Source organism: Heterodontus francisci, chromosome X (assembly GCF_036365525.1).
Source record: "Heterodontus francisci isolate sHetFra1 chromosome X, sHetFra1.hap1, whole genome shotgun sequence".
Classification (NCBI taxonomy): domain Eukaryota; kingdom Metazoa; phylum Chordata; class Chondrichthyes; order Heterodontiformes; family Heterodontidae; genus Heterodontus; species Heterodontus francisci.
This window is the reverse complement of record NC_090421.1, coordinates 7,190,017-7,262,105: the sequence shown is the minus strand read 5'-3', so window position 1 is coordinate 7,262,105 and position 72,089 is coordinate 7,190,017. Positions and strand designations below refer to the sequence as shown.

The 72,089-nt window shown below is 45.7% G+C and overlaps 1 protein-coding gene and 1 long non-coding RNA gene across 3 annotated transcripts; one reads left to right on the top strand and one right to left on the bottom strand.

The window, feature by feature from the left end:
- The first annotated feature begins 23,789 nt into the window (after positions 1–23,789).
- Positions 23,790–47,129, top strand: LOC137358607 (uncharacterized). 2 transcript variants are annotated; one of them, XR_010971250.1, is made up of 3 exons: positions 23,790–24,013; positions 31,689–31,742; positions 46,266–47,129. It is a non-coding gene; the product is annotated as an uncharacterized lncRNA (long non-coding RNA). The 2 variants fall into 2 exon arrangements; XR_010971251.1 differs by lacking the exon at positions 46,266–47,129 and adding an exon at positions 33,241–33,443.
- Positions 47,130–49,450: 2,321 nt separating this feature from the next.
- Positions 49,451–52,736, bottom strand: LOC137358606 (tubulin alpha-1C chain). Its single transcript, XM_068024661.1, has 4 exons — positions 52,608–52,736; positions 50,989–51,211; positions 50,642–50,790; positions 49,451–50,540 (listed from the first exon to the last, which is right to left on the bottom strand). Exons 1-4 carry the CDS (start codon positions 52,608–52,610, stop codon positions 49,566–49,568), a joined length of 1,350 nt encoding a protein of 449 aa, XP_067880762.1. The 5' UTR covers positions 52,611–52,736; the 3' UTR covers positions 49,451–49,565.
- Positions 52,737–72,089: the final 19,353 nt, after the last annotated feature.

Below are 72,089 nucleotides of genomic sequence, written 5' to 3'. Positions count from 1 at the left end.
GGGCACCAGTGTAAATGTCCATTTTGAGTGGGCACCAGTGTAAACAGTCAGTTACTATGGGCACCAGTGTAAATGTCCATTTTGAGTGGGCACCATTGTAAACAGTCAGTTACTATGGGCACCAGTGTAAATGGTCAGTTACTATGGGCACCAGTGTAAATGTCCATTTTGAGTGGGCACCATTGTAAACAGTCAGTTACTATGGGCACCAGTGTAAATGGTCAGTTACTATGGGCACCAGTGTAAATGTCCATTTTGAGTGGGCACCAGTGTAAACAGTCAGTTACTATGGGCACCAGTGTAAATGTCCAGTTACTATGGGCACCAGTTTAAACAGTCAGTTACTATGGGCACCAGTGTAAACAGTCAGTTACTATGGGCACCGGTGTAAATGTCCAGTTTTTGTGGGCACCATTGTAATCAGTCAGTTACTATGGGCACCAGTGTAAACAGTCAGTTACTATGGGCACCAGTGTAAATGGTCAGTTACTATGGGCACCAGTGTAAATGTCCAGTTTTTGTGGGCACCAGTGTAAACAGTCAGTTACTATGGGCACCAGTGTAAACAGTCAGTTACTATGGGCACCAGTGTAAATGTCCAGTTTTTGTGGGCACCATTGTAATCAGTCAGTTACTATGGGCACCAGTGTAAATGTCCAGTTACTATGGGCACCAGTTTAAACAGTCAGTTACTATGGGCACCAGTGTAAATGGTCAGTTACTATGGGCACCAGTGTAAACAGTCAGTTACTATGGGCACCAGTGTAAATGTCCAGTTTTTGTGGGCACCAGTGTAAACAGTCAGTTACTATGGGCACCAGTGTAAATGGTCAGTTACTATGGGCACCAGTGTAAATGGTCAGTTACTATGGGCACCAGTGTAAATGTCCAGTTTTTGTGGGCACCATTGTAAACAGTCAGTTACTATGGGCACCAGTGTAAATGTCCATTTTGAGTGGGCACCATTGTAAACAGTCAGTTACTATGGGCACCAGTGTAAATGTCCATTTTGAGTGGGCACCATTGTAAACAGTCAGTTACTATGGGCACCAGTGTAAATGTCCATTTTGAGTGGGCACCATTGTAAACAGTCAGTTACTATGGGCACCAGTGTAAATGGTCAGTTACTATGGGCACCAGTGTAAATGTCCATTTTGAGTGGGCACCATTGTAAACAGTCAGTTACTATGGGCACCAGTGTAAATGGTCAGTTACTATGGGCACCAGTGTAAATGTCCATTTTGAGTGGGCACCATTGTAAACAGTCAGTTACTATGGGCACCAGTGTAAATGGTCAGTTACTATGGGCACCAGTGTAAATGTCCATTTTGAGTGGGCACCAGTGTAAACAGTCAGATACTATGGGCACCAGTGTAAATGGTCAGTTACTATGGGCACCAGTGTAAACAGTCAGTTACTATGGGCACCAGTGTAAATGGTCAGTTACTATGGGCACCAGTGTAAATGTCCAGTTACTATGGGCACCAGTGTAAATGTCCAGTTACTATGGGCACCAATGTAAATGTCCAGTTTTTGTGGGCACCAGTGTAAACAGTCAGTTACTATGGGCACCAGTGTAAATGTCCAGTTTTTGTGGGCACCATTGTAATCAGTCAGTTACTATGGGCACCAGTGTAAATGTCCAGTTACTATGGGCACCAGTGTAAATGTCCAGTTTTTGTGGGCACCAGTGTAAACAGTCAGTTACTATGGGCACCAGTGTAAATGTCCAGTTACTATGGGCACTGGTGTAAATGGTCAGTTACTATGGGCACCAGTGTAAATGTCCAGTTTTTGTGGGCACCAGTGTAAACAGTCAGTTACTATGGGCACCAGTGTAAATGGTCAGTTACTATGGGCACCAGTGTAAATGTCCAGTTTTTGTGGGCACCAGTGTAAACAGTCAGTTACTATGGGCACCAGTGTAAATGGTCAGTTACTATGGGCACCAGTGTAAATGGTCAGTTACTATGGGCACCAGTGTAAATGTCCAGTAACTATGGGCACCAGTGTAAATGTCCAGTTTTTGTGGGCACCAGTGTAAACAGTCAGTTACTATGGGCACCAGTGTAAATGTCCAGTTACTATGGGCACTGGTGTAAATGGTCAGTTACTATGGACACCAGTGTAAACAGTCAGTTACTATGGGCACCAGTGTAAATGTCCAGTTACTATGGGCACCAGTGTAAATGGTCAGTTACTATGGGCACCAGTGTAAATGTCCAGTTACTATGGGCACTGGTGTAAATGGTCAGTTACTATGGGCACCAGTGTAAACAGTCAGTTACTATGGGCACCAGTGTAAATGGTCAGTTACTATGGGCACTGGTGTAAATGGTCAGTTACTATGGGCACCAGTGTAAACAGTCAGTTACTATGGGCACCAGTGTAAATGTCCAGTTACTATGGGCACTGGTGTAAATGTCCAGTTACTATGGGCACCAGTGTAAATGTCCAGTTTTTTGTGGGCACCAGTGTAAACAATCAGTTACTATGGGCACCAGTTTAAATGTCCAGTTACTATGGGCACCAGTGTAAATGGTCAGTTACTATGGGCACCGGTGTAAATGGTCAGTTACTATGGGCACCATTGTAAACAGTCAGTTACTGTGGGCACCAGTGTAAATGTCCAGTTACTGTGGGCATCAGTGTAAATGGTCAGTTACTGTGGGCACCAGTGTAAATGGTCAGTACTATGGGCACCGGTGTAAATGTCCAGTTACTATGGGCACCAGTGTAAATGGTCAGTTACTATGGGCACCGGTGTAAATGTCCAGTTACTATGGGCACCAGTGTAAATGGTCAGTTACTATGGGCACCGGTGTAAATGGTCAGTTACTATGGGCACCAGTGTAAACAGTCAGTTACTGTGGGCACCAGTGTAAATGGTCAGTTACTATGGGCACCATTGTAAACAGTCAGTTACTGTGGGCACCAGTGTAAATGTCCAGTTACTGTGGGCATCAGTGTAAATGTCCAGTTACTGTGGGCACCAGTGTAAATGTCCAGTTACTGTGGGCATCAGTGTAAATGGTCAGTTACTATGGGCACCAGTGTAAACGGTCAGTACTGTGGGCAGTGTACATGGCTGGTATTTCACTTCTGAGCTGTTGACGGCTACTGACATGAGAAACATGTACGTGCTGTAAAGTCTATTTAGTGTTGAAAGTTTAATTACACAACAGTTGTTCATGATTGAAACACATCGCAGCAAGTTGTTTGCAGTGCCCCTCACCCCAAGTTCGGTTTAATGTATTTGGAAGTCTGACAGCAATTCATTGGCCTGCACGTCCTGAGTATAAAAGACTACATTGTACATTTGCCATGTCTGCATAGAATCCCAGTCAATAACAAAGTTAACATTTTGTTTAAGAAGTTTATTTGCCTCAGATTGAAGTAATTCCAGTCACTCCTTTTGTACAGAATGAATAAATTGTTCTCATTTTCCTTGCCATTCAATACATTATGTTGTGGGAGCAGTGGGACATTGGTTTGACAAATTCCTCTTCCCTCTCTCAGGCCTGACTCACTTTTCAGACCTCAGTGTCAGATTGACCATTCTGTCGTCATCAATTTGAAAAGTTTGCAATTCTAGTTGTCTCTCTCACTCTATCTGTTGCTCGCTCTCACCTGAGCTCACAGTATCATCCCATGTCCCTCACTTGATCTCTTGCTCAATCTCTCATCCTGTTTCTTGCTCGCTCTCTCAACTTCTCTCTCATTCCGTTTCTCGTTCCCTCTCTCTTTCATGTGGCCTCCTTACATTGCAGGCCTATTTCAAGATGGTAATTCTGTAATATCGCCCAAGGCTGACTGCTCTGAAGTCTAAAACCCATTGCATTGCAGGGAGCATTGAGCACATAATATAGGCTGACACTCCAGTGAAGTACTGAGGGAGTGCTGCACTGTTGGAGGTGCCGTCTTTCAGATGGGATGTTAAACTGAGGCCCCATTTTCCCTCTCGGGTGGACACAAAAGATCCCATGGCACAATCTGAAGAAGTGTAAGCAGTTCTCCCCGGTGTCCTAGCCAATATTTATCCTTCAGCCATCACCAAACCAGATGATCTGGTTATTATCACATCGCTGTTTGTGGGAGCTTGCTGTGTGCAAATTGGCTTCTGCTTTTCTTACATTACTACAGTGACTACACTTCAAAAGTACTTCATTAGCTTTAAAGCACTTTGGGATGCCCTGAGGTTGCGAAAGGTGTTATTTAAGTGCAGGTCTCTCTTTATTTCTTTTGTACGTGTGTAATTTCTAACAAATAAGTAGAGGAAAATGATATTTTAGAGCTAGGGAATGGGGAAAGAAAATCAGCCAGGGTTCTCACTCCTGATCGCTACCAAGTGGCCCATACTGGAAACTGCACAGGATGTGCAATGGGTGCAGGTTTGGCCTCAGCTGTGATGCCCCTGCAGGCGAGCAGCTTGCTGCCACTTCCCTTCCAGGTTTATTGAGGAGGAATGGATACATGGATGAGGTGCAGAAGGGTTGCTGGCGCCCAGCAAGAGCCAGTCCCTTATGTGGAGGGGCGATCATGGTGGGATTGGGGAGTGCATGCTGTCTGATCAATGATCTTAGAGTACTGAACACTAAGAACACACCAGCATTTCACTGTGAATTCCTGCTGTGGGAACTTTCATGTTTCTTTTTTACCATTCACATATTCTAGTGAACAGATCAGCAACAAGTCTGTCATGTAAAACGCCATCTGCCAGATTACCTCATTCCCTGGGCAGTCAATCTCTCCCTTCCCCCCACATCTTTTAAAAACCATCATGATAGTTCCTGACTGAGGGGCTGGGTCAGGTCAACACTGGGAAATGCTGATGAATAGACCTCGAGGCAGTGAAAGCTTTGCTTTGTGGAGGTGATTTGTGGCAGTTTTTTTAAATATCTGGGAAGATGACCTCAGCTTCAGGCAGCAGACCGGAATCTGCATGGAGCTGTGAATATCTGCTTTCCCATGGGGCTGGAGATGAGGGGGCTGGGAAGGGGGCGGGGAGAGGGGGGGGTGGGTGGCGGGGGGTGGGGAGTTGCCGGGCGGTGGTGTGGCAGTGTGTGAGAGCAGAAATGCCTTTGATCTTAAGAAACATCAAGAGGGACAAAAGGGGTTTCTTTCACGCTGGGGACAAATACCACAAATTCAGCCTAAATACAATCACTGTTAACAGTTTGTGGGCTGTACATTCTAGTTTTTTTGGAAAGGGCTGTTTGCCTTTATCAAGGTGAGGGGTATCAGCGTAAAGATACTTTTTTTTTGCATCAAACGGAAACTGAACAGGGTAGATCAGCCAAGAGCAAAATGAGATCTCGTTCCTTTATTTTACACAGCAAGTTGTTGTGATCTGGAATGAAAGGGTGATGGAATATTCAACAGTAACTTTCAAAAGGGGAATTGGATAAATACTTGAAGGGGAAAAAAATTATAGGGGTATGGGGAAAGAGCAAGGGAGTGGGACTAATTAGAAAGCTCTAACAAAGAGCTGGCATAGGCATGATGGGCTGAAAGGCCTCCTTTGGTGTTGCAGCATTCTATGAATATATCTGGACTGGATTCTATCCAGATTGATAGAAGTGACAGGACACTTTGTCTCACCCCCAACCCCATGCCAATGACGTTCTGCTGCCTCTAATTAAAATGAGACTTAAAAAGACGCATGACAAATTTGGGGCTTTTGACACAAAAAAATCAAGTGAATTCTTGAAAATATACCGAGGAAGCAAGAAAGGAGATGAGAACAGCTAAAATAGCGTATGTGCTTAGTTCTGATGAAAGGTCACAGACCTGAAACATTAACTCTGTTTCTCTCCCCGCAGATGCTGCCTGACCTGCTGAGTATTTCCAGCACTTTCTGTTTATATTTCAGATTTCCAGCATCCGCAGTATTTTGCTTTTGTACAAACTTAGTTTACTGTATTCGCTGCTCACAATGCGGTCTCCTCGACATTGGGGAGGCCAAATGCGAACTGCGTGACCACTTTGGGGAACCTCCATTCAGTCCGCAAGCAAGCACGACCCCAAGCTTCCAGTACCTGTCAATTTAATTCTCCCTCCCACTCCCCCTCTGACCTCTCTGTCCTCGGCTTCCTGCCGTGTTCCAGTGAAACTCAACGTAAGGTTGAGAAACAGCACCTCATCTTTCAATTAGACACAGCCTTCCAGACTCAACATTAAGTTCAACACTTACGGATTATAACTACTGTTCCAATTTTCTCAGACAGCAGGAGCTGGTAATCGTTCTGCTTTCCCATTTACACCTCCTCTAGACACATCTTTTGTTTCTTTACTGGTCCCATTACCACTCCCTTTGGCCTTGCACCATGAACCCTTTCGTCATTTAATCTATCCTGCCCTCCACCTTATCACAGACCTTCCCTTTTGTTCTTTCCTCTCCTCCCCCCTTTTCCTGCCTCTGAATTTGCTAGAAACCTGTTAAGTCTCTAATTTCTTCCAGTTCTGATGGACGTTTATTGACCTTTTCACAGATGCTGCCAGACCTGCTGAGGGGGAATATAGGAAAGGATTTTAATAAGCACATTTAAACAAATGAGTCGTTAAAAGGGTACAGCTGATGAGAGATAGGAAAGGAAATCTTCTCATAGAGGATGTCAAGGGCAGTCATTCTCACCTCACCTCTGGAGTTCAGCTCTTTTATTCATGTTTGAGCCAAGACTGTAATGAGGTCAGGAGCTGAGTGGTCCTGGCGGAACCCAAACTGAGCGTCACTGAGCAGGTTATTGCTAAGCAAGTGCTGCTTGATAGCACTGTTGACGACACCTTCCATCACTTTATTCATGATTGAGAGTAGACTGATAGGGCAGTAATTGGCTGGGCTGGATTTGTCCTGCTTTTTGTGTACAGGACCTACTTGGGCAATTTTCCACATTGTTGGGTAGATGCCAGTGTTTAACTGTACTGGAACAGCTTGGCGAGGGGCACGGCATGTTCTGGAGCACAGGTCATCAGTACTATTGCTGGAATATTGTCAGGGCCCATAGCTTTTGCAGTATCCAGTACCTTCAGTCGTTTCTTAATATCATATGGAGTGAATCGGATTGGCTGAAGTCTGGCATCTGTGATGTTGGGGACTTCAGGAGGAGGCCGAGATGGATCATCAACTCAGCACTTCTGGCTGTCTCCACCTAATCTGGCCTTTTCCTTCCCAGCATATTCCATTTGGTTTCAGCATTTCCTCTCTATATTTATACATCCTCGTCTCCATCTGTCGCTCCCTTGCTTCCACTTCCATTACACTGGACTAATATTGTGAATTACGGAAAATCTAATTGAGCGTCTAGACGCATAATCACGAAGTGGAGCAGGATGTGAAAGCTATTAGAGTCAGAGAACATCCAGTAATCTCACTGGTGAAATTAAGCTGTTGTTCTCCACAGTAACAGATGTTTACCTCAGTGACCAGATTACATTACACTTTTTTTTATTATTCCTATTGGGAAGGTACAGCATGCTGCACCATCTTTCCCTTGGTAAATGATTCTGGCAGTATTTTTTGGGAAGGGAGAGATATTTAGATGTTTCTTTAGCAATTACAAAGCAATGAAAGTGGCTCGGCCTCCAATGGCTGCAACAGGATTCTGGATCTTGATCACCAGCACTGGACTCTGCTAAATTGTTAAAGATGGTGCATGTAACTGACCCAGACCATAAAGAACTTGCATTTGTACAGCACCTTTCTCAACCTCAGGGTGTCCCACTGAGTTTCACAGCCAATTCATTCCTTTTGAAGTCATTGTCGCTATACAGGGAAACACAGGAACCAAATTCCTCATAGTAAAGTCCCACAAATAGTCATGAGAGGAACTTCCAGTTAATTTGTTTTTGGTGGTGGAGATTGGCAGGGGAGAGACTATGATCAGTGGCCTTTGATCCTGCAGGTGCTGTTTTTGTGCTTTTTTGGGGGGGGTTTCAGTGCCGTTTTTACGGCATTTCGCCCTTTGGGATTGGAGATCTACCCTGGTTGTTGTTTTCCTGTTGGTTGGGGTTTTAGTGCCTGTCCCAGGAAAGCTTCAAGCAAAAAATGGCTGCAACCAACACCAGAGCTCCAGGCCAGTGGGTGCGTAACACCGTTAGGGTGGTGGTGAAAGATAGCGAAGGAGGCGCACCCATCGACTGCACCGTCATCATTAAGAAAATCCTGATCGAATGCTGTGGATTCCTAGTTGCGGACATCTTCTGCCAGCAGGATGTCCCCAGCAGTGGATATTTCAATGTGAAATTCAAGAATGTGGCGGGAAGCATCAAGTTCCTGAAGGTGTTCAAGGAGAAGGGAAACCAGGTGCCGCTGTCCATCCTCACAGTGGAGCCCTTGTTCATGCTGCCATTGCAATGCAACCGGTTGGTGACAATCCACCTCTACAACCCCCATGACCCTGTCGTGGATGTACTCACCTTCCTTGCCAGGTACGTCGAGGTGGCCGGCAACAGCACCGAGGTTAAGGACCCATCCAGGATTTGGACCAGCAAGCGGCAGGTTAAGGTGACCTTGAAGGTCGGCGCCAACGAAGCCATCATCCATCCTCCCTCCAGCTTCACTATCGGGGGAAGTCGAGGCTTCTTGGTCTACGCGAGGCAGCCCACGGTTTGTCGGACCCGTGGAAAATCTGGTCATGTGGCGGCCAACTACAGCACAGTCATCTGCAAGAACTGCAAGAAGGAAGGCCATCAGACTAAGGATTGTAAACAGAGTAAGTGCTGTAACCTGTGTGATGGGTCAGGCCACCTCTACGAGACCTGTCCCAAATGCTGCCTCAGTTACCCACAGGCAGCAAGGTCACAGGAAAGGCTGGAGGAAGGAACGGTGAACGCGCCTCATGCTGCAAAGGAGACCAGCAACCCTCTCTGCAGTGAGGAAAATCCGTATGAGAAGGAGAGGAAAGGGGAGTCAGCTGCAACCAGCGACCCAACACCTACCCCATGCCCGGAAACTCCTCTTCAACACACACAATCCATGGAGGAGGAGGCAGCAGTGGGACACCCGGGTGAGTGGCAAGTGGTCAAAAGGAAAACCACAAAGAAGAAGCCCCAAAGAAAGGAACAGGTCACCACCCAAACCAGTGGCAAGAGGAGGCTACTGTCTGAGACAGACTACGGCAGCTGCTCCTCATCGGACGAGGGAGGGCCAGAAAGACGGCACCTGCAAAAGAAGCGGCGGAACCAAAGGAGCTGGAAGAGAAAGCCCCCCAGCTCCAGGGCACTGGTAGCTGTGATGGGCCCAGCGCGCCCCAACCCCAAAGCGCTGAACCCAGTGAGATGCCCAGCGCTCCCAGCTCCAGGAGACCGAGAGCAGCAAAGCGTCCAGCGCACTCCAGCTCCGGGAAGCCGGGAGCAGAAACGTCCTCGAGGAGGACCAGAGGGGAAAGACAGCACCAGCAGAGGACAGTCCAAACCTTGCTGCCGACAAGAGATCCCGATGTCACCCCAGTGAAACAAACCCCCCCGTGAGTGACCAGTAGGGGTTTCTGAGCCTAATGAATGTGCAAGAGCTTGCGCACACTATGGGTATGCAGAAACATACCCAAGGACTGGGACTAGTAAGGACACCTGGTGTGGTAAACAACATCCAGCTTTAAATGGGTATAAAGATTACTTCCATTAATGTGCGTAGCATTAAATCCACTACGCGATATGTTTCGACCTTGGACGACCTCGCCAAGGTCAAAGCCGACCTGCTGTTTCTGCAGGAGTGTGGGATACCACACCTCAGCTCTTACAGGCAATGGTCGCGATGGTGGTCCCACGGGCCATCGATCTAGTCAGGGGGTAATGATTCCCGTTCCTCTGGCCTGGGTATTCTGCTGCGGGGAGGTAACTTCACCATCTCTGAAGTTAAGGAGGTGGTGGGCGGTTGCCCCCTTGTAGCAGATGTAACGTACAACAATGCTCCACTCCAGTTAATCAACGTGTACACCCTGGTCCAATACAGCGAGTGGCTGACCGTCCTCCAGCAGCTCCCATTGCTGCTGGTGATGTCCAGGCTGGTCATTCTAGGCAGTGACTTCAACTGCATCATCGATGCGGCTGGACGATCTGGCAGTGACGACAGCAAACTGGACGCTACGTCCAGATTCCTAATGGAAACAGTAAAAGATGCCAAACTGCACGACGTCTTCAGCAAACCCGCAGACGGAGCGCAGCGTAGATACACATGGTCAAGATTGGACGGGTCTGCCCGTTCCAGGATTGACTTCCTGTTTGTGTCCCGTGCTGTCACGGTCAGATCCACTGACGTCAAGCCAGTGTTCTTCTCCGACCACTGCCTCTTACTGGCCGACTGTCACTTACAGGATAACCAGTGAGTTGACAGGGGAACATGGAAGCTGAATGTTACACTGCTAACCCCAGAGAACGTTGAGGAACTCAAAGGAGATTACAAAGGTTGGAGAACTGTGAAACCCCTCTTTGAGTCTCCAGTTCACTGGTGGGAGGCGATCAAGGAGAATTTCAAGAGGTTTTTTATCCTCAAAGGTGTTCAGAGGGCGAGAGAGAGACAGAGGGATATGTCCCGACTCCAGAGAAGTATGCAAAATCTGCTCCGGCTGCAGTCGATGGGGGTCGAGATCAAGGAGGATCTCCATGAGGTGAAGAGCCAGCAGGCCTCGCTCTTTGCCATGGAAGCCTCCAAGATCATCTTCCGGTCCAGAGTCCACTCGGTTGAGCAGGATGAGACGTGCTCGCGTTACTTCTTCCAAAAGGTACACAGAGAGAGCTCTGTTATCAACAGCCTGAAGGAAGAGGATGGCTCGGTAACGTCTTCGCAGTCCGACATACTAAGGATCAGCAAATCCTTTTATGCTGGGCTGTACGACGTGAAGCCCACAGACAGCAAGGCCTCCCAGTCCTTCCTGTCATCTATCACAGAGGTCTTAGATGACAGTACACAGGAGAGTCTGGACAAGCCGGTAACTCTGGTCGAGCTGACAAAGGCAGTCAGGTCCTTCGAGACGAGTAAAACTCCTGGAAGTGACGACGTAGTGGTTGAGTTGTATTCGGCCCTGTGGGACTGGGTTGGCCCGGACCTGCTGGAAGTATACGAGAGTATGCTTCTGGCCGGCAGCATGTCAGAATCCATGCTGTATCTCTCTATGATTCTATGACTCTAGGGCAGAAATCAGAAATTGGAGGCCCATCTTACTGCTTAATGTTGACTACAAGATTCCGTCCAAAGTTATTGCCAGTCGGGTCAAGTCTGCTCTGGTGTTGGTGATTCACCCTGACCAGACCTGCACCGTACCTGGCAGGAAGATCTCCGATAGTCTCGCGCTACTCAGGGATACGATCGCCTATGTGCGGGACAGGAGGGTGGACACCTGCCTCATCAGCCTGGACCAGGAGGAGGCTTTTGACAGGATATCGCACACCTACATGATGGACATGCTTTCCAAAATGGGGTTTGGGGAGGGAATCGGCAATTGAATCAAACTGCTCTACACAAACATCAGTAGCGCAGTCTCAATCAATGGGTGGGAATCAAAGTTTCCTGATCAAATCTGGAGTCAGACAGGGCTGTCCTCTCTCTCCTGTCTTGTTTGTTTGCTCTATCGAACGTTTTGCTGAGTCCATTAGGAAGGATGTGGGTATCAGAGGAGTGACAATCCCGGGCAGCGGAGACACTCAGGTTAACCTCCCTGTACATGGATGACGTCGCCGTCTTCTGCTCGGATCCACTGTCCATTCGCAGACTGATGAGCATCTGCGACCAGTTCGAACTGGCCTCGGGAGCCAAAGTAAATCGCGGCAAGAGCGAGGTCATGTTCTTTGGGAACTGGGCCGACCAATCCTTTGCCCCCTTCACCGTCAGGTCAGGCTACCTGAAGATGCTGGGGATATGGTTCGGAGGGGCTAGGACGTGTGCCAAAACCTGGAGGGAACGAGTAGCAAGGGTACACCATAAACTGAGCATGTGGGGGCAGCGATCTCTCTCCATTGTGGGTAAGAACCTGGTCATCTGGTGCGAGGCGCTCACGTTGTTACTGTATGTGGTGCAAGTCTGGCCCATACCCCACTCCTGTGCCGTGGCGGTCACCCAAGTCATTTTCCGCTTTATCTGTCGATCCAAAATGGACTGGGTCCGGAGGGACACAATGTTCAAACCTCTGGATAAAGGCAGAAAAACATACCCAACGTTGCCCTCATCCTGATGAACACCTTTGTGTGCTACTGCAGCAAGCTGTGTGTAGAGCCCCAGTACACAAACACCAGGTGTCACTATGTGCTGAGGTTCTCTGTCCCTGGTGTTGCGAAGGATGGGTCTGGCCACATTGCTGAGGAATGCTCCATCCAGTTGGACCGTGCCGTACCACCTATCCGTCGTGGAAAAGTTTGTGCAGAAAACACCTTTGACCACCAATCCATCAGGCAGTGGTCTGCGCAGAATGTCCTCAAGGCCCTACGGGAAAAGGAGATGGTGGATCCTGTCAGATGGTTCCGCGAGCAGACTGCTAAAGTCATTTGGCAGAATGCCTCATCACCAGAACTTTCAAACAAGCACCAAGACGCAGCTTGGCTAGTGGGGAGAAGGGCCCTCCCTGTCAGATCCTTCTTGCACTGCCCTCGAGGTGGCTGTGGTGGGGAAGAGACGGTTGCCCACCTCCTCCTGGAATGTGCCTTTGCAAAGCAGGTGTGGAAAGAGATGCAGTGGTTTTTGTCGAGGTTCATCCCAAGCAACTCTGTAACACAGCAGTCTGTGCTCTACGGGCTGTTCCCAGGGATGCACACCGAGATAAACATCAACTGCTGCTGGAGGACCATCAATTCGGCGAAAGATGCTCTTTGGTCTGCCTGAAACTTGCTGGTCTTCCAGAGCAAAGAGTTGTCCACGACCAAGTGTTGCAGACTGGCACATTCCAAGGTCCAGGACTATGTGCTGAGGGACGCACTAAAGCTTGGGGCAGCCGCCACCAAGGCTCAGTGGGGAAAGACCACAGTGTAAGGTCCTCCCGCCATAGTGAACCGAGGGGCTGGAACCTGTTTTTACTATGTAATGCCAATGTACATTGCAGTTAAAATGGAATGGCAAGAATTGTGAGGCACTTCATGTTTTTCTGTATCGAAGAAATCTGGTCTCGATTGTACTTTCCGAAATGTGAACTTTGAACTGCTTTGTGATGTATTTTTGCAAATGTTTATGAATAAAGTATATTTTTGGGAAAAAAAAGTGGTGGAGTTTGAGGGTTAGGACACCGGGAGAATAGTGCCATGGGATTTTTCTGTCCACCTGAAGAGGCCTAAGTTTAATAACTCTTCCAAATGACGGCCCCTCTGACAGTGCAGCACTTCCTCAGTACTTCACTGACAGTGTTAGATTAGGTGTTCAAAATCATGAGGGGTCTGGACAGAGTCGATAGGGAGAAACTGTTCCCATTGGTGGAAGAGTCGAGAAGCAGAGGACACCAATTTAAGGTGATTGGCAAATGAACCAATGGTGACATGAGGAAAAACATTTTTATGCAGAGAGTGGTTAGGATCTGGAAAGCACTGCCTGAGAGTGTGGTGGAGGCAGATTCAACTGAGGCCTTCAAAAGGGAATTGAACGATTATCTGAAGAGAAAACATTTACAGGGCTACGGCGAAAAGGTGGGGGAGTGGGACTAGCTGAGTTGCTCTTGCAGAGAGCCAGCACAGACACGACAGGCCGAGTGGCCTCCTTCTGTGCTGTAACTATTCTATGATAAGTGCTAGAGTGGGACTTGAACCCTCATCCTACTGAGAGTGAGAGTGCTGCCACTGAGCACAACTAACATTGAAGGCTAGACAAGACGATCTTAGATGAGAAGGTCTCAGGGTCAATGCTGTGCTGTGTTAGCGGATTTTAGGCAGTTGGGCTACAATTGGTTTCTCTGCTCCTAAGTGTGGGAGGTGGAGGAGGAATGGGGATGAGAATCAGCCAGGGTCCTCGCTCCTGATCACTATCCAATGACTCCTGCTGGAAAATGCAGGGACCCTGGCTGATTCTCATCCCGACTCCCCCTCCACCTCCCTCACTTAGGAACATAGAAGCCAATTGTAGCCCATCTGCCTAGAATCCGCGAACACATTGGGGGAAGGACAGGATTGGGGACAGCTGCGATGCCTCCCATGGAGAAATAGTCAGCTCCCATTCACTGACTGGGTTCACAAGCTGAAGAATACCCACTTGGATGAGCTACCAGAAGGCCATGATGCCAGCAAACTGTGCCCTTGCAATGAATCCAACTCTTCAGGAGGAAGGAATCAACGCTAGGAATGTAGGAACATAGGAGTAGGAGTAGGCCATTCAGCCCATCAAGCCTGCTCCACCTTTCAATATGATCATGGCTGATCATCCACTTCAATGCTTTTTTCCCCACACTATCTTCATATCCCCTTATGTCATTTGTATTTAGAAATCTGTCAATCTCGGCTTTAAACATACTCAATGACTGAGCTTCCACAGCCCTCTGGGGTAGAGAATTCCAAAGATTCACAACTCTCTGAGTAAAGAAATTTCTCCTCATCTCAGTCCTAAGTGGCTTCCCCCTTATTTTGAAATTGTGTCTCCTGGTTCTGGACTCCCCAACCAGGGGAAACATCTTAGCTGCATCTACCCTGTCTATCCCTTTAAGTATTTTGTAGGTTTCAATGAGATCACCTCTCATGCTTCGAAACTCCAGAGAATACAGGCCCAGTTTCCCCAATCTCTCCTCATAGGACAGTCCCATCATCCTGGCGAACCTTCATTGCACTCCCTTTTTTTTTAGTTTTTTTTTAGAGATACAGCACTGAAACAGGCCCTTCGGCCCACCGAGTCTGTGCCGACCATCAACCACCCATTTATACTAATCCTACACTAACCCCATATTCCTACCACATCCCCACCTGTCCCTCTATTCCCCTACCACCTACCTATACGAAGGGCAATTTTTTATAATGGCCAATTTACCTATCAACCTGCAAGCCTTTGGCTGTGGGAGGAAACCGGAGCACCCGGAGGAAACCCACGCAGACACAGGGAGAACTTGCAAACTCCACACAGGCAGTACCCAGAATTGAACCTGGGTCACTGGAGCTGTGAGGCTGCGGTGCTAACCACTGCGCCACTGCGCCACTGTGCCGCCCTATTATTGCCCTCTATGGCAATAATATCCTTCCTAAGGTAAGGGGACCAAAACTACACACAGTTCTCCAGGTGCGGTCTAACCAAGATTCTATACAATTGAAGCAAGACTTCACTACTCCTGTACTCAAATCCTCTTGCGATAAAGGCTAACATACCATTAGCCTTCCTAATTGCTTGCTGCACCTGCATGTTAGCTTTCAGTCACTTATTGACGTGGACACCCACGTCCCTTTGTACATCTACACTTTCTAATCTCTTACCATCTAAGAAATACGCTAGCTTTGCCCACTGAAGTATTATTCCTGCAGCAGCTGGCGTATTGAACTGCAAGGTTTGACAGGATAATCACTGACCAGCCCCCTCTGGACCTCAAACCAAAAGGACAATAAAAATAGAATGGAGGAGACATCAGGGATTTAATCTGAGTGAAATGATGACTGGGCTGACTAGGGCAGGCAATACTGTTCCCAGAGACTCCATTACTTAGTGATGAACAAGTCATTGGGCACTTAACAGGGGGTTTGAGCATGTCAATGTCTGAACAAGATAAAGATGGAGTATCAAATTTAAGATACAAGGTACATCTTTGAACTGGTCCACAATTATATTATAAGCTTTGTATGTTTATGGTGACTTTGATAGAATCATCTAGCACAGAAGGAGACCATTCAGCCCCTCTGTGCTGGTTTTTTGAAAGAGCTCTCCAATTAATCCCAGTGCTATTCCTTCTCCTTTCTTCCACTGCAACTTATTTCTAAACCTTTGAAATCTATTACTGAAGGTATTTTCTGAGATTTTATCGGGGTTTATTTTGGACTTTTCAAAAGTGTATAAAAAGAAAATCAGAAAAAATAAATAAGAGGCAATGGTTTGAAGGAGATTGAACAAACAAAATCTAGCATGTATGTTTTGGTATTCTTATCCACGTTCTTCCCATGGGATTCTCAGAAGTGATGGTGCTTCAGTTTGGAATTCAGGACAGGAATAGTAAAGTGCAGGGTTTCTTTTGGAAAGCAGAAGAAAACATTTCCAGATCAAACCCAGGTAAGGTCAGCTGAAAAAAATATATTAGTTTTTTTAACGGGAAGTTGTCATGAAAAACCCTGGATGCCAAATGGGAAATATTAATTTCATCTGTTGGAACCTTACATTAGACTTTTAATGGAAAAATCCTACAAGTTATCTTTTAAAAACTGGCAGCCAAGATGGCCACTGCAATTTACATTTGAAACACCAAAAGATTAAACTGGAGATGAAAAGTCTTCACCAAGCCCAACTGGAACAATGGCTTGCTCTCAGTGATTGAATTACCTAGAATGGCTTTATCAACACAGTCATCAAGGCCATCTACACGCATTGACTTTGAAAGAGCCAACCCCCTCCAAGTGTGACTGGACATCTTGAGTCATGTAGCACCTTGAATCTCAGAGAAGATTCCAGAAAAAAACCTCATCAAAAACAAAGGGGTTTGATAGAGTCATGTGACTGCCTGCGCAGCTCTGAAGAAACTGCAAGCTTTGTCACACAGACAGCAGACAGGCAGTAACTGAAAAGCTATCAAAGAAGCAGGCTCTCTCTCTCTCTCTCTCCAGCAAGTATCAAGAGAAGATTCGGCTGCGACTGTGAACCCTCCCAACCCGACAGACCACTACAGCCAGCAACCAGGGGACAAGAATCAACCACCATCCTTTTGCCTACAGGAGCCCTGAGCAAAGCCAGCCCACCACCGTGCACGTGGCCCAGTGAGGACTTCCTACACCTTCAACTGAGGACTATTGGACTCACACACTGTATTTAAATTCCATTTATTCCGGACTTTAATCCAACCACCAGATCTGTTTCCCTCTGTTATCTATTTGTGTGTGTGTGACTCTCGTGTGAATGTGTGCGTGAATGTGTAGCTATTTTCAGTATTTTAAATCGGGTTAGAGTGTTAAGTGTAATAAACTTACCTCTTTCTTATTTAAACTCACGAAAACCTGGCTGATTGGTTCTTTTGCAATCACGTTAGAGGAACAGGAGCAAGTGCTCACTGAGGTAGTAAGCTTAACCACTGTGTAAAAAAAAGATAAACTCTGTTGGAGTCAAACAAGAGAAGGGGCGAAAGGGGAGCCTGAGACCCCCTCCTCACCTGGCTGTAACAAAGTTGATTAAACAGCAAAAACAGGATGATAATCAGAAAACAGCAAATGACCTGAGAGAAAAGGGAATCTCTGGATGAAAAATGAATCAATAAACAGCAGCAACCTGCATTTATGCAACTCTTTTAATGTAGAGAAGCTTCCCAAGGCACTTCACAGGAGGGTTATTCAAATTTGACACCAAGCCACATAAGGAGATATCAGGGGCAGGATTGCCCCTCCAGAATACCAACATCAGGACTGTTTCTGGGTCCTGACTCCACCCCAGGGGGGGAAGTTGTCACAGCCCGCGATTGGCTGGAGGGCAGGGTGGGCAGCCAATTAGCAATTGCGGATGCAGGTGGAGGCGGGACTGAAAGATTGTGAGCTCAAATTAAAGAGGGCCTCCCTTCTGTTCCTCACAGCCTCCAGGGGGACCTCAAGGTCCAGCTCCCTCCCCTCTTTTCCAGTACAGAATGCGCATAGTCATTGGTGTCATTGTGTGGGCAAGACTGGCTCCCCACCATGTTGCCGCCTCCATGCACCTGGACTGTTCCTGATACAGCATGGCAAGTCGTGTGCCCCCAGCAAAACTCCAAACTTGCTCTTAATGGGCTGACAATAAGCTGGTTAACAGGATTAATTGGCCTCATGCCCAAATTGGGTGGGTTTCCATGGCCCACCTTCCCTCGTCCTGAGGAAAATTGCCAGCAGCAGGAACAGCGACGTAAAACTGGCACGTGCCGGACTGCTATTTTTAGTGCCCACCTGCCTCTATTCCCACCCCCACTGGGATCTAAAAATCCTGCCCGAGGAGAGGAGACTAGAAGCTTGGTGAAAGAAATAGGCTTTATGGAGCATCTTTAAGGAGGAAAGTGAGGTAGAGAGGCAGGGAGGGAATTCCAGAGTTTAGGGCCTTGGCAGCTGAAGACACGGCCACCAGTGGTGGAGTGATTAAAGTCAGGGATGCTCCAGAAGCCAGAATTAGAGGAGTGCAGAGATCGCGGTGGGTTGTAGGGTTGGAAGAAGTTATAAAAATAGGGAAGGACAAGGTTACGGAGGGATTTGAAAACAAGTGAAACAGATTCATATCCTGACTGAAAAGTTGCAGTATTAGCCTTTCACCAGAAGTGTCTCTAGTGCACAATAACAGCACAGAGCCAGGGTCACACGGTTGAGACAGATCAGGACACACTTGGGTGGCCCTGCAGAATGGGGCACACAGTCTCCGCCAGTATGCTTGAGACATTCTGCAACCAGTGGGCACCGCAGAGACAGCGGTGTATAGTGGATAATAGTAATAACATTGTTATTTCAGTTTTAAAAGTTTCCTTTGGTTTTCTGGTTGAGCTTTTTATCAGTTGCTCCTCACTAACGAGGTGGGGAGGGGCATTGGCTTTTGTTTGATTTTCAGTTGGTGACAGTGGGGCAACCCAGTGTCTCCTAATGGATTATTCTAGAAAAGGACGCAGATCAGGAAGCCCATTTAGCTCATGATTCCAGAAAGAACCAACAACCGCCCCATTTATTTCTTAAATGATTCCAGGGTTTTCACCTTGACTACGCTACCCATAAGTCCTTTCTGTGTATTTGTCACTCTTTATGTCAAGAACTACTTGACATCAATGCTAACATTTTCTTCTCACCAGTTTGAGCCTGCCCTACTGCCTTTGAACTCATTTCTTTTAAATCTGAATTTTCCACGTGGTTTACAAGATAAAGCATTGTTTCCACACAGAAAAAGGCAGTGATTTTCTGACCAATTCTATGAGGATGAGCGACAGGTCCAAATTATGTAGCTGCTGAATTTTAATATAATTCGTCACCAATGAGAATCTTCTCTTGTGACTTATTCCAGCCAATCAGCTGCAAGGTAACACCCCCCCCCCCCACCCACCCACCCACCTACCTCCCCACACCACCTCCCTTTGTCTGATTGTATGTCTTTGTGTCTAGGCACATAATGCACCAGAAGCAAACAATCTCAAGAATAGACCCTGCATTTGCTTATGCAGAGAATGCAGCTACTGAATAATTTATCTATAGTTAATGCACATTCCTCTAATAATTTAATTCTACCATGGCTACCGTTGAGGTGCACAGATGTAGACGGTACAGAGCAATTGCAGTAAACAATGGTATGCAAGTTACATTAAAGCACAGGACGACACACATTCTGTAGTGGAAAAGAGGGGAGGGAGCTGGTTGCTGCTACTTGCTACCTCTGTCATAGATCATTAGGGTACCTGTACATTTTTTTTTTTTATTTCCAAAATATACTTTATTCATAAAAATCTGTAAAAATTACATTGCCAAACAGTTTCCAAACAGCACGAAAAAATACAAACATTGCAAAAGAGATCAGTTTCTTTCAATAATGTCATGAGTTTCTTCCCAACCCTTCCGTTTCACAATTGTCATGTCAATTACAGTTTTACATTTACAGCAATTGAGAATATTAACGATACAGTTCGAGGGGTTTCCCATGGTTCCAGCCCCTCAGTCCAGCTTGGTGGGGGAACCTTACACTGTGGTCTTTCCCCATTGAGCCTTTGCTGCGGCTGCCCCAAGCTTTAGTGCGTCCCTCAGCACGTAGTCCTGGACCTTGGAATGTGCCAGTCTGTAACATTCGGTGGTGGACAACTCTTTGCGCTGGAAGACCAGCAAGTTTTGGGCAGACCAAAGGGCGTCTTTCACCGAATTGATAGTCCTCCAGCAGCAGTTGATGTTTGTCTCGGTGTGCGTCCCTGGGAACAGCCCGTAGAGCACAGACTCCTGTGTTACAGAGCTGCTTGGGATGAACCTTGACAAAAACCACTGCATCTCTTTCCACACCTGCTTTGCAAAGGCACATTCCAGGAGGAGGTGGGCGACCGTCTCTTCCCCACCACAGCCAACGCGGGGGCACTGTGCGGAGGGGGCGAGACTTCGGGTGTGCATGAAGGATCTGACGGGGAGGGCCCTTCTCACCACCAGCCAAGCTACGTCTTGGTGCTTGTTTGAAAGTTCTGGTGATGAGGCATTCCGCCAAATGACTTTGACGGTCTGCTCGGGGAACCATCCGACAGGATCCACCGTTTCCTTTTCCCGTAGGGCCTTGAGGACATTCCGTGCAGACCACTGCCTGATGGACCGGTGGTCAAAGGTGTTTTTCCGCAGAAACTGCTCCACGAAGGATAGGTGGTACGGCGCCGCCCAACTGCACGGTGCGTTCCGCGGCAATGTGACCAGGCCCATCCTTCGCAACACCGGGGACAGATAGAACCTCAGCACGTAGTGACACTTAGGGTACCTGTACATTGCTTCCATGAAAGACACAGATTAGAAATCATTGGTGGCCATGTCTTTGGTTGCCTGGGACCTAAATTCTGGAATTCCCTCCCTAATCCTCTCCGCCTCTCTCCTTCTTTAAGATGCTGCTTTAAACCTACCACTTTGACCAAGCTTTTAGTCACCTGTCCTAATATCTCCTTATGTGGCTCGGTGTCAAATTTTTTTTGATAACGCTACTGTGAAATGCCTTGGGATGTTTTTTCTATGTTAAAGATGCTAAATAAATGCAAGTTGTTGCTGTTTACTGATTTTCAGCCTGCACTCCGGAGAATTGAGCACGTAATCTGGACTGGCACACCAGTGGAGTACTAAGGGAGTGCAGCACTGTTGTCTTTCCGGGGAGACTTTAAACTGAGGCCTCATCTCTCCTCTCTGTTGGACGTAAACGATCCCATTGGAAGAAGAACAGCGGGGCAGTTCTCCCGGTGTCCTGGCCAATATTTATTCTCAAACCAATGGCACCAAAAAAAAACACAAACATTTACCTCCTGGGACTTTGTGCAAATTGGTTGCTGTATTTCTCTACATTGACAAAAGTAATTCATTGGCTTTGGGATGGGCTGAGGCAGTGAATAAATGCAAGTTCTTTCTCGTTTCTGTTCAGTGACCACTGCTAAAATATGTGGATGTGTGTAGGCATGGTGTGGGGACAGGCTTGGGTATGGCTGTGATCCTTCCACAGTCAAATAGCCTGCTGACACACACATCTGACTGCGGGTGCGGTTTCTTTAATGGGCAGCCGATCCGTAACACCAATTTTACGCCCAGGGTGACAGGTTCAAAATCTACCCCCAAAGTGCCCAAGAGATTGGGCACATGGGCATGGTACTGGAGGGCTGCCAGCACTTGAAAAACTGCACCCCAGCATGAGTGGGAGCCTTCAAAGAGGAGAGATCAGAAAACAGAAATGAACAGTAACACACAAAAAGAGTGTTAACTTGAATCACAATTCCTTGCATTGTTCTATCGCTGAAAGTGGGTTAAGGCATACGGATGGTCAAACACGTATCCCTTTAATTGTTCATTCTTATCGAGAAATCCTTATGGGAGCAAAGGAGTCCCCATTTGACATAGAAAAGTCTTATTTGTTCCAAAGACTAACCTGCGTTCTAGTAAACAACGTGTTATTAATCTGCTTTTGTGGGGCTTTGTCAGGGAATTTTGAAAAAGCAGACTTTGAAGTTATCTCAACTTTGGCTGACTGGGCTCATCCATATACTGAATGACTTGTAGGGTTAATCAAGGATTTAAAAAAAGCAGTGGCAATGGTCACCCGATAGTCCCATCAGCAAAGGTGAAGTGTGACTGTACAGCAGAGACTGGAGACCCCATGATCGATACACAGTCTGTACTGCGTTATCAGATCTAGCCTGGGGCAACAGCCAGGGTACACCACAAACTGAGCATGTGGGAGCAGTGTTCTCTCTTCATTGTGGGTAAGAACCTGGTCATCAGGTGCGAGGCGCTCACGTTGTTGCTGTATGTGGCACAGGTCTGGCCCATACCCCACTCCTGCGCCATGGCGGTCACCCGAGCCAATTTCCGCTTCATCTGGAGATGCAAAATGGACCAGGTCGGAGGGACACGATGTTCAAACCTCTGGATAAAAGGGGAAAAAAGCTTACCCAATGTTGCCCTCATCCTGATGACCACCTTCATGTACAGCTGTATCAAGCTGTGCGTAGAGCCCCAGTACGCAAACACCAAGTGTCACTACGTGCCGAGGTTCTATCTGTCCCCGGTGTTGCGAAGGATGGGTCTGGTCACATTGCCGTGGAACACTCCATCCAGTTGGACCGTGCCGTACCAACTATCCTTCGTGGGAATGTTTGTGCAGAAAAACACCTTTGACCACCAATCCATCAGGCAGTGGTCTGCACGGAATGTCCTCAAGGCCCTACGGGAAAAGGAGATGGTGGATCCTGTCAGATGGTTCCCCGAGCAGACCGCCAAAGTCATTTGGCGGAACGTCTCATCACCAGAACTTTCAAACAAGCACCAAGACGTAGCTTGGCCGGTGGTGAGAAGAGCCTTCCCCATCAGATCCTTCCTGCACGCCCGGAATCCCACCACCTCCACATGCTGCCCTCGAGGTGGCTGTGGTGGGGAAGAGACTGTTGCCCACCTCCTTCCGGAATGTGTCTTTACAAAGCAGGTGTGGAAAGAGACGCAGTGGTTTTTGTCGAGGTTCATTCCGAGCAGCTCTGTAACACAGGAGTCCGTGCTCTACGGGCTGTTCCCAGGGACGCACACCGAGATAAACATCAACTGCTGCTGGAGGACCATCAACTCGGTGAACGATGCTCTTTGGTTTGCCTGAAACTTGCTGGTCTTCCAGCGCAAAGAGTTGTCCACGACCGAGTGTTGCAGACTGGCACATTCCAAGGTCCAGGACTACATGCTGAGGGACGCACTAAAGCTTGGGGCAGTTGCTGCAAAGGCTCAATGGGGAAAGACCACTGTGTAAGGCCCTCCCGCCAAAGTGAACTGAGGGGCTGGACCCATGGAAAACCCCTCGGGCTGTATACACTAAAATATGGGTTTGCTGTAAAATGTACATTGTATGTAAAATGGAATGGAAGGGTTGTGAGGCAACTCACTCCTGTATTGAAGAAAACTGATTCCCTTTGCACTTTCTGAAATGTCAACTTGGTGCTGTTTTGAACTGTTTTGTAATGTATTTTTTTTTACAGATTTTTATTAATAAAGTATATTTTTGGGGAAAAAAATGTTGCTGTAATTGCCTTCGGTGCCTGCGAGCTAAGAAGGGGAGAAATGTTTTGGGGTTCCTGTTCCTGTTGATTAACCAGTGAGCCCTGCTTGCAATGCACGATCAAGTAGACAACGCCTGTGATGGCTCCCACAGTGGAACGGCCTGCCACCACTCTGTCTACAAATGGCCATTTGGGTAAAGCGCATGAGGGCCACTGATATCCATGAAACTGTCAGGAGAGGAGGGGGAAAACATTTGGCTGGGTGGGTGAAGTGGGGGGGAAAGAAACCAGTGTTAAGAAAACAAAATAAGGGGCCCCTACATTTCTGAAAGAATTCTCTCCCAGTTCCAAGCTTATCAATTTCCAGAGCAGTGACTGTAGAATTTTGACAAGAGTAATTGGGAAATTCAAAATTCCCAGCCCTGATTTATGATTGCAAGCAAAGAATCATTAACTGAGAAACAACTGAGGAGCCCTGGAAACTCTGCTGCTTATTCACTCTTCTGCTAACTGCACCAAGGGAGTTGGAGCAATAAGAACAAGAACAGCAAAAGGCTGTCTTCCGCTCAGTGGCATCGCATTACTTTCTGAAGGAAAGATGCACCAAGTACGTATGGTTTTCCCCCCTCTCGGACTAGACTGAATACTACAGGTGTCGAATGGGGGAACTGCAGGCTTTGCAAAGAGATCTACTGAGCCTGAAAGGAGCAAACATTTGATGGAAGCAGCAGAGACGTTGGCTCAAGGTACGCAACAATCTGCTCTTAACTATTGAAATTTCAATTAACTGCTTAGAGAACAAAAATTAAGATCCTTTGCTGTTCCAAAGAGCATTGTCATTTGGTTTATTGCCAGTGCAGCTGATTGCACACTTGTGACTCTTGATATGATCGAAACAAATTGCAAGCAGCAGCTTGGCCCCAGTAAATTGCAACCAAATCTGGTTTATAGTAAAAGAAAAACTTGCATTTCTATAGCGCCTTTCACAACCTCAGGATGCCCCAAAGTGTACCTTTTGAAGTGTAGTCACTGTTGTAATATAGGAATGGCGGCAGCCAATTTGTGCACAGCAAGCTCCCACAAACAGCAACGTGATAATGAGCAGATTATCTCTCTTAGTGATGTTGGTTGAGGGATAAATATTAGCCCCAGGCTACTGGGGAGAATTCGCCCTAAATTTCAAAAGTATTTAAGCATGTTGAGACGTCCTGAGTCTGTGAAAGGTGCAGTAGAAGTGCAAGCCCTTTCTTTTCTTACACTCTGGGTAGCCATCAAAGAAGTGCCCTTCCAACTGGAAATGTGTCTTATCATGAAGAGGGGGTTGAAAAAGAGGGGAAATGAGGCAAATGTTGATGTGGTTTAAGATAGTGCATCCACTCAGCCTCCTTCATGCAGAAATCTGGATCATTAGTAAACAGATTTTAGTAAAACACCCAACAGGTGCTGAGGTTGAGAAACAGATACAAGAGACAGCTTGAAAAGAACACTCCCCTCCACAGTCAAGATGTCAGTTCTGAATTGACAATATTCCCTTGAGTCGTGCCAACATGCATCTGCCAACCCATTGAAGGCGCTCAGAGAAAGCCAGGGTCAGAGGTCACCCCTATGTTTGTTGAAAGGCTCATGCATATTCAATAGGGTTCAGAGTGGTCTGGCTCCCAGCAATAAATCATTTTGGCCTGGAGAGAAAAGCGTTAACTTCTCCGGCCCTGTGCTTAATCTGCATCTGACGCTGCAAACAGGTCAGAGTCTTTCACTTACACCTCAGTACAAAAGGTTACGGGATTTATCTGTGAATTTAAATAAAGCAGCGAAGGATTAGAACGACTCAGCACTCCGAGTGCACGCAGCAGTTTCTAGTTCGATCAGATGGTGATAAAGCGCTATTTATCTTTCACGTAAGAAATTAAATATTAACCCTTAAAGACCGTGTTTTAGGCAAATGCTTTCGCAGATGAGCTGCTGTTTCGAGGACCATATTAGTAAAGGGGACCCTTTAATAAAAGGGATAAGACAAGCTGTGATCTAATCTGACTTTTTTTAACCAATGGCATAACCTATAATTTTGGGTGTTTGGGAGTCTGTAACAAAGCTGCAATTTACTCTGAGTTCAAATGATATCATAATTTATGGAAGTGAGTCTCAAGTTGTGTATTGTCATTAGAACTCTGAAATTAAATTTGCCATTTTTTTCAAGTCTGTGTTGCAGTTTCACAAGATCTAAAGATGAATACAGAGGAGGAAGGCCCTTTCCCTCATTTTAGTTCATCTTTCCAAAAAAAGACACCCATGGTCGCATCATCCATAGACCTGTGACAAAATTTAAGGATTTTTTCTTGTCTTGTTTTGGCTTGATGGCTAGCCCTTTAAATCCAGTCACAATGATTTGTAAAAGTACTGTCTGCATCACAGATAGCAGTCGCACTGGCATTAATGGGTTTCCCCTACTGCAAGCATCGTAGCCCCAGTAAATGTTGTGTCCCTCACCATGACGCAACCATTCATCTGAGTACCAGTGTTAGTTATAGAGATGTTTATAATATGACCAGGCTGGCGATGAGATATCCTTCATTCATAAGTTGGAATCCAGCAGATCTGATTCATACATTGGAATGCAACATGACCACAATGTTTTAAGTCACACATTCTCAGCTGGAGTACAGGGCAGGGATTGTTAACAGAATTGCAGTAGCAGCTGTACATATTGCCTCACCCTCTTATTAAATGGTACTTGAAGCTTCCGTGTTTGATTTTTGAAATACATTTACAATGGCAACAGCTGTTCAGGAACTTTGACACGCAACTTTAACAGTTGCCAGGCAATAATCATAGTTCCCGGCCGCAGTATGGCACTGCCAGCTTTGACTGTTCACCCCACAGCACTGTCAGCTTCAACCATTCGCCCTTCGGCACTGAGAGCTTCAACCAAATTAGTGGCTTGGCCCCCTAAGGAGGGTGAAGGTACTGTGGGGTCATGTTTGGGGGGCGGGGGGGGGGGGTGTCCTTGGCACGCATTACCCCATTCCAATGGCTGCATGGAGCTGACAGGTGCCAGAGATGTCCCTGTCGTGGCACAGATGCCTGCTGGCCCCATGTAAATTAGGTGCGCACCCACTGATACCACAGAAGCTGGCAGTGTCACCGCTGGAGGGCACTGACATTCCTTGCAAATGACTGCCAATCCCTTAGCATTTAACAAGGCAGAAACCAGGCAAGGGGGTTTCACTGATGTCACAGACCAGGGTCTCCCACTGTTCTGCCACTGGGTATCATAGGGAGGAAGACTGATTCCCAAAGCTTTCAGAAATTCACTGAATGGATGCTGCAGACATATGGAACTTAATACAGATGCAATTTGGAAAGTGTTAATTGTGTGGTCATAGATTTATCATAAACAGCTCTCGAGTGCTGAGACCATTCTGAAACATACGAACATATGAACTAGGAGCAGGAGTAGGCCATTCAGCCCCTCGAGCCTGCTCCACCATTCTTTAAGATCATGACTGATCTGTTTGTGGACTCAACTCCACTTTCCTGTCTACCCCCGATACCCTTTGACTCCGTGTTTGTCAAGAATCTGTCTACCTCTGTCTTAAAAACATTCAATGACCCTGCCTCCACTGCTCTACGGAGAAGAGAGTTCCACAGACTCACGACCCTCAGAAAAAAAAATTTCTCCTCATCTCTGTCTTAAATGGGAGATCCCTTATTTTTAAACTGTGCCCCCTAGTTTTAGTCACTCCCACAAGGGGAAACCCTGTCAAGTCCCCTCAGGATCATGTATGTTTCAATAAGATCACCTCTCATCCTTCCAAATTCCAATGAATACAGACCCAAACTGTCCAACCTTTCCTCATAAGATAACCCTCTCATCCCAGGAATCAGTCGAGTGAACCTTCTCTGAACTGCTGCCAATGCAATTATATCCTTTCTTAAGTAAGGAGACCAAAACTGAAACTGAAAGCAATCAATTCCTCAGGATCTTAACTACGACACATAGAGGACAGAATAATTTCCTTTGCGGAGCCACCTTCTCCATGAGCAAAATGTTCCAGAGATCCCAACCCTTCCTGAATTTCCAGGATTATCCTGCTTGTTCCCTGATTGTCCCGTACCGTAGATTGACCCAGTCCTGTTTTACCTGATTAGCGATGACTGTGACAAATGCACAAAGCAGTGCTATTAAGCCAAAAATAAAGATTGAGGCTAATTTCAGTGGAAAAGGCTCTACATGTGTGTGCACATGCACTCTTAAAATGTAATAGGAGAGCAAAATTCTGTGGATGCTGGAAATCTGAAATAAAGACAGAAAATGCTGGAAAACTCAACAGATCTGACAGCATCTGTGGAGAGAAACAGAGTTCACGTTTCAGGTCAGTGACCATTCATCAGAACTTGGAAAAGTTAGAAATGTAATAGGTTTTGAGCAAGTGAAAAGGGGGAGGGTGAGAAAAAGAACAAAAGGGAAAGTGTGTGATAGGGTGGAGGGCAGGAGAGGTTAAATAACAAAAGGGTTAGTCGTGCAGGGCCATAGGGAGTGGTAATGAAACAAGTAAAGAAACAAAAGATGTGTCTGGAGGAGGTGTGCTGCTGTCTGAAAGCAAAAAACAGAGAAAAACCAAGACCTGCAAAGAAAAGGAAACAAAATGGGATCAGAAATTACGGTCTGAAATTGTTGAATTCAGTGTTGAGTCTAGAAGACTGTAAAGTGCCTCATTGAAAGACGAGATGCTGTTTCTCGAGCTTGTGTTGAGCTTCATTAGAACACTGCAGTAGGCAGAGGAGAGAGATGTCAGTGTGACAGTAAGGTGGAGAATTAAAATGGCAGGCAACCGGAAGCTCGGGGTCACGCTTGCAGACTAAGTTGAGGAGTTCTGCAAAGCGGTCACTCAGTCTACGTTTGGTCTCCCCAGTGTAGAGGAGGCCGTATTGTGAGTAGCGAATATAGTATATTAAATTGAAAGAAGTACATGTGAATCACTGTTTCACATGGAAGGAGTGTTTGGGGCCTTGGACAGTGAGGAGAGAGAGGGTAAAAGGGCAGATGTTGCATCTCCTGTGCTTGCATGGAAAGGTGCTGTGGGAAGGGGAGGGGATGTTGGGGGTGATTGAGGAGTGGATCAGGGTGTCACGGAGGGAATGATCCCTTCGGAATGCTGAAAGGGGAGTTGGGGGATGAGGGGAAGATGTGTTTGGTAGTGGCAGCACACTGGAGGGGGTAGCAGAAATGGTGGAGGATGATCCATTGAATACGGAGGCTGGTGGGGTGGAAGGTGAGGACAAGGGGAACCCTATCATGGTTCTGGGAGGGAGGGGAAGGGGTGAGGGCAGAAGTGGGGAAACAGACATGGTCGAGGGCCCTGTCAACCACAGTGGGGAGTATATTTCAGAAGCGCTGGTATGAAAGGTTGCATCATTAGAACAGATGCGATTGAGATGGAAAAAATGGAATCAAGAATCTACTTTTTCTCCCCTTGTCCAGTCTCTTCTCACCAACATGACTCTTCCAATGCCCTCCATCACTTTAACCATTTCCAGTTTCCTGGCCCTAACCGTCTCCTCTTCACCACGGACATAACTAGGATCCAATCACTCTACACCTCCATCCCCCACAACAGTCTGCTTCTTCCTAGAACAGAGGCCCAACCAGTCCCCATCCACCACCACCTTCCTCCGCCTGGCTGAACTTCTCACATTGAACTTCAACTCCACTCACTTCCTTCAAGTAAAAGGTGTTGCTATGGGTACCTGCATGGGTCCTAGTTATGCCTGTCTTTTTGTGGGATATGTCAAACATCCCTTGCTCCAGTCCTACTCTGGCCCCCTCCCTCATCTCTTTTTCCGGTACATTGATGACTGTATCGGTGCCGTTTCCTGCTCTCGCCCCAAACTGGAAAATTTCATCAACTTTGCTTCCAATTTCCACCCTTCTCTCACCTTTACATGGTCTATCTCAGACACTTCCCTTCCCTTCCTCGACTTCTCTGCCTCCATTTCTGGGGACAGGCTATCAACCAATATTCACTATAAGCCCACGAACTACACTTCCTCACACCCTGCTTCCTATAAGGACTCCATTCCATTCTCCCAGTTTCTACGTTTCCGATGCATCTGCTCTGATGTTACAATCTTTCACACCAGCGCTTCTGATATGCCTTTCTCCTCAACCAAGGATTCACCCTCCACTATGGTTGGCAGGGCCCTCAACCGTGTCCATTCTATTTCCCGCAGTTCTGCCCTCACCCCTTCCCCTCTCTCCCAGAACCATGATAGGGTTCGCCTTGTCCTCACCTTCCACCCCACCAGCCTCCACATTCAATGGATCATCCTCTGTCATTTCCGTCACCTTCAGCGTGATGTCACCACCAAACACATCTTCCCGTCCCCTCCCCTTTCAGCATTCCAAAGGGACTGTTCCCTCCGCGACACCCTGATCCACTCCTCAGTTACCCCCAACACCCCATCCCCTTCCCACAGCACCTTTCCATGCAAGCACAGGAGATGCAACATCTGCCCTTTTACCTCCTCTCTCCTCACTGTGCAAGGCCCCAAACACTTCTAGGTGAAACGGTGATTTGCTTTGTACTTTTTAACAATTTAGTATACTGTATTTGCTGCTCACGATGTGGTCTCCTCTACACTGAGGAGACCAAACGACCACTTTGTGGAACACCTCTGTTCATTCCACAAGCTTCCAGTTGCCTGTCATTTTAATTCTCCACCTTGCTCCCACTCTGATCTCTCTGTCCTTGGCCTCCTACACTGTTCCAATGAAGCTCAACACAACATCGAGGAACAGCACCTCGTCTTTCAATGAGGCACTTTACAGCCTTCCAGACTCAACACTGAATTCAACAATTTCAGACCGTAATTTCTGCTCCCATTTTGTTTCTTTTTCTTTGCAGGTTTCGGTTTTTCTCTGGTCTTTGCTTTTGGACGGCAGCACACCTGTTCTTGGCACATCTTTTGTTTCTTTGTTTCTTTTCTCGCCCCATCAGCACTCTCTTTGGTCCTGCATGACGAACTCCTTTGTTATTTAATCTCTCCTGCTCTCCGCCCTATCACAGACCTTCCCTTTAGTTCTTCTTCCCCCTCCCCCCATTTCACCTGCTCAAAGCCAATTACATCTCTAACTTTTCCCAGTTCTGAAGAAGGGTCACAGACCTGAAACGTTAACTCTGCTTCTCTCTCCAAAGATGCTGCCAGACCTGCTGAGTATTTCCAGCACTTTCTGTCTTTATTTTACTCTGAAAATGTGTTTGCGTTTTGAATGAAGTATAGGGCTAGAATAATTACTCTGACAGTGTATCCTGAAGTGGAAATTTTAACGTTGGAATGTTTGATATTCTTTGTAGCCAATCATTTCTCTCTTGTAGAATTAATTGGACTCCAAGCAAATCTTCCTTTTAAATGAACATTCCCAGCAATGGGGTGCCTACTAATACTGCTCGCATTACATAACCAAGTCATTTATTTTTTTTCCGACAAGGACAGATCCACTCTTCCTGGTTTTGTGGAGGAGTTGAAAGATCAGCTGCTATTCGAGTGACTGCTTTTGTCCATGTTCAGCTGGGTAAAGTGGCGAAAACTGAAGGAACGGCACTAAAATAAAAATAAGAAATGCTGGAAACTGGACTAAGCTGTATTCAGCCAGGCTGGACAGCTTAGTGCAGCCTGGAGCAGAGCACAATGATTGAAAATACCGCAGGACTTGTCATCTCAAGTTCTGACCTGTCTGACCTGCAGCTGTTTCACAAAAGGCAGTGTTCAGCTCAAAAGGACCTGGGCAGAGTGCATCAGTATAATGGAGGTGTCACCTGGTGCGACAAAAGACACTTCTTAGAGGCTGAATGTAGCTGCAGTGCTGCAGCATCATCTACACCGAGGTCTGTCCACACATTTTCTCTGCCCCACTCGCAAACTGTCACCAGGCAGCCCCGTCAACTTAAAATGTTAAACAATTTACTGGAAAAGAGACATAGAGAGAAAGGCGGATAGCAGGGATAAAAAAGAAAGGACGGGGAAACCCAGAGATACACGTAGAGACAGTGGGCTTCTGGTCCTCCGCAACATGTTGAGGGGGTTGTCATGGTAACCATTTTGATGTGACGTGGACAGAGATGAAGAATAGTCAAGGGAACAGAGATCAGAAAAAAGCAATGACAGTGGTGTGTAGCATATCAACTTGGTCTCCCACTCCCACCAGGTTACTGGCCAGGGTCGGGGGGAGGGGGTTGGTGGCATGGATCAGGAGCTGCTTTCTAAATCCACAACATGAAGAAGTTGCTCCTTACCAATTAAAGGAATTTCAAAAGACAGTATGGAGAAAAGATAGGAGACAAGTGCTCTTTTTAAGGGAAATTAAACATTCTGGTAAAAGCTAAAACATTTCTTTACCAGAGATACTTTTCCTCCAAACAGCCACAAACTCAGAGACTCTGTGAAGTTCAGGATGCCACCATAGATCTCCTTGGGGTAAGTGTGTAACTTACATTTTTTCTTCTGCTCCTTTTCCACTGTGTATTTTTGTATTTTTCTGATGTTTAGTCCTGGTTTTGGCCTGCTCATTGTATCCCTGTGCTTTCATCAGCAACGCTATCTATTTCCTTGCAATCCAACAAACTGGACCTTTTGACTCGCACGTGTTTGGACAGCCTCCTTTGCAACAAGAAACCTCCCTTTTAATTTCTAAGTAGGATGTGTAAGAGCTTCACATTCAGGGCCATTAGCAATCTCCATGTTTATTTCCGGGTGAGTGCCAAGAAAATGAAAAACATTTTTTATTTAAACTAAACTAACATCTGCCAAGCTTCCTGCGTTTGATCTTTCTGACAGCCTGCCTGCCAGTTATAACCAATTCTCCAAGAATTTTAAACTGTGAATTTGCAAAGGAAAAAATTGACCTGGCGTGATGAGCAAATGGAGGGTGAATGGTTCTTTTCGGGATTACAACTCATCAGTAAAATCACATTTTGTGAGAAAGTAACCCATGCGAGCAATTTCATTTACTGGTTGCTAATTACGGAGAGACAACAGCCATTCGCCTGTTTTTCACTAAAAGAGAGATTTCACCCTGTGGTTCTAACTGATCTTTTCCAAGATGACCTTCAAAGGTTGTACTTGCTACAACTTGTATTATTTCTGTTATTAAAATAGGGCAAAAATAATGCAAACTAAGATCTTGAAATTGGCCAAAAATAACCAACAACCATGTTCTTCATGTCTCCCTCTGTAAGGGGCAGTTCATAGGAATATTGGAACAGGAGGAGGCCATTCAACCCCTCAAACCTCTTCCACCATTCAATGAGATCATGGCTGATCTGTATCTTAATTCCATTTACACACCTTGTTTCCATAACCCTTAATCCACTTACCCAACAAAAATCTATCAATTTCAGTTCTGAAATTTTCAGTTGATCCTCAGCCTCAACAGCTTTTTGGGGGAGAGAGTTCCAGATTTCCACTCCCCTTTGTGTGAAGGAGTGCTTCCTGTCATCACCCCTAATTTTAAGTTTATGTCCTCTTGTTCTGGACTCGCCCCACCAGAGGAAATAGTTTCTCTCTATCGACCCTATCAACTCTTTTAATCATCTTAAACACCTCAATTAGGTCACCCCTTAATCCTATCCTAAAGCTTTTCAAGAGAAAGTTGAGGCAAGTTGTGTTGCTCATTCCTCCAATTCTTAAAGGAGATGTGAATAGTGAGTTTCCAAATGACACAGTATATCCACGTCTGAAGGATTAAAGCCATCATGTAATGTAAAAATAATTGAAACCTGAATTCTTAGCTTCCCCCAATGGTTCAGTGAGTACGTGCAGTGAGCGGCCCTGCTTAATAGACTTGACAGCCCCAGATTTAATCCCTGTTGAGTTAGTTGCTCTCAGCTCGTGCAGCTGTGCGGGATAGTAAAATTGACTTTGGCTAGAGAGAGGATAAAAACAGTCATGGTTTCTGCTCACGATTGCTCTCCAGTTCACTTTGCTGAAAGAGTATGTGACGGTCAGCGGAAGACAGGATTGGGTTCGACGGTGATGCCTCCCACTGTCGAATTGCCCACCAACTCTCACTGTCTCGGCTTACACATGAAGAACAGGCACTTGGGCGAGGTACCAAAGAACCGTTGGCTGGCAGTCAGGAGTGGAAGCCTGTCTGATTTTCCCAGGAGTGCAAAAGGCAACTGTCACACTGCCCTGGATGAGATCAGGTAAGTCAGTGCAGACTGGGGATCAAAGCTGGGAGCACAATGACTAATCAACTAGTGACAAGTTAGTGATACAACTGATGGTTTTTGCAACATAAATGCCATCGCCGTGTTGCAGATGATATCATTGCATGTCATGTCCATAAAGAGAGCCTGAAAACTCTTGCTGAAGAACCATGGTTGTAATTAGCTGTGCCAATCTGATGAAGAATTAAGAACTTGTATTTATGTAACACCTTCCGCCTACTCAAGATGTCCCAAAGTGCTTCACAGTCAACGAAGTACTTTTGAATTGTATTTATTGTTGTAGAGAAACAGGGCAGCCAGTCTGCACACAGCAAGGTCCCACAAACAGCAGTGGGAGATATGGCCAGGTAATCTGTTTTACTGATGTCGATTGAGGGATAAACAGTAGACAGGACACTGGGGAGAACTTCCCCACTCTTCTTCGAAATAGTGCCTTAGGATCTTTTACATTCCACCTGAGAGGGCAGATAGGGCATCTCATCTAAAATGAGCCTCAGTGTTGCACTGGGGGTGTCAGCCAAGATCATGTGCTGAAGTGGGTTTGAACCAACAACCTTCTAAGTCAGTGTATTACCAGTGAGCCAAGGATGACACCTAACCTCCAACCATATGAGATTTTCCTCATGGTTAGGATATTTCACAGCAGATTTCACCACATTTCTACCTCAGTGGCCCTTCACTCCAGCCAGCTTTTCAAACCTGGGCTATTCAGCCTCGAAAGGAGGTGACTCCGAGGTGAACATTACTTGGTTCAAATGAGTAAGCGGCTAATTTAGGAAGCTCTTTCTCACAAATAAGAGTGAAGAACACGTGGAATGGATTCCCACAGTGGTCATTAAGGTGAACCCCCTGGAATCATTTAAGAAATAGTTTGGTGCTGGAATGGGGGACTGTGGGGTATTTCTGGATGGATAAACCAATCTGAGCAGAATGGCCTTTCTCATGAGCTTGTGAATGGATATTGTGTGTATAAAAGATGAGGTGAACCTGCAGCTCTACCGGTGGGAGGTTTTTACTACATGCTGAGCACGTGTTCACAGACTGAACAGAATAGAGAATGGCAAGACGTGCTGGGAGCTGACCTCTTCGAACCATTTTGTTATTTCTGCTGTAATGAGATGTTACAGTTTCAGAGGTGGTACCAGGATGTTTTTTAAAAAGAAAATTACTGAGATTTTGTATGACCTTCTACTGAAGTGTGTGTGACTATATAATGTGGCATGTGTGTGGTGTATCCGTGTGTGTGTGTTTGTGTGTGTGTGGTATGTCTCTGTGTGTGTATATGTGTGTGTGGTATTTGTGTGTGTATGCGTGTGTGTGGGCTGTGTATGTGTGTGTGTACGTGTGTGTTGTAATTGATAACAGTCCTACATCACTTGCAATCATGAAATTTAATTAATTCAAAAAATCAAGCTCAAACTTGAAGAATTCTGATTTCCAGCAGACAAAATAAGGGCTACGGGGAAAGAGCAGGGGAGAGGGACTAGCTGAGTTGCTCTTGCAGAGAGCTGGCATAAACATGATGGGCTGAATGGCCTCCTTCTGTACTGTAACCATTCTATGATTCTATGATTAAATAAGAAGTTTTGATTATTATTAATATTAGGATATGGGCAGCAGAGTTTTGGATGAGCTCAAATTTACAGAGAACCATCCCTGATTTCAGGGATGAGGAACTTCATGTTATGTGGATAGATTGGAGAAGCTGGGACAGTTCTCCTTAGAGAAGAGAAGGTTGAGAGGAGATTTGATAGAGGTGTTCAAAATCATGAGGGGTCTGGACTTAAATAGATGGAGAGAAACTGTTCCCATCAGCGGAAGAATCGAGAACCAGTGGACACCAATGAAAGGTGATAGGCAAAAGAAGCAATGGCGACCTGAAGAAAAACTTTTTACACAATGTGTGTTTAGGATCTGGAATGCTCTGCCTGTGAGTGTGGTGGAGGCAGAGGCAGATTCAATCGTGGCTTTCAAAAGGGAATTGAATAAGCAACTGAAGAGAACAGTCTTGGTGATGGAGAGGCTATCGGTTCAGAGCCTCAGATCAGGGTCAAACCCAATGCCATGGCTGCAAACAGTCTGGTTCAGCCTCAGACAGTGGCCAGGGAGAGAAATGGAGTTGATGGTTAGGGAACGGAGTTTGTGATGGGGCCAAAGACTGAAGAATGGCTTCAGTCTTCCCAATATTTAATTGGAGGAAATTTCTGCTCCTACAATACTGGATGGCAGACAAGCAACGTGACAAATCAGAGGCATTGGAAGGGCCAAGAGAGACATTGGTGAGGTAGAGCTGTGTGTTGTCAGCATACGCATGAAATATATCGGCAAGGGGTAGCATGTAGATGAGAAATAGGAATTTATTTTTATTCATTCACGGGATGTGGGCGTTGCCAGCTCGGCCAGTATTTATTGCCCATCCCTAATTGCTCTTGAGAAGGTGGTGGTGAGCTGCCTCCTTGAACTGCTGCAGTCCATGTGGGGTAGATACACCCACAGTGCTGTTAGGAAGAGAGTTCCAGGATTTTGACCCAGCGACAGTGAAGGAACAGCGATATAGCGATATAGTTCCAAGTGTGTGACTTGGAGGGGAACTTGCAGGTGGTGGTGTTCCCATGCATCTGCTGCCCTTGTCCTTCTAGGTGGTACAGGTCACAGGTTTGGAAGGGGCTGTCGAAGGAGCCTTGCTGAGTTGCTGCAGTGCATCTTGTAGATGGTACCCACTGCTGCCACTGTGCGTCTGTGGTGGAGGGAGTGAATGTTGAAGGTAGTGAATGGGGTGCCAATCAAGTGGGCTGCTTTGTCCTGGATGGTGTTGAGCTTCTTGAGTGTTGTTGGAGCTGCACACATCCAGGCAAGTGGAGAGTATTCCATCACACTCCTGACTTGTGCCTCGTAGATGGTGGACAGGCTTTGGGGAGTCAGGAGATGAGTTACCCGCCACAGAATTCCCAGCCTCTGAACTGCTCTTGCAGCCACAGTATTTATATAGCTGGTCCAGTTCAATTTCGGATCAATGGTAACCCCCAGGATATTGATAGGAATAAACCAAGATAGAATCTGGGGGACTCCAGAGGTAATGGTGTGGGAACAAGAAGGGAAACGATTGCAGTGATTCTCTGGCTATGATTCGGTAGAGGAATGGAATCAGGCAAGGAGAGTCCCATCTAGCTGCACAACAGAGGAAAGATGTTGGAGCAGGATGGTGTGGTCAACCGGACAAAGGCTGGAGAGAGGTCCAGAAGGACAAGGAGGGATAGGTTACCATGGTCACATTCTCATAGGAACAGAGTGAAACAAGTAAAAGGAACAAAACAGAAAGATACAAAGTGAGATAGAGACAATTCAGATCAAAAGCGAAAGAATTTGTTCTTTAATGTACATCCTTAATCCAGTTTTCTAAAATGATTTTAGATTTGTTTTAATTAAAGTAGTTTTTCTAGGTTTCTGAACATTAGGGGATTTCCTTCTTACTCCATGCTCTTCGCTTTAGTCCTACCCAGAATACACACTATGCAATTGCAGAAAGTCCCTCTGCCAGTCCTACTGCTGAGCTGATTGTTGGGGGCTTTGGGTTGGGTGGGTGGTGAGGTAGGAATGGATTTGTTCGGGGAAGGAGGCCATTTTCCTGCTGCCCAAGTAGACTGGGTGAGCATATTTCAGAAGTTGACCATTTAAGATGACAGTGAGTTCACGAGAGGCACCAGCATTGTGTAAGTGAAAGACAGAGGATGTGGTCTTTGTGGGACTTGGTTGAAGATGCAACTTCAGGCAGTACTCCATCACAAGTTCATTACATTCAAGAGTGTGTTTTCCAGGATGGAAAAATCACTCAGCATGAGCAGCTAAAGCAGTCGCATGGATGAATTTTCTCAATCTGGTTGCAGGCATGTTGTTTATGTACAGATTAAAAAGGAGTGGTGCTGGAACTGCCCCCTGAGGGAGACTATTGATTTTGCTGGTGCACAGCCATGTGCAGAATCCTTAGCCCAAAGCAGTAATTCAACCAAGCAGGTGGCGTTTAGTACCTTGCTGCTAACTATGGGCCCTTGCCGAGCTTAAGTGGGCCAAGGATACAAAAACATCACGAATAGAGGCTGCGCCCTCCAGACCACGACTCCACAGTCGGGCAGCAAAAGCAACTGTGTAATTTCTCCAGCAAACCTGTGGTTGTGATTAAAATAACAGCCAGCAAACAAACTGTTTAACCTGCTAGCATTCCACTGCTCTTTTGCAACTTAATATATGCCTTAAATCGGGACATACTCAGCAGGATGTGACTTCTTTGTACTATTTTGGAGAACTGATTGGGCTGATCTGCTACCTGGAAAATTATTTTTTCCATCGGAAGTCATCAGCGTATGTAGCTTCACACCCTGCTAAGCAGAGCCTTCCGCAGCCTCAGTTCCTGCTTCAGTTCAGTAATCTTAGTAACTACTTCTGCGGAGATTTGTGGTAGAAAGGACACGCTCACTATTTTAAAGTCAGGCCACAGGTCTAACACGGCTAAAGGTCCTTTGTCTTTTTTTACCCCCTCATAAAAAGGATTAACTACTATTGTGCTCACATCATAATCAGTCACTGTGAGGGGATTATTTGGCTCAGTGTACATCAGCCAGCAAAAGCATTCAGGATAATTAGCTGCACAGCAGACATTAACATGGTTTGTTAATTATTGAACAGGTCTTGCTGAAGTAAAAGAACACACCCTCAAACAAAACTACAGGCTGAATCAGAAAGATTTATTTTGCATTGTAAGAGTGAATGCATAATAATCGTTTCCGATTCCGAATTATCGATAGTTTTGCACTCATTTTAATTTGGTGCAATGTCCTCCACCAGTCACCAACTGTTGTTTGCTCAAGATGATAATGTCCAGTGCAGACATTCTTCATGGCTTGATGTGCAAGTGTCATTGGCGTATTAGAAGGCATTCGAGTTGATTCTGATCCTGTCCTCATTTAACGCTCACATACACTTTCCAAAAGGGGTCACTGGACAGCAATCAGGATGACTTTCTGGCCAGGCTAGCTCAAAAACGTCGAGGCCAATTGCAGTATCTTGACTGCTGCTGTGGCTGTGAACAGCTAACTCAGCAGAGATCAGAAAGTGAATAAACCTGGGACCTTCTGCTGTGTTTCCTACATTACAACAGTGACCACACTTCGAAAGTACTTCATTGGCTGTAAAGCCGAAGTCCTGAAAGGTGCTATATAAATGCAAGCCTTTTCTTATCACTTAGCACTGCACCCACTGTGTCTTTACCCAGTAGGCAATCAGAAGGGCAGGCTCTGCTTTTTTAAAATGATTAACATTCAAATATGAATTTGCATTGTATCGTGGGCTAAGTTGCTTTTGTATTGATTTTGTGCAATCATGCACATGAACAGGTCTCCCTTCTCTGATCACCATTAAGATCTCCTAAATGAAATCAATTTATGCAGTCTTAACTCAGATCTTTGTGAACAAAAATTCACAGCGCAAAACTGCCATGATTGCAGAACTGTTCAGGAAATTTCGCTGAGTCACAGATGTGGGATATGGAAATATTGGGAACAATCATAACACAACTCACTGGGTGTGAAACCCACGGGATCAGGTGGAACGCTGGTTTCACATTCTGCCCAATATTGCTCACCACTAACTTCTGTAGAGCCAAATCAGGCCGGTTGTAAAACCAGCATTTTGCCCGATTTGGACGTCCAATCCCTCTCCACCTCCATCCCCCACCAGGATGGTTTGAGGGCTCTCCGCTTCTTCCTTGAACAGAGGCCCAACCAGTCCCCATCCACCACCACCCTCCTCCGCCTGGCTGAACTTGTTCTCACATTGAACAACTTCTCCTTCAACTTCACTCACTTCCTTCAAATAAAAGGTGTTGCTATGGGTACCCACATGGGTCCCAGTTATGCCTGTCCTTTTGTGGGATATGTCAAACATTCCTTGTTCCAGTCCTACTCAAGCCCCCTCGCTCACCTCTTTTTCCGGTACATTGATGACTGTGTCGGTGCCGTTTCCTGCTCTCTCCCCGAACTGGAAAGCTTCATCAACTTTGCTTCCAATTTCCACCCTTCTCTCATCTTTACATGGTCTATCTCCAACACTTCCCTGCCCTTCCTCGACTTCTCTGTCTCCATCTTTGGGGATAGGCTGTCTTCTAATATCCATTATAAGCCCACCGACACCCACAGCGACCTCAACTACACTTCCTCACACCCTGTTTTCTGTAAGGACTCCATCCCATTCTCCCAGTTTCTCCGTCTCCGACGTATTTGGTCTGGTGATGCAACCTTCCACAACAGCACTCCTGACATGTCTTAACTTTTTCCTTAACCAAGGACTCCCCCCACCCCCCCCCAACTGTGGTTGACAGGGCCCTCAACGGTCTCCGGCCTATTTCCCGCACTTCTGCCCTCACCCCTTTCCCTCCATCCCAGAACTGTGACAGGGTTCCCCTTGTCCTCAGTTTCCACCCCACCAGCCTCCACATCCAAAGGATCATCCTCCGCCATTTCCGCACCTCCAGCGTGATGCCACCACCAAACACATCTTCCCCTCCCTTGTCAGCATTCCGAAGAGATCGTTCCCTCCACAACACCCTGGTGCACTCCTCCATCACCCCCGACTCCTCGTCCCCTTCCCACGGCACCTTCCCATGCAATCACAGGAGGTGTAACACCTGTCGTTTTACATCCTCTCTCCTCACCATCCAAGGCCCCAAACACTCCTTTCAGATGAAGCAGCGATTTACTTGTACTTCTTTCAATTTAGTATACTGTATTCGCTGCTCACAACACTCGCCTCTACATTGGGGAGACCAAACACAGATTAGGTGACCGCTTTGCGGAACACCTCCGCTCAATCCGAAAGCATGACCCTGAGCTTCCGGTTGCTTGCCATTTCAACACACCCCCCTGGTCTCATGCCCACATTTCTGTCTTTGGCCTGCTCCAGTGTTCCAGTGAACATCAACGCAAGCTCGAGGAGCAGCACCTGATCTTTCGATTAGGCACTCTGCAGCCTCGCGGACTCAACCTTGAGTTCAACAATTTCGGAGCATTTTTTATATGTTTCTTTTAAAAAAAAATTTTAACCATGTGCCTGTTTTTAGATGTAGACAGAGCTTCTCATTACTCTGCCATTAACACTCTCTCTGGACTAATGCCACAGTATTAACACACTCTATACCTTTGTCCCATGACATCTTTGTTATTTAATCTCTCCTGCCCTCTGCCCTATCACACACCTTCCCTTTTGTTCTCTTCCCCACCAACAACTCCCCCCCCCTCACCGCTTCACTTGCTTAAAACCTAATTCTTTTCTAACCTTTTACAGTTCTGCTGAAAGATCACTGACCTGAAACGTGAACTCTGCTTCTCTCTCCACAGATGCTGCCTGACCTGCTGAGTGTTTCCAGCACTTTCTGTTTTTATTTGAGAGGTTACCAATTACTTTTTATAACTTTACGTTTAATGCTTTAAATTGAATTGTTTATTAAAATGTATATTTTGGTCACTCAGTTCTTTGGCACTAGTGGGTTTTTTTAGTTTCTTGCTTTCTCTCTTGAGGACTCTTGCTGGGTTACAAGTTCCTTGAGTGTTAGCCGCCCTCAAGTACCTTGTCCTGTGTGGCCATTCTTCATACATGAGCCTTGACAGAGTGTCAACAAGATATTTGATTTAGGGGGCAACACAGCCAAGTCTGATCCTGTCCTTACTTGCTGTCCACAAATGTATACCTTCCAAGATAGTGATCAGGAGCAGGAACACTGGCAGATTTCTTTCTTTCAAAGAACAAAGAACAGTACAGCACAGGAACAGGCCATTCGGCCCTCCAAGCCTGCGCCGATCTTGATGCCTGCCGAAACTAACACCTTCTGCACTTCCGGGGCCCATATCCCTCTATTCCCTTCCTATTCATATGTTTGTCAAGATGTCTCTTAAACGTCGCTATCATATCTGCTTCCACCACCTCCCCTGGCAGCAAGTTCCAGGCACTCACCACCCTCTGTGTAAAAAACTTGCCTCGCACATCCCCTCTAAACTTTGCCACTCGCACCTTAAACCTATGTCCCCTAGTAACTGACTCTTCCACCCTGGGAAAAAGCTTCTGACTATCCACTCTGTCCATGCCGCTCATAACTTTGTAAACCTCTATCATGTCGCCCCTCCACCTCCGTCGTTCCAGTGAAAACAATCCGAGTTTTTCCAACCTCTCCTCATAGCTAATGCCCTCCAGACCAGGCAACATCCTGGTAAACCTCCTCTGTACCCTCTCCAAAGCCTCCACGTCCTTCTGGTAGTGTGGCGACCAGAATTGCACGCAATATTCTAAGTGTGGCACACAGGAACACAGAGGTCAAGGGTAGAGCCCCGTCACTGCTGCAGTGAATAAAGGATTGTCCTTGATTCCCACCCACTCTTAGAAGGATGCTGCCTTTTTCTCCTGTATTCTTTAAGGAAAATTGCTTGGAAAAAACTTGCTTCTGACCAGAAAAGCCAATATTTGGTTTTCTTCCAATTCAAAATTCCCATGAGTTTAGGAATAGAACAAATCAATAATTATCCTTGACTTTCTGAGGTAACAGCTGTTACTGTCTTGCCTCCCTATAGAGTTTTGTCCTTCTGGACTTGCATTTCTGATATGACTGATATATGAGCACTATAGCCTCCTTTCCATCACACAGTTTTTGTCAGCGATGGGACCAGCCTGCTTGACCCCTGGGTCAGATTCCCAGACCATGATAATTCTGCAGACTTGCTGTTCTGTTTGCCTGAGAAGAGCTGACTTGATCTCACAGCTGTTGGTGTCATTTTTGTGATTTGCAGCTCATGTTTGTCAGCCCAGTTGCATAGTCACAAAAGTGATCACCAGTGGTTGTGTCTCTCTCCAGATAACACTGTGTCATCCAACCTGGACTACCACGGAGGAACAAGGGATAATCAATACAATGCAAAAGACCTTGGCACAGATCATCTAAAATTCTGTCAAGGAATACATAACTTCCTCATTAAAACCATCACAGAAGTAAGTGTTTTCACACAGATTGGTTTCTTTTTAGGGGGAAAATGGAGTGAAGAGGGCAAGATAAAACTCTGGCTGGGGTTTTCTGCTTCTGTGATATTCCACCCATTAGAATAAACAGGCAGAAAATCATGGGCTGGTGAGTGCAGAAGCAGAAAGCCCTGGGCCATATTTCATCTAATCTGAAAATGAGTGATGCAGCAAATCCCCTGCCGACATCACAATTGCTGCATTTCAAAGTAGTTCATTATTTATGAAGTGCTTTAGGACACTTCTGAGAGACATGATAATGCATTATATAAAAACCAGGGCCCCGAACTTCCTCACGGCCTGGGACATAAAGTTCCAGTGTAAAACGGCTAGGAGAACAGTGGAGGGAGTGAGAAATTGGGTGGGTCCCAGAAAGGCCAGCTCTCTTCTCTGAAAAGCAGCACAAGGGGCTTCCCGCTGGGGCTCGAGCAATGGGAGTTCTGTTCTCAGCATAAGTGGTCTGAGATAAGGAAGGAGTCACAACTGGCAGTGTGATATCACCTGCCAGGTTTCCTACAAGTCCTGCCACCTATGTACCCAGCAACCTGGATGCCAGAAAGTTACTGCCATCCAGGTCAGTTGAGGGGTGTTGGTGGGGAACCACAGAGTTCTTGGCCCAGAACTCTTCAGTAGAAAGAATAGTGGCACAATTACATCAAACCTCTCATAGAGGAAGAATTACCAATGAGTGTTGAAAATTCTGCTGCTTGGCCCGGGTGGCTGTGCAGGGCCACATCTTCCTGCCTCTTTTCTTGGATACCAGGAATGTTATTAATATTTTGGGATCATGTTCCATAATTCAGTTTGCATTTCTGTGAAAACTGCAAGCCAAAGGCCTCACATATGACATATGAAAATAAATAGTTACAAAGCTCTGGTTAGGCCACAACTGGAGTATTGCATCCAGTTCTGGTCACCACACTTTAGGAAGGATGTGAAGGTCCTTGAGAGGGTGTGGAGATTTACCAGAATGGTTCCAGGGTTGAGGGATTTTAGCTACAAGGTTAGGTTAGAGAAACTGGCATTGTTCTCCTTGGAGCAAAGGAGATTGAGGGGAGATTTGATTGAGGTGTGCAAAATTATGACAGGTTTAGATAAGGTAGACAAAGAAAAGATGTTCCCATTAGTTAATGGTCCAGGACTAGGGGACACAGGTGTAAGGTTTTGGGCAAGAGATACAGGGGGGATGTGAGGTAGAACTTTATTACGCAGTGAGTGGTAATGACCTGGAACTCGCTGCCTACAAGGGTGGTGGAAGCCGAGACAATCAATGATTTCAAAAGGAAATTGGATGGGCACTTGAGGGAAATAAACTTATCGGGCTACGCAGATAGAGTGGGGGTGTGGGACTGACTGGATTGCTGGCATGGACTTGATAGGTTGAATGGCCTTCTTCTATGCTGTAATGACTCTATGACGCTAAGACAATGGGAGCACAGTTGTGACATGGACTTGTCATGACTCAAGCTGCAGTTATACCCAATATATTTCATCAGTTTTATTATGGGTAAGAAAGCACAGTTTTTGCAGAAGTGGATTTAGAAAATGATCACTTAAGTGAGCTGCTCCAAAATTTATTTCCTGGGATGGGGGAGATGGGGGACATGCCTTGTAGGTGACTTTGGGTGCCAGGAGGTGATCCAGAACATCAGGTGCAAATATGTAAGTTTACATAGCCTCTGTTGCTTCGAAGATGCAATCACAACTTACCAATCGGCTTGCCCGTCAAGTTGTATTTAGCTCTGTGTGACTGGATCGGCCCAGACCTGCTGGAAGTGTACAAGAGTCTGCTTCTGGCCGGCAGCATGTCAGAATCTATAAGCAAAGGCATCAGCACCCTCATCTACAAGTGGAAGGAGGAGGGCAGAAATCAGAAATTGGCGGCCCATCTCACTACTTAGTGTTGACTACAAAATTCTGTCCAAAGCCATCACCAGTCGGGTCAAGTCTGCTCTGGTGTTGGTGATTCACCCCGATCAGATCTGTACTGTACCAGGCAGGAAGATCTCTGATAGCCTCATGCTACTCAGGGATACAATCACCTATGTACGGAACAGGGGGGTGGACACCTGCTTCATCGGCTTTTGACAGGATATTGCATAGCTATATGATGGACGTGCTCTCCAAAATGGGGTTTGTGGAGGGAATCCACAATTGGATCAAACTGCTCTACACAAACATCAGTAGCGCAGTCTCAATCAATGAGTGGGAATCAGAAAGTTTCCCAATCCAGTCTGGAGTCAGACAGGGCTGTCCTCTCTCCCCTGTCTTGTTCATTTGCTGTATCAATCCTTTTGCTGTATCCATCAGGAAGGATATGGGCATAAGAGGGGTGACAATCCCAGGCAGTGGAGGCACTCGGGTCAAAGCCTCTCTGTACACGGATGATGTCGCTGTCTTCTGCTTGGATCCGCTCGCTGTCAGTTCCCAGACTGATGAACATCCGCGACCAGTTCGAACTGGCCTCTGGAGCCAAAGTAAACCACGGCAAGAGTGAGGCCATGTTCTTTGGGAACTGGGCCGACCGATCCTTTGTCCCCTTTACTGTCAGGTCAGACTACCTGAAGGTGCTGGAGATATGGTTCAGAAGGGCCGGGACGTGTGCCAAAAACTGGAAGGAGCGAGCAGCCATGGTGAAATGGAAGCTGGTCATGTGGGAGAGGTGCTCCCTCTCCATTGTAGGTAAGAACCTGGTCATCAGCCGTGAGGCGCTCTTGGTGTTGCGGTACGTGGCGCAGGTCTGGCCCATACCCCACTCCTGCACCGTGGCAGTCACCTGAACCGTCCTGTACCACCTGTCCCTTGTGGAAAAGCTTGTATAGAAAGACATCTTTGCCCACAAATCCATCAGGCAGTGGTCAAAATGGCTCCAGCGGGAAGAGGAGATGGTTGATCCTGTCGAATGGTTCCCCAAACAGACTGTCAAACTCGTTTGGCAGAATGCCTCATTGCCAGAACTTTTAAACAAGCACCAAGACGTAGCTTGGCTGGCAGTGAGAAGTGTCCTCCCTGTCAGATTCTTCCTGCACACCCAGAGTCTCACCGCCTCTGCACACTGCCCTCGAGGTGATTGTGGTGGGGAAGAGACCGTTGTTCACCTCCTTCTGGAATGTCCCTTTGGAAAGAGATGTTGAGGTTCATACCGAGCAGTTCCGTAATGCAGGACTCTGTGCTCTACAGCACAGGGCTGTTCCCAGGGATGCACACCGAGATAAACATCAATTGCTGCTGGAGGACCATCAACCCGGTGAAAGACACTCTTTGCTCTGCCCAAAACTTTCTGGTCTTCCAGTGCAAAGAGTTGTTCAAAACCGTGTTGCAGACTGGCACAGTCCAAGGTCCAGGACTACTTGCTGAGGGACGCACTAAAGCTTGGGGCAGCTGCCGCAAAGGTTAAAAGGGGAAAGGCCACCGTGTCAGGTCGTCCCGCCATAGTATAAAGAAGGGCTGGAACCCATGTAAACTCCTCAGGCTGTATGCACCAGAGAATGTTTTTGGTATGTAATGCAAATGTACATTGTACATAAAATGGAAGGGCAAGAGTTGTGAGGCACCTCATGTTTCTGTATCAAAAGAAACTGATCCTTATTGCACATTCTGAAATGTCCAATTTGAATTGTTTTGTAATTTTTTTTAAACAAATTTTATGAATGAGGTATATTTTTGGAAAAAAATAGATGCAATCACAACTTGTGTTTCTGACTATGCCTCTTCCTAGATCGATATTAAAACTACACTCAGATAGAGCCGGGTGAGATAGAAGGCTGGTGTGGAACTGTATCCCAGCATCAGTCAGTGTCATCATGAGAGGACAGACAAAAAGAGAGAAAATTGGGGAGAAACAACTAACATTCTTAGTTTTCTCATTCCTTTATCAATGAGCGACTGACATTTGTTCAGCAACCAGACAACATGCACGTTTCGAAATGGCTCTGTATTTATGCAAGGTCTGTTGTTCTTTCATTATTGCACCTACAAATTCTCCTGGATGATGTTTCGGTTCTGTATTAGCATTTTGAATAAATTACTGTTTACTAAAATGTCTTTAGGCATCTGCTCAGCATATGTGTTTACTGTCCATGAGCAAGCTTTCCTGGAAACAGAGCTGTATTTCTTTAATTCTATAGTGTACAGCTCCCCAAAGTATCAATGCAATTAATTTGCTCTCTCCCTTTCTCAGATCTCTTGGCAACACTGTCTGCTATTGAGGATGAATCGTCACCCAGGTTAAATTCCTTGTAGTTTACCTGTTCCAACAGTTTGTTGTTGGTAATTAGTGTTAGATTGAATGTTAAGAGCATTCACTAATGTAACAGGCTGCTGGAAATTGTGGCTAATGTGCCTTTGCAGCACATTCAAAGCCAATTTTTTATTGGCTATTTTAAAATATACGAGCAGAGACCCACAAAACATTTATGGTCAAATTAGTATCTTTATTGCAACAGTTCTTCTTTAAATACAGGATTCCTAGTTATTCTTTCAGCAAGGACTTTAACAGAATCAAAATTTCTCATGCTGGAAAAAGCTACATAAAGCTGTCCATGTGTAAAAACAGACCTAGGAATATAAATACAAATTTTGTCAAGAGTCTGGCCTTGTGACTTGTTTATTGTCATAGAATATGAATGTCTCATTGGGAACTGTACCAAATTTGTTCCATGACAAAGTCCTTGTTTAGGATTCAAGTTTCGTCGTAACATTATAACTGGTTCTTCCTCGAGTCTAAGGTTGTGTGGTGGTATGCTCATTGGAGTTATCGACTGTGTGGAAACGCTGGAGGGTATAGACTGTTATCATCTTCTTCTATAGAATTAATGCTGATGTATTCTTTTAATTCAACTAACATCTTTTCTAAAACTTTTCCATTCAAATCTAGTGAATCTTCATTTTTGGCACAAAGAATAGCTTTCGAATAACAAGTTATAATAAGTTTGAATAACAATTGTCCCCATCATTTTGCCACACTTAACCAATTCCCTCATCTCATCTGCCCCTCCTATCCCATCCAGGTCTTGTAATCCCCATTCCATCAGTCCCATGCCATCTCTCAGAAACAATCTCTCCAGCCTGGGTAACTTTGTTGTTGGGTTCCCTGTACGTTTTGCTGTTTTTGTTCTCCACCAACCACACCACCACCCCACCAACAGTTGGAAGCCAACATGCCCCACATATGCCAGAAACCGCCCACCAAATCAACCCAACAGACACGCCCCTTAAACCGATCAATGAAAACAGTCTGGACAAACAAAAGCTATTATAGATGCTGGACAATCGCTTGTGACATTGTGTACAGTTACTTAAGACCAATTTGTATTTTTCAGGTCAAGCATGACCCTTAGCCACCAACGCCCCCTTCTCCCTGGCGACTGCCTGAGGCTGAACCAGACCATTTACAATCGATGTTGTATTTGACCCCAAGATGAGCTTCCCACCACATATCCACAGTCACTAAGACCACCGACTTCCACCTCCGTAATGTTGCCTGACTGTGCCCCTGCCTCAGCTCTTGCTGAAATCCTCAGCTATGCCCGTTACCTGTAGATTTGACTATTCCAACACTCTCCAGGCTGAGTGAAGAAGCTCCATGACTCCTGCTTCAACTATTGGGTGAAAGGGGTGGTGGCTTAAAGAGGGGGAGGTTATTTGGCTGCTCATTTCAATGACTGACAATTGTACTACTTCAGGACATAGTTGTCTCAGATAACTACCTACTTGGCATGGCTATCTTCCAGCCATCACTTTTTGATGGCAGTTCTTATTGCACATGGTGGTAAATTTTGCTCAGGAATGTTCTTTCAGGGCATTGAGAACTCAATTTACTAAGTCAGCTATCACATTAGGAAGCACCATAGTTTCCACTTTATAATTAACCTTGGATATAGTACTCTTCAAATGGTCCATTTTTGGTATCGCTCCATGTGTTTAGTTTTACCAAGTAGATACAAATTTGTAACAGATGCACTCAAATTTTTCTTGTGAAAAATGATGGCACAGGCAAATCAGTAGCAACTGACATTAACCTATCCCAAGTTCATTGAGATTCACATCTACTTGAATACTTATAAAATGTGTTTCTGGTCAATACCCTTACAACAAATAGAAGTACCAGTTTCAGGCAGTCAGAATCAGTTTGAAGCACAGAAAGAGGCCAATTGGACCATTGCTTCTATGCTGGTTGAAAATCAAACCACCCAGCCTAGACCCACCTTCCAACATTCTGTCTGTACCCGTGCAAGTTGCAGCACTGCAGGTGCACATCCAGACACCTTTCAAATGCTACCTCTGCTACCAATTCAATGTATTGCAGACCCCCCCACCATCCTAGAGTGAAAAGAAATTCTCATCTCATCCTTCTACCAATCACCCCCTGCTCTTGTATGCTATGCCTCAGCTAAGAAAGGAATGGATTCCACATACCTTCTTGACCACCATATTAACCTGCCTTACCTTCAGGGATCTGTGGACATTCACTCCAAAGTCCCATACTTCCTTGACACCTCAGTATTCTCCCATTAATTGTGTATTTTTGCCTCATTTTACCTCCCCAAATGCATCACACTTCTCTAGGTTGAATTCCATTTGCCACTTTTCTGCCCACCTGACCAGTCCATCAATAGCTTCCTGCAGCCTACAGCAATCCTCCTCACTATCTGCCAGTTTTTGCTGTGTGGTAGTCTGTAGGCATTAAATGACTTGGATTAATTTCTGTAAACTTAACATTTGAAAATGCCAAGACAAAATCTGAACTTAAACCTGCACTCTTCAGTAACAGACTTCTGCATGAATCCCCAAGTTTTAGCTGCTCTTTACCTACAGGTAAAGCCCTCCCAAATGTAAACCTCAGTACTGTAAGATGCACTCTATACCCAAAGATGTCCCAAGTGCACTGAGAGACACTTGCAATGATGTTCATAAAATCAAGTTTTATTAAACAGGTGTTTCACAGGAGAAAAAGGCAGGCACAGAATTAGAATACAAATAAAGGAAGCAAACAGGACAACATTAAAGTTATTGGGATCTAATACTCCTCTCCTTCCTCTTCACCCTCAGCACTATCAGCACCAACTTCTTCATAATCTTTCTCCAGAGCAGCCATGTCCTCACGGGCCTCAGAGAACTCCCCTTCCTCCATACCCTCACCAACATACCAGTGAACAAAGGCACGCTTGGCATACATCAGGTCAAACTTGTGGTCCAGGCGAGCCCAAGCTTCAGCAACAGCAGTGGTGTTGCTCAGCATACACACAGCTCGCTGAACCTTGGCCAGGTCACCTCCAGGTACCACAGTGGGAGGCTGGTAATTGATACCAACCTTGAAACCAGTTGGACACCAATCCACAAATTGGATGGTACGTTTAGTTTTAATAGTAGCAATAGCTGCATTGACATCTTTTGGTACCACATCACCACGGTAAAGGAGACAGCAGGCCATGTACTTGCCATGGCGGGGGTCACATTTGACCATCTGGTTGGCTGGCTCAAAGCAAGCATTGGTTATCTCTGCTACAGTTAGCTGCTCATGGTAGGCTTTCTCAGCAGAGATAACTGGTGCATAGGTGGCCAGTGGGAAGTGGATACGTGGGTATGGCACCAAGTTGGTCTGGAACTCTGTCAGATCAACATTCAGAGCACCATCAAAGCGGAGGGAGGCAGTGATAGAGGACACTATCTGGCTGATGAGGCGGTTCAGGTTGGTGTAAGTTGGTCTTTCAATGTCTAGGTTTCTTCGGCAGATGTCATAGATGGCTTCATTGTCAACCATGAAAGCACAATCTGAGTGCTCTAGGGTGGTGTGGGTGGTCAGGATAGAGTTGTAGGGTTCTACCACTGCTGTGGACACCTGTGGAGCTGGATAGATGGAGAATTCAAGCTTGGATTTCTTGCCATAGTCAACGGAGAGACGCTCCATCAGCAGGGATGTGAAACCAGAGCCAGTGCCACCGCCAAAGCTGTGGAAGACCAGGAAACCCTGGAGACCTGTGCACTGGTCAGCCTGCAGAAGATAATGCAAATTTCCATCACCTAGTATCTAAATATTACCAGTTGCAGCATTTAGCTTTCACACATCCTGCCCTGGACAGGCATCATACTTACCAATTTACGGATTCGGTCTAGAACCAGGTCAATGATCTCCTTGCCAATTGTGTAATGACCACGGGCATAGTTATTGGCAGCATCTTCCTTCCCAGTGATGAGCTGCTCTGGGTGGAACAGCTGGCGATAAGTACCAGTACGAACCTCATCTGTAATGGGGAGAGAAAGAGTTCAGCAATATACTAACAGAACAGCATGCAATTAAACTTGCAGGCAAACCCTGGTATTATAATCCTGCTATTGATTGCAGCCACTAAGCCTGGAGATTGTCAAGTCTAAAATCATGGAAGGAAACCATTTAATTCAGGACCTCTTATGTGGCAATTGTTACACATGCAGTCACCTACCTATTACAGTTGGCTCCAAGTCCACAAACACAGCTCGTGGAACATGTTTGCCTGCTCCTGTCTCACTGAAGAAAGTGTTGAAGGAATCATCTCCGCCTCCAATGGTCTTGTCACTGGGCATCTGTCCATCAGGCTGGATGCCATGCTCCAAGCAGTAGAGCTCCCAGCAGGCATTTCCGATCTGGACTCCAGCCTGGCCAACATGGATACTGATGCACTCACGCTGTGGGTTAGGAAAATGTGCAAATATTTATTGTATTCAAGAGCTCATTGCTATACATATACAGCACAATAAAGTTTGGTTCAAACTAGCCAAAAACCATCGAGAAAAATCTATTGAAAAGATCACAGCGAGCTTAGTTAATGCCCAAGTTACCTTGCATCTTGAAATATGCCTAATATACAAATATAGCTATTAACTTTTCATAATTTCAAAGTCACTGAGGAATTCCAACTGCCACATCAGTTCAAATATTCACAAGAGTACACATTTTGCTCAGTCAACCAAAGACTTTTGGTTTAACATGGAACATTTCAAATTACCACATGCAGCCCACAAATATACGAGTGTGGAACTTAAGAGCCAAAGCTCCACGACTGGCTGGGAAATCACGATTTTACAAAAAAATCATCAGCCAGGATATAGGCACCACTGAATTATTTTTTTTTAATTCTTTAGAGCAAGACTCATCCTGCCCACAACTGTTCCAAGAGGATGAAAGTATGAAAAGAGGCAACAGGCAGCATTTTTTTGCCGATTGAGGTCAGCCCTCTCATCCGATGCCAAATCAGCAGCCATGTGACTGGTGACTAATTACATCATTCCTCTAGACAAGGAAATCATCCGGCTGCTCCCCTTGAAAAAAAAAATCCAGGCATTATAAATTAGAAAGTTACATTGTAGAAAGATCGACCTCTGGTTATTTCCGTCCATAACCCGCCCTGAAACTGCTCGCCAGCGATTTCAAAAGAAAAAGGCGCCCCAGCAGCAAAAGGCGGGGGGAAAAAAATGAGGAAAAATTAAATGGCTGCGGCCAGAAAATGTAGGATTTTTTCCTTTAATCAAAGCATGTATTTTCAGAACAGTTTGAGTTGTTTTACATGACAATGAGCGGGTTAATGCCGTTAAACCGCCTTCTGCCCGCCTCGTGCTGAACAAACTAACCGTCACCAAACCACCATTTTAATTTCCTGTATAAATGAGAATTTCCCCATTCAAAAATCAATATTCTCAGACCTCTAAAACGTACAACCACCACCCCACCCTTCTAACCCCCGTCAACAAACAACATGGAGAAGGTAGTGGACAAGAAATCCCGGCATTGACTCGCCCCGAGCCGAGAAGGCGCCTCCAAGCGTTATTTTCGCCGCTTGGACCGGCAACCGTTAGAGACGCAAAAGGCGGGAAAGGCCAGATGAAAGACGCCGAATTCTTGAGGTGTAGAAAAACGACTGGAAAAGGTAAAAACAAGGGAAACTTCGATGTTTGAGAATAAGAGAAGGAAAGCAAGATTTATAACGTGAGGGGGAAAATTATATATAAAGTGGGGAATTAAAAAGTCACTTTGCCCCCCCTCCCCCTTTTTACACTAATTACCAACCTGCTGGGAAATACTTACCATTCTTTCAGTTTTTTCTTCAAATCTTTCTGCGGAGAAAAATACTAATTCGGCTCAGCGTCAACGCTTCGGCTCTTACAAGCTGACAACAAGGAGTCGCTGTAAGAGATCTCCGGCACTGCAATGCGGGCGCGGCCGCTTTAATAAGCTTGCTTACGTCATAATAGAGGCGGGGCCATGCCACGTTAGCGGCACGGGGGTGGGGGCAGGGGATGACTGACATCTGCCGTGGCAGCGGCGAGAGGCGCGATTGGTCCATTCAACACAATTCAAACAAAATTGCCTGAAAAAGGAAATGTGGCACCAGGCGCGGGCCAGCTTTGGGAGGGCGCAGTTGTTTCCGTTTTAAATGCATTGTTTAGGCTGTTTTAGTTCATGATTGAGAGTCGGGTTCCAAAAACAGTCTTTTTTTTTTAAAAGATATTTAGCCAAAATGCTGAGATTGCTCCCAATAGCTTTTGCATAATTGTGGGTATTAATAAACTAGCTTTTTTTTTAAAGAACATAAGAAATAGGAGCTAGAGGAGGCCATTCAGCCCCTCAAGCCTGCTTCGCCATTCAATGAAATCATGGCTGATCTACCTCAACTCTACTTTCCCATCAAATCCCCATATCCCTTGATTCCCTGAATACCCAAAAATCTATTGACCTCTGTCTTGAAAGACTGAGCATCCACAGCACTCTGATTGAAATAATTTCTCTTCATCTCAATCCTAAATGTCTGATACCTTATTCTGAGACTGTGACCTCCAGGTCTAGACTCCTTAGCCAGAGGAAACATCCTCTACCTTGTTAAGCCCCTTAAGAATTTTATATGTTTCAATGAGATCACCTCCCATTCTTTTGAATGCCAGTGAATATAGGTCTAGTCTACTCAATCTCTCCTCATAGAACAATCACCTCATCCCAAGAATCAGCTTTTTAAACATATGTTGGACTCCCTCTAAGGCAAATATGTCTTTCCTTAGACAAGCAGACCAAAACTACACAGTACTCCAGGTGTGGTGTCACCAAGGCCCTGTATAATTGCAGTAAAACATGTCTAATCTTATACTCTAATCCCTTTGTAATAAAGGCTAACATACCATTTATTTTCGGAATTGCTTGCTTTACCTACACATCAACCTTCTGTGATTCATGTACAAGAACACACTCAAGCCAGGGGACCAACCCTGATTCAATGAAGAGTGCAGGGGGATATGCCAGGAGCAGCACCAGGCATACCTAAAAATGAGGTGTCAGCCTGGTGAAGTAACAACACAGGATGCCAAACTGCAGAAGCAGCATGCTATAGACAGGGCTAAGCGATCCCACAACCAACAGATCAGATCTAAACACTGCAGTCCTGCCACATCCAGTCGTGAATGGTGGTGGACAATGAAACAACTAACAGGAGGAGCAGGCTCCACAAATATACCCATATTCAATGATAGGGGAGCCCAGTACATTGGTGCAAAAGACAAGGCTGAAGCATTTGCATCCATCTTCAGCCAGAAGTGCCGAGTGGATGATCCATCTCGGCCTCCTCCTAAGGTCCCCAGCATCACAGATGCCCGTTTTCAGCCAATCTGATTCACTCCATATATCAAGAAACGGCTGAAAGCACTGGATACTGCAAGGGCTATGGGCCCTGACAACATTCTGGCAATAGTACTGAAGACTTGTGCTCCAGAACTAGCTATGGCCCTAGCCAAGCTGTTGCAGTACAGCTACAACACTGGAATCTACCCGACAATGTGGAAAATTGCCCAGGTATGTCCTGTACACAAAAAGCAGGACAAGTCCAAACCGGCCAATTACTGCTCCATCAGTCTACTCTCATCAGTGAAGTGATGGAAGGGTCGTCAACAGTGCTATCAAGCGGCACTTGCTCAGCAATAACCTGCTCACTGACGCTCAGTTTGGGTTCTGCTAGGGCCACTCAGCTTCTGACCTCATTACAGCCTCAGTGACAGGAAACAAAAGTTAATGGTCGACGGATGTTTTTGTGAATGGAAAGCGGTTTCCAGTGGCATTCCACAGGGCTCAGTGTTGGGTCCCTTGCTGTTTGTGGTATATATTAATGATTTGGACTTAAATGTGGGAGGCATGATTGGGAAATTTACAAATGACACAAAAATTGGCAGTGTAGTTGATAGTGAAGAGGTTGGCTGTAGACTCCAGAATTATACCAATGGTTTGATTAGAAAAGTGGCAAATGGAATTCCATCCGGAGAAGTGTGAGGTAATGCATTTGTGGAGGGTAAACAAAGCAAGGGAATACACAATAAACAGGAAGATATTGAGAGTGGTAAAGGAAGTGAGAAACCTTGGAGTGCATGTCCACAGGTCCCTGAAGGTGGCAGGACAGGTAGATAGAGTGAAGAAGAAGGCATATGGAATGCTTTCCTTTATTGGCCGAGGTATAGAATACAAAAACAGGGATGTAATGCTGGAACTGTATAAAACGCTGGTTAGGCTACAACTGGAGTATTGCGTACAGTTCTGGTCACCACATTACAGGAAGAACATAATTGTTCTGGAGAGAGTACAGAGGAGATTTACAAGAATGTTGCCAGGGCTTGAAAATTGCATCGATGAGGAAAGATTGGATAGGCTAGGATTGTTTTCCTTAGAACAGAGGAGGCTGAGGGGTGACTTAATTGAGGTGTACAAAATTATGAGGGGCCGAGATAGAGTAGACAGGAAGGACCTGTTTCCCCTAGTGGAGAGATCAATTACCAGGGGGCACAGATTTAAGGTGATTAGTAGAAGGATTAGAGGGGACATGAGGAAAAACTTTTTCACCCACAGGGTGCTGGGTGTCTGGAATTCACTGCCGAGATCGATGGTGGAGGCAGAAACCCTCAACTCATTTAAAAGATACCTGGACCTGCACCTGAAGTGCTGTAACCTGCAAGGCTATGGACCAGGTGCTGGAAGGTGGAATTAGAATGGGCGGCTACTTTTTTCAGCCGGCGCAGATACAATAGTCTCTTTATGTGCCATAACTTTTCTATGGTTCTAGCCTTGGTCCAAACATGGACAAAAGAGCTGAACTCCAGAGGTAAGGTGAGAGTGACTGCCCTTGACATCAAGGCATTTGACCAAGTATGATATCAAGGAGCCCTAGCAAAACTGAAGTCAATGGGAATCAGAGGGAAAATGCTCCACTGGTTGGAGTCATACCTAGAACATGGTTGTGGTTGTTGGAGGTCAATCATATCAGTCCCAGGACATCACTGCAGGAGTTCCTCAGGGTAGTGTCCTTGGCCCAACCATCTTCAGCTGCTTCATCAATGACCTTCCCTTCATCATAAGGTCAGAAGTGGGGATGTCCGCTGATGATTGCACAATGTTCAGTACCATTCGCGACTCCTCAGATACTGAAACAGTCCATGTAGAAATGCAGCAAGACCGAGACTAAAGGCCTGCTCAGGTCTGCAAATGAAACCCGACCTGAGCCCTACAGAACCACATCCGACCCGAGCCCTTTGACTTTTTCCCATGCTCGACCCGACCTGACAATCGGAATATAATCAACTTTATTGAACAGGTTGGGCTGTACCTTGGATGGAATTGCTCACTGCAGACTAGTGTCCAAATGCATGCTTCCCGACTTGACGTCCTGGCAGTCACTGTGTCCGACCTGGCCTGATCCCGAATTTCAGAAGGAAGAACAATCCGACCCGAACCTGACACATCGTCGGGTTCGGGTCGGGTAGCAATGCTCTAACCTGGACAACATCCGGGCTTAGGCTGATAAGTGGCAAGTAACATTTATGCCACACAAGTGCCGGGCAATGACCATCTCCAACGAGAGAGAATCTAACCATCTCCCCTTGATGTTCGAGTTACCATTGACTAGAAACTGAACTAGACCAGCACATAAATACCTTGGCTATAAGAGCAGGTCAGAGGTTGAGAATTTTGCAGCGAGTAACTTACCTCCTGACTCCCTAATGCTTGTCCACCATCTACAAGGCTCAAGTCAGGATCTCCATTAACACTCAAGAAGCTCGACACCATCCAGGACAAAGCAGCCCACTTAATTGGCACCCCATCCACCACCTTCAACATTCACTCCCTCCACCACCGGCACACAGTGGCAGCAGTGTGTACCATCTACAAGATGCACTGCAGCGACGCACCAAGGCTCCTTAGACAACACCTTCCAAACCCGTGACCTGTACCAACTAAAAGGACAAGGGCAGCAGATGCATGGGAACACCACCACCTGCAAGTTCCCCTCCAAGCCGCACATCATCCTGACTTGGTACTTTATCGCCATTCCTTCACTGTCACTGGGTCAAAATCCTGGAACTCCCTCCCTAACAGCACTGTTGGTGTACCTACACCCCAAAGACTGCAGTGGTTCAAGAAGGCAGCTTACCACCACCTTCTCAAGGGCAATTAGGGATGGGCAATAAATGCTGGGCTAGACAGTGCCACCCAAACAAATTTTTTAAAAATCCATCTGAATACCAACATTTCTGCCTCTCACCATTTGAAAAAAATTCAGCTTTTCTACTTTTCCTACCAAAATGGATAACTTGACACTCCACATTCATAGAATGGTTACAGCACAGAAGGAGGCCATTCGGCCCATCGTGTCTTTGCCGGCTCTCTGCAACTCACCTAGTCCCACACCCCGACCTTTCCCCCATAGCCCTGTAAATTTCTCCCTATCTACTCCAGACCCCTCATGATTTTGAACACCTCTATCAAATCTGCTCTTAATCTTCCATTATATTCCATCTGCCATGTTCTTGCCCAATCGCATAACCTGTCTAAATCCTTTTGCAGCCTCCTTGCATCCTCCTCAGCTTACTTTCCCACCTAACTTTGTATTGCCAGCAAACTTAGATAAATTACTCTCAGCCCCCTCATCTATGTCATTAATATCAATTGAGACCCAATCCTTGCAATACACCTGTTGTGTTTTTAATCTGCATCAGTCTTTTCTTTAAATTGATTGGCAGTTATTTGTAAAGCATATTTCCCTCCCTTCGATTGCATGTGCCTTTGTCCAGGCACAATGTCAAATAGAAGTAAGTGCACGTGTCCCTCCCCCCACCCCACCTACTGGAACACTGCAAGCCTAATCTAGGGGAGGGGGAAGAGACATGAAGGCAACAGTCACCTCAACCCACCAATCCTGCAGTTTCTGATGAAAATTCACAGATCTGAAATGTTAACTCTGTTTCTCTCTCCACAGATGCTGCCTGACCTGCTGAATATTTCCAGCATTTTCTGTTTGTACTCCAATTTCTCTAATGGCTCAGTGGCTAAATGCACCAAGTCATTGTTTGATCCCTATCCTATGCTGAGTTAAGTTCAACTGAGGCAGTATTGAACCAACACAATTAAGCTCAATGTCACTGGGCTGGGCTGGGCTGAGAAGAGATAAATCAGAGTTCTCACTTGATTGCTATCCAGTGACCCCACCTGGAAAGTGGAAGATCAGTACCCTTCATTGTTAACTAGCCTTCTAACACTCACTGATTAATGGGCACTTAGATGAGGTACTGGAGAGCAGCCAGTAGCCATTGAACCAAACTCCAGCATGAGTCAGGATGTGTCTGGAATGCAATAAAGCTTGTTTGAAAGGCGAGCTAGACAAATAATTAGCAAATGGTACAAGCACTGTTCTGTGGTAGAGCAGAAATATATTTCATTGTATTTCAGGGCCCTTCAGCAAATCTCAGTGCAGTCCACAATGAGATTACACCACCATTCCTAAAAATATTGACCAAATTGCTTTTCAAGTCTTAAAATGGTTAAACAGACATTTTGAGACCTATTTTAAGGTAATTTAAGGACCATCTGTTACTTGATTTTGAAGGTACAAATGCAGCTTTGATAAAAGCAAATGTGTTTGTACAGATGAGTATGGAATCCATTCAAACCCACTCATTATAAAGCTGGTATCTGCAAAGAGCTACCTGAATTGGTACAGTCTTCAATCGAGTCTTAATAACATGGATCATTGTACCCTTATCAAAAAGATCGAGGTGTCTACCTCACTCTACTAACTTCCGTTTAGAGGACTGTTCAGCCCTAAAATAAGGATATATCAGTATGTAATCAACCCAGCACATGTTAAGTCCAATTCATTATAAAGCAATTCAAGTATTGCCTTTAATGCTGGCCAACTTTGGCTGTATGTCAAAATGATCTGAAATCTAATCTGGAGTCAGAGATAAGAGTCGCTTCAAAGCTGGGGCTTCCTTTGTGCTGCCAAATATGCATGATGTTGCATTCTTAAGCATCTGTGTAGAACTGACCTTCAAGTGACTTATTAATCTTTTTATCTGCCTCATCGGCAAGTTGATGACTTCTCAAAAGGCCTGGTAATCCTGTCAACGGCATGACAGCCGCCTCACCTCATTCCCCCCGCCACCATGTACTGTAACTATTGAACCAAGTAACTACAAAGATGTAGAAATTAATGAGACAAATTTTGTTTACTAATATATTTTACTTCTGTGCTCAACATGAGAGATTTTAGTGCTGGAACACTTCCAGTTTGGCACCCCCACAGCAACAAGCTCTCTCAAGTCAGTACAGCATGGTTATGGAGAATAAATCTTCCTTTACTCTGCCACAACCTGAAAAAAGCACCACTCCTGCACCAGTGTGGCCATTTTCCATACCAGCTATCCTGTGGTATTCAGAAGACATTTTTATTTTACTGCTTCTGTAAGTTGGGTTGTGGGAGCTTGACACTGCATTGGCTTCCCACATTTATGTTGATCAAACCCCTTCCCTCATCCCAATGGAAGAATCATTTTAACACTGTAAATTGTGGGGAGTCAGGCAACATAAACAAATAAAGCATCAAAAATGTAAAAACGCTGAGCGTGAGAATGCCAATTTAATGCTAATAAGAGGCTGTTTTGTGTTGTGCTCCCATGTTAGCAGATAGAGGAGACTTTTGCCCATCAGTCATAGTTGGATTTTCCAGAGGTGAAAGGCCAGGGTCTAATCTGCAGTATCACCACCCAAGTCTCCGAAAGTAATTGTTTCATCAATCTACTAAATGTTTATAGGTTAAGAAGGCTTAATAAATGGGAGAGCAGTCTTATCTGTTGATCATAGTCCTTTGTTTTCAATTTTGACCAATCACTTTTTTTTTTACCTTAAATTCCTATTTTTTACAAAACAAATTTTCACAAATCAAATTTTCACCTTTAAATTGTCAGCCCACCCAATTTTTTTAAATCTCACCATTTCTGAGAATCTCACCAGATTTGTTTTTGCACTGGTCTTACAGTTGCACATGGAATGAATATCTGGTGTGATCTATCGAGCGTGGGCACAATTACTAAGGTGGAGGAGGGGGAAATGTCTCCCCACCACTACTCCCCCAAATTATTTGCAACAGGCTTTTTTCGAATTTCCCTCCTCCATCCAAATTCCAAAATTGCCTCTGCTATTCTCCACCACCACCACCCCCCCCCCACCCCCACAATGCTTTATACATGACTGTACATTTGCTTGTTTCTCACTTCATGAGGAATAGAAAAATATTTGTAAAGGAACATTGAAACAAAACTAGGTGCATGTATTTACAGATCTTAAAAATAACTATTAAAGAGACAAAGTAAATAAGCAAATTTTTTTCCCTCAACATTCATTTCATATATTTTTAATCCAGCCACCACACATGAACCACACTTTCACAATTGTTCCTCCTTTTCCCCCCTCCTAAGGCAGTGAGTCATGGTGGTGCGTGACTCCATGGTTGCTAGTTCTTAGTTCTTTGGCCTCCTTATCTCGAGAGACAATGGGTAAGCACCTGGAGGTGGTCAGTGGTGTGTAAAGCAGCGCCTGGAGTGGCTATAAAGGCCAATTCTGGAGTGACAGGCTCTTCCACAGGTGCTGCAGAAAAATTTGTTTGTCGGGGCTGTTACACAGTTGGCTCTCCCCTTGTGCCTATGTCTTTTTTCCTGCCAACTGCTAAGTCTCTTCAACTCACCACACTTTAGCCCCGCCTTTATGGCTGCCCGCCAGCTCTGGCGAACGCTGGCAACTGACTCCCATGACTTGTGATCAATGTCACAGGACTTCATGTCGCGTTTGCAGACGTCTTTAAAGCGGAGACATGGACGGCCGGTGGGTCTGATACCAGTGGCGAGCTCGTTGTACAATGTGTCTGTGGGGATCCTGCCATCTTCCATGCGGCTCACATGGCCAAGCCATCTCAAGCGCTGCTGACTCAGTAGAGTGTATAAGCTGGGGATGTTGGCCGCCTCGAGGACTTCTGTGTTGGAGATACGATCCTGCCACCCGATGCCAAGTATTCTCCGGAGGCAGCGAAGATGGAATGAATTGAGACGTCGCTCTTGGCTGACATACGTTGTCCAGGCCTCGCTGGCATAGAGCAAGGTACTGAGGACACAGGCTTGATAGACTTTTGTGTTCCGTGTCAGTGCGCCATTTTCCCACACTCTCTTGGCCAGTCTGGACATAGCAGTGGAAGCCTTTCCCATGCGCTTGTTGATTTCTGCATCTAGAGACAGGTTACTGGTGATAGCTGTGCCTAGGTAGGTGAACTCTTGAACCACTTCCAGAGCGTGGTCGCCAATATTGATGGATGGAGCATTTCTGACGTCCTGTCCCATGATGTTCGTTTTCTTGAGGCTGATGGTTAGGCCAAATTCATTGCAGGCAGCCGCAAACCTGTCGATGAGACTCTGCAGGCATTCTTCAGTGTGAGATGTTAAAGCAGCATCGTCAGCAAAGAGGAGTTCCCTGATGAGGACTTTCCGTACTTTGGTCTTCGCTCTTAGACGGGCAAGGTTGAACAACCTGCCCCCTGATCTTGTGTGGAGGAAAATTCCTTCTTCAGAGGACTTGAACGCATGTGAGAGCAGCAGGGAGAAGAAAATCCCAAAAAGTGTGGGTGCGAGAACACAGCCCTGTTTCACGCCACTCAGGATAGGAAAGGGCTCTGATGAGGAGCCACCATGTTGAATTGTGCCTTTCATATTGTCATGGTTGCTAGTAGCCTTCTTCTTTTGGGCCTCCTTATCTCGAGAGACAATGGATACGCGCCTGGAGGTGGTCAGTGGTTTGTGAAGCAGCGCCTGGAGTGGCTATAAAGGCCAATTCTGGAGTGACAGGCTCTTCCACAGGTGCTGCAGAGAAATTTGTTTGTTGGGGCTGTTGCACAGTTGGCTCTCCCCTTGCGCCTCTGTCTTTTTTCCTGCCAACTACTAAGTCTCTTCGACTCGCCACAATTTAGCCCTGTCTTTATGGCTGCCCGCCAGCTCTGGCGAATGCTGGCAACTGACTCCCACGACTTGTGATCAATGTCACACGATTTCATGTCGCGTTTGCAGACGTCTTTATAACGGAGACATGGACGGCCGGTGGGTCTGATACCAGTGGCGAGCTCGCTGTACAATGTGTCTTTGGGGATCCTGCCATCTTCCATGCGGCTCACATGGCCAAGCCATCTCAAGCGCCGCTGACTCAGTAGTGTGTATAAGCTGGGGATGTTGGCCGCTTCAAGGACTTCTGTGTTGGAGATAAAGTCCTGCCACCTGATGCCAAGTATTCTCCGAAGACAGCGAAGATGGAATGAATTGAGACGTCGCTCTTGGCTGGCATACGTTGTCCAGGCCTCGCTGCCGTAGAGCAAGGTACTGAGGACACAGGCCTGATACACTCGGACTTTTGTGTTCCGTGTCAGTGCGCCATTTTCCCACACTCTCTTGGCCAGTCTGAACATAGCAGTGGAAGCCTTACCCATGCGCTTGTTGATTTCTGCATCTAGAGACAGGTTACTGGTGATAGTTGAGCCTAGGTAGGTGAACTCTTGAACCACTTCCAGAGCGTGGTCGCCAATATTGATGGATGGAGCATTTCTGACATCCTGCCCCATGATGTTCGTTTTCTTGAGGCTGATGGTTAGGCCAAATTCATTCAGTGATTATCAGTAGACAATTCAAAGTGGGGGAGGGGGGTGGGATGGGGAGTGGACATCAGGACCAAGTCTATTCTTGTCCTCACATCAAATTTCCAGCACTGTTTGCAATTGATCAAAAGTGGGAACGCTTCTAGCATTTCAATTGGGCAATCAGTGACTTTCAAGGTATAGCTGATTTCAAGGTCCCAGGGATGAGGGATTACAGTTATATCGATAGACTGCAGAAACTGAGATTGATCTCCTTAGAGCAGAGAATGCTAAGAGGAGATTTGATCGAGGTGTTTAAAATCATGAATGGTTTAGATAGAGTAAATAAATGGAAATCGTGTTTCCAGTGGCTGAAGGCTTCATATTCAGAGAGTACAGATTTAGGGCAATTGGCAAAAGAACCAGAGGTGACATGAGGAAAGCCTTTTTATGCAATGAGTGATTAGGATTTGAAATGCACTGCCTGAAAGGACAGTGGATATGAATGCAATAGTAGCTTTCAAAAGGGAATTGGATAAATACTTGAAGGCAAGAAAATTGCAGGGATATGGGAAAAGAGCAGGGGAGTGGCTAACTGGATTACTCTTTGAAAGAGCTGGCACAGACATGATGGGCTGAACGGCCTCCTTCTCTGCTGTCCGATTGCATGATTCTATGATTCAAGTCAGTTTTGTTCCAGGTAATCATGTCAACTAAGAGATGGATTCTGCCCCAAACCTGATTGACTTCCAGCTGAAAATAACCTTCAGTTAGAGAAAAAAAAGCACCTCAGCTCCCAGTTGTGTTAATTATCAATCATCCATAACCTTGCCCAATAGTATCGCTTGATCTCAAAGAGAATGCAAAGAAACAGATATAGCTGATTTGCATCATTGCAGATGCTTCTTCTGTTGATCATGGAATGAGATTGATAAAGATAATGGAAGTAGCAATGTCTTGCATTTACAGAACACCTTACATGCAAGTCATTCACTACTTCATCCAGATTCCAGTTGTCAGGCCTATGTCACCTTGTGCATGTGGAGAAATGAATGGGGGAAAATACAGCATGAAAGTAAAATAAGAACCAGTGGTTGCTGTGAAAAGCTGGGACATCAACCTATTTACAAATCATGGTCAGGGAATTCCTGGTTACCTTCATGTTTTTTCAAAAAACAGATGTTAAGAATTGACAATATTTTAAGGGCGTTACATAAAGAAAATGTCCAATTTAAATTTTAACAGTAAGTACAGCCTATTGAAATCATTTATTTTGCCACTTGTGCTGGGAAAGAGGAATAAGTAAAATTCAGAAAAGGTTTACGTTCAAGAGAGGGCAGTAATATATTAACAACGTCCCTGATTAGGCTGATCTCACCATTTTGTGAACGTCATCTTTTTTTCTTCTCTGAAACATTCATGCCACATTAAGACGGAACTACACAGTGCACGGTTCCAAACAATGCATTCAAAGCAGCTTTTAAGGGCAATACAATTAGTGGAAGTTATGCAAAGGAGTTATCGAATTCAAAAGTTTGACTGCAGTTTGTAGTGATATGGTTATGCTGTATGAGAACATTGTGTCTGTAGTTTCACAAAGTTAAACATGCAGTTCTATGTGTGTGTGGGCAGACCGTCACTGAGTCAGCAATGTGTGGAATGTTAGATATCACCACTTATTGATTCCTGCAGTGTTCAGCAATGCAATACAATGTAACAAAGGGACTGAAGTATTTCATGGACACTACATTAACCCTTTTGAGAACTACTTGGCAGAGGTGATGTGAAACGATTATTTTGTTTTTCAGTTAAATAAGTACAAAAGGGTGTTTCATGGCTCAATGAGTAAATATCACCCAAAGTGGTACTGAGCACTGAGAAGATCTCAAGTGTAATCCCTGCTCTGTGCTGAGTTACATGTCAACCAAGTAGTAACTGGAGAGCTACAATTTTCCCCATTGTTCCTGGGCTGGGGGGAAATCAGCCAGGGTTTCTGCTCACTATCATTATCCCACAATTCTTGACGGTAAGTTAGCAAGTGTGGGTGGCGGGTATGGACAGGATCAGAGTTAGCTCTGACACCTCCACAGTCAAATAGGCAGCTGGCACAATACCGGATCACATGGATATCACTGAAGGAGCTCCTCAGTGCCCTAGGCCCAACCATCTTCGGCTGCTTAATCAATGGCCTTCCCTCCATCATTAGGTCAGATGAGGAGGGATTGCACAGTGTTCAGTTCCATTTGCAACTCCTCTGTCTGTGCCCACATGCAGCAAAACCTAGACAACATTCAGGCTTGGGTTGATAAGTAGTAGGTAACATTCATGCCACACAAATGCCAGGCAATGACTATTTCCAACAAGAGAGAATCTAACATTCTTCCCTTGACATTCAACAACATTATCATCGCTGAATCCCCCACCATCAACATACTGGGGGTCACCATTGACCAGAAACTTAACTGGACTAGACGTATAAATACTGTGGCTACAAGAGCAGGTCAGAGGCTAGGAATCCTGTGGCGAGTAACCCACCTCCTGACTCCCCAAAGCCTGTCCACCATCTACAAGGCACAAGTCAGGAGTGTGATGGAATACTCCCCACTTGCCTGGATGGGTGCAGCTCCAACAACACTCAAGAAGCTCGACACCATCCAGGACAAAGCAGCCCATTTGATTGGCATCCCATCCACCATCTTAAAACATCCACTCCCTTCACTACTGGCACACAGTGGCAGCAGTGTGTACCATCTACAAGATGCACTGCAGCAACTCAGCAAGGCTCCTTCGACAGCCCCTTCCAAACCTGTGACCTGTACCACCTAGAAGGACAAGAGCAGCAGATGCATGGGAACACCACCACCTGCAAGTTCCCCTCCAAGTCACACACCATCCTGACTTGGAACTATATTGCCGTTCCTTCACTGTCGCTGGGTCAAAATCCTGGAACTCCCTTCCTAACAGCACTGTGGGTGTATCTACCCTACATGGACTGCAGCAGTTCAAGGAGGCAGCTCACCACCACCTTCTCAAGAGCAATTAGGATGGGCAATAAATAGTGGCCGAGCTGGCGACGCCCACATCCCGTGAATGAATAAAAATAAATTCCTATTTCTCATCTACATGCTACCCCTTGCCGATATATTTCATGCGTATGCTGACAACACACAGCTCTACCTCACCAATGTCTCTCTTGGCCCTTCCAATGCCTCTGATTTGTCATGTTGCTTGTCTGCCATCCAGTATTGTAGGAGCAATTAGGGATGGGCAATAAATGCTGGCCTTGCCAGTGACACCCACACCCTGTGAATGAATAAAAAAAAATGTGAACAATTGGTTGAGCTAATGGAGTAACTACATTCCAGTATGAGTCAGCGCAGTGGTTAGCACCGCAGCCTCACAGCTCCAGGGACCAGGGTTCAATTCTGGGTACTGCCTGTGCGGAGTTTGCAAGTTCTCCCTGTGACAGTGTGGGTTTTCGCCGGGTGCTCTGGTTTCCTCCCACCGCCAAAGACTTGCAGGTGGATAGGTAAATTGGCCATTGTAAATTGCCCCTAGTGTAGGTGGTAGGGTTAGTATAAATGGGCGGTTCTTGGTCAGCACAGACTCAGTGGGCCGAAGGGCCTGTTTCAGTGCTGTATCTCTAAATAAATAAAATAAATCTTCAGGATAGGAGGATGAAAATTGGGGAAATATGTTTGCTTAAAAAAAACAAAGAGGGCAAGGCTTTTAAAATTCATACTCATGCATTGTCAGGCATGCTATCTTGGAGCAACCTTGACCCCAAAGAAAGCCTGCTTATCTCCCCTCTCTGGAAGGATATTCACTAGTTGGCTGTTAGGTAACTGCCAAACGTGTTAGAGATTGTACATGGAACCCTCAATAGGCAGACAGCATCTTCCAGGAATGTGGCTCAGTCAGCAGGACAACTTACAAAATGAAAACAGGGGCTAAACTGGAAAGCCCCCAAAAACCAGTGCAGGGCTCGCAATGCGCGATTACCCTGCGCCCATTCAATGTGATGCAGGCAGAATGGCAACTTTGTGTTGCCTGTGCATTACCATGATTGCAGTGTGCAGCTGATGCTAACCGTGCTGTTGAGTGGCTACGCATCTCAGCGGGAGGCCCAAAATCCTCAGAGGCTAGCACCAACTAAAGCTAACCTGCACCACTTAATGCCAGATTGCACCTCTTAAAGGGGAGATGTATTGTGGCTGGAGCAGGTGGTGGAAGTCTGTACAAGTTACTCTGACATGGAAAAAGACTGAATAGTGGCACAACATGGAAAAGAACGTCTTCCAAGGTTTTTGGACGCTGCGCTAGAGGCCTTGGTAGAGGAAGTGCAAAGGAGGATAGAAGTGCTCTATACACAGGAGGCTAAGAGACCCTCCAGATAAACTTTGCGAAAGCAATGGGACCAGATAGTTTTGGAGGTCAATGCCAGGAGTCAAGCCTCGGGGACCTGGATACAGTGCCGCAAGAAGTTCAATGACCTCACACAAGTAATCAAGGTCAGGGTTAATGCATCTTCAATTACCATTTCCTATACACTGCACCACCAGCCTCACACACTGCACAATGCACCACACCCCCATCACTCACCTACCAACAATCTCTATCAATCAGGATTCATACCTAACATTCATATGCTACACAGCACCATCAAACACTTAGCACTGCTGCAAGCCTCACACCCACATCTCACAGCTTGAACACACTGCTAACTATTCAGCCACGACAGTGACATCACCCAAACACATTGCACCACACTTCCCTCTCTCTTGCATGATCAGGTGGCACATAACCAGAGGCAGCAGGAGCTAACCAGAGGAGGATAGGCGTGCCTCATACCCTGACTCCCACAGAGGAGGCAGAGCTCACCATCGTTGGAGCAGCCCTTGCTGAGGTTGTAGCCAGCGGCAGGGCAGAAACAAGCAAAGATGACGGTAGCCATATAATCTTCCTTCTCGCATCCCACTTTCTCCTCATACCACAATCTCTCCTGATTTACAAGCTGCAGATGGTGTAAGCATGCACCTCTTGCTTTCCTTGCCCTCCCCTCACCATAACCCTACCCTTGTGCCTTTCTCCTTTCAGATACCCAAGAACTACCACTTGGCCAGGCGGTTTAGAAGAGCTACTGGTGGAAAAGCAACAAGGCACTGATGATGAAGAAACACTGTCACTCGATATAACACTCGCAGCCATCATCTCAGATATTGACACTGTGCAGAATTTAAAGGCTAGCATGGTGGCGGGATCTGCACATGGCTGCGGGGCAAGGGTAGTGCAGGTGTCAGATTGCCGGAGGGCGAAGTCGCACACGAGTTCTGCTGCAGAGAACTTAGATGAGGACTTTGATGGGGCTATAGAAGAAAGCTAATGCGTATGCACATTGAAATGTTTGGTGTATTACAGACCTGCCAGAAAGCCTGCGGTCACTGTCAAGGAGCATGGAGGAATCCAGCACCAACTTTGCACAGGGCTTTTAGCAGAGCGTGGAGCCCATCCTTTCCAGCATGGAAGTGTTGGCCAACTCTATTAGCACACTTGCGGACTCAACCATGATTCAAAGTCTGATGGCCAATGTCTCAGCTTTCAAACACTTATAGATTTGTAGCAACAGTCAGAAGAAATCAATCAGCAACTAACCTGTAAGTAGTTGATGATCCCTTTAAATAGCAATGGTGCAGGGGTCCTTCCTGTTGCTGAGCGTGTGTTCAGCTGTGCATGATTAAGAGAGGGTGTTAGCTGGATCGTTGATCTCCAAAATGCAGCACAAGCTGCAGACTTCTGGCAGACACTCATTGTGTGTATGCTGACACCCTCACCAATATGGCATCTGACGCAACTTGTATCAGAAGTGTGCGCGCATGTTGTGGCGCCATTTTGAACCTCTAAGGGCACTTGTAACACCCAAAAATGGGTGCTACGCATATGAATTTTGCGCTGTGCATGCCACCATCCTCCTGACCAGAGCATGAACACACACACCCGAACCCATGAAACAGTGGTTCCACCAGTTGGTAGATGCAAAGCATCAGCAGCAATTGCTTGCCTCTCAGCAAATGTGATATAATGAATTAAAAGATATTGTACGAGTTACAGAAAACTGGCTAAAGAAAGAAATCTGGAGAGCTATTTGTGCTTCAGCAAGGAAACATGCGTGTGGGGGGCAGGGTGGATCTGGTAGCTCTGCTTTTCAGGAAAGTCTTATACGTGGGAAGGAACTGAGAATTAGCACTGTGTTGTTAGGTCCCAGTGTAAGTGTAAATGTGGGAGCGCAATGCAAAGAGGTCACTCCTCCAAAACAGGATGTAGCACAATGTAAAAGCACAGAAACTAATATTCGTAAGTCAACTCTCCAAACCCAGATTTCTGCTGTTCTGTACAATGCTGACTGCTGCAAAGATGCAGATACAGTCATATAAACAAAGTGGTATAAACAATAATACAAAAAAAGGAGTACATTTGAATGAAGGTTTTCAAAACTACATAGGGACAAGAGTAGACATTGGAGCCATCGAGCCTGCACTGCCATGTTGTTGACGATAGCAGTTCTATCTTTTTAATCCAAGTTCCCTACTCTTTCTCCACATTCCTTTATATTTTCCCAGGTACCTATCTGCCTTTTAAAACACCTCAGTTGATTCTGCATCCATGGCTCTGTGTTCCACATGCTCACAGTAAAAAAAAAATGGAATCACTTTTAATTGGTTTAGTTCTAATCTTAAGTCCCCCTTTTCTGGAGTGATTTGACCACTCAGCACGGTCTTCATCCCTAAAGAGTTGTATTCCATTGATGACAATCAATTACTTTTGACTTCACAAAATATGACATCAAAATCTCAGAAATCTGAGAAAAAATAATCAGAGGGCCAGTGCAGACTGTCAGTCTGCAGCAATATAACAGGGCTTAGCACAGTCTATTACTTACATACTGCAGTATCATGATGCTTTGAACTATCCACAAAAGGCTTATTTGCGGGTTGTAGTTAGATGTATTTAAGGGAAGCTGGGTAAACACATGAGGGAGAAAGGAACAGGAGGATCTGCTGATAGGGTTAGATGAATAGGGGTGGGAGGAGACTGGTGTGGAGCATAAAGACTGACATAGACCAGTTGGGTTGTTTCTCTGTTGTAAATACTGTGTAATTCTATGCAGTTAATAAAAATGCAGAGTTAACCCATTTGTCCTTTTAACCAAATTTCACTGCCTTCCTTAAGGAGTAGGGGGCGATGCTAGAGTAAGGTTCCATGGGTACCTCATATAAACAGACAGTCTTCATCATGTGAGAACTGAAACAGTCAACAGTGACAGGCTATTCAATCATGCAAGGCATTGCAGTCGAGCCCAATCTTGTCTTCACCCAATATTCAGACATGCACAATTTCCAGCAGCGGCCCTGATTCTTCTGCTCCTGTCCTGAAGCCAAGGGTACTGAGGCCAACTACTGGCCTGTATGGCCCGACAACATAGTGAGTCATTGGGAGCCCCTAGTCCCTCTGATTGTTATCTAATCCAGCCAAGAATCTGTGAACTCAAATATTTTCAAGTGCTTGATGAAACTCTGGCATCCTCTCAATTCACTAACTCATGTTTTCACATTCCAATGGGCAGCTTTCACAAAAGGAAAATGGAGTGAATCTGCCAGACTTCACTTCAACTTTATTTCCCTATTTTAGACCAAGTTCAGTCTTGTTTGGGTTGGAGTTCTTGTAAATTCTCGCCATGCATCTAGATTCCAGCCTCAAGATGTTGCAACACTGATACTTCCTGTTGCTTGGATACACAGAGCTAAACACAAAAGACAGTCTGCAGGGAGTCTGAAAGACTCCAGGATGACATCTCCATCCTGATGATTTTAGGTTTACTCGATTGAACAGCCACCTCTGACAGAAGTGAACTTTTGCTTAGGACCAAGTCCAGACTTTAAATTTAACTTAACACCCACATCTGCAAATTAGACCACAATGCAGGATTTCTCTGTAAATTGTGTGACTCCTATAAGAGAAATGAGATTCTAACAATGTTTGTTCTCTTTTTTCAAAAAAACCCTTTTTCTTTACTTCCCCCGCCAATCCTGTCCAGATCATATCACAGTTATCAACCACAATCCAGTACCTCTGCCAAATGACTAGACTTCGGCACAGTGGCGCAGTGGTTATCACCGCAGCCTCACAGCTCCAGCGACCCAGGTTAAATTCTGGGTACTGCCTGTGTGGCGTTTGCAAGTTCTCCCTGTGTCTGCGTGGGTTTCCTCCGGGTGCTCCGGTTTCCTCCCACATGCCAAAGACTTGCAGGTTGATAGGTAAATTGTCCATTAGCAATTGCCCCTCGTATAGGTAGGTGGTAGGGAAATATAGGGACAGGTGGGGATGTGGTAGGAATATGGAATTAGTGTAGGATTAGTATAAATGGGTGGTTGATGGTCGGCACAGACTCAGTGGGCCAAAGGGCCTGTTTCAGTGCTGTATCTCTAAACTAAACTAAACTTCATGCGTCAGTGTTACAGGCTATTTTCAATTATCTGGGACATCATAATCGAGCCAGATCTGACATCCACACACATATCTTCCTTTTAGCAGGGGGCCACTAAAATAGCAATCATGAGCAAAAACCCTGGCTGATTTTCCCATCCCTAGCCGAGGGGCACTGAAACAAATGGTGGCACCCCCAATGCCAATCTGTCTGAGATCGCAGGAATCTAATCTGGCACCTTCCTCATCTGTGTGTCTCAAATACCACATCAGACAAGGTATTTACTCTTTGAGCCATCAGGAGAGCCTGCAGCTTCAGGTTTAAGTCATGACTGAACCTTTTACTCAGCCTTAGGTGAGGCCTGCATAATGCTTCTGTGGCTGCTGGTCAAGTAAACAACAGGCCACTCTCAGACACTAGTTTACCAGCTGGAAAAGAGTGGAACGGCGGAGCCCTGGGAGCAGGACTGCTATCTATTCCCACAAGTAAAGAAGAAAGAAAGAGAAAATACAGAAGAACTTGCGAAAAGGAGATATCTTTCAGGCAACCTTTTGGACAGCTTAGCAGCCATATTGAAAAGCAGTTATACAAGCAGTGCAATAGAAGCTGTTTTATTCTAGATTATACACGTACAGCTGATCAATTATATGTACAGAGATCCTTCTAAAATTTAAGTCATCTCTCATAGTATCCAATGTCAGCACTAATAACATCACGGTCCATTATATTGGATCGATGGTGTGTCCTTCACTCCAGTAGAAGGTTCTTTGATTTTCTTCCCCTAGAGAGAAAGACGGAGGATGGGAGAGATGGGCGATGTGGGGGAGGGGTGAGGAGGATTAGAGAAGTGTTGGAGACAGGGTTTGATTTTGTTTTGTTTAGTTGGGGGGGGTGTCTTGCTTTTTTATATATGGGGTGATCTTATCATTTTCTTGTATATTGAGGACTCACATTTTTAGCTGTGAGTGTCTTGGATTTTCTGTGTATGGGGGATTCATTCTTTTAGTCGGAGTTTGATGTTTTGAGCAAGGGGAAGTTTAAATTTTCTGCATATGGGGAATTCATATATTCATGTATAGGGGCTCCTAATTCTGTGTAATAATATGTTGCCCACTCA

Bases quoted from the DNA above. Each gene is read 5' to 3' on its own strand.
- LOC137358606 (XM_068024661.1), bottom strand. The intron at 50,791-50,988 runs GTAGGTGACTGC...TCCCCATTACAG, and splicing joins CTTGGAGCCAACTGTAATAG to ATGAGGTTCGTACTGGTACT. The intron at 50,541-50,641 runs GTAAGTATGATG...TATCTTCTGCAG, and splicing joins TAGACCGAATCCGTAAATTG to GCTGACCAGTGCACAGGTCT.